The sequence below is a fragment of the Phasianus colchicus genome, chromosome 2 (assembly GCF_987193195.1).
Source record: "Phasianus colchicus chromosome 2, bPhaCol1.hap1.1, whole genome shotgun sequence".
Classification (NCBI taxonomy): Eukaryota; Metazoa; Chordata; class Aves; order Galliformes; family Phasianidae; genus Phasianus; species Phasianus colchicus.
The window spans coordinates 88,559,698-88,631,786 of NC_143437.1; the positions used below are offsets into that span (position 1 = coordinate 88,559,698).

General features: G+C 37.2%; 1 long non-coding RNA gene across 2 annotated transcripts; it reads left to right on the top strand.

Annotated features, from left to right (window-relative positions):
- Nucleotides 1-9,149: 9,149 nt before the first annotated feature.
- LOC149919175 (uncharacterized) lies at nucleotides 9,150-36,892 on the top strand. 2 transcript variants are annotated; one of them, XR_016464488.1, is made up of 5 exons: nucleotides 9,150-9,420; nucleotides 18,726-18,820; nucleotides 24,625-24,720; nucleotides 27,700-27,853; nucleotides 36,751-36,892. It is a non-coding gene; the product is annotated as an uncharacterized LOC149919175 (long non-coding RNA). The 2 variants fall into 2 exon arrangements; XR_016464487.1 differs by lacking the exon at nucleotides 36,751-36,892 and having other exon boundaries at nucleotides 27,700-27,915.
- Nucleotides 36,893-72,089: the final 35,197 nt, after the last annotated feature.

The following is a 72,089-nucleotide window of genomic DNA, read 5'->3' on the forward strand; positions in this document are numbered from 1 at the left end:
CTATGTGACAGTTCTCAGGACTATTGAAACAATGGTGAATCTTCTCAGTTGCTATTTCACCTCACTGTATGTATTCTCAATCGTGTATGTTTGCATTATAGAGACTCTTCAATGTTTAGCTGTTCCTGAAGTAACTGATTACCCTTTGCATTTTATCCATGTAGGTTATTTCACAGATTCAACTACTTTGCCAACATTTGACCATTCACCCTACTATTGTATCATCAGACTCAACATTCTCTAAGTCCTGAGTTTTCACTGCAGTTCAATATCTTTACTGTAGAAGTATCTACCTGATTTTATTTTCTTGCAATTTTGCATGTTAAGAGAAGCTCTTCAGTGAACAAACAGTTCTGAACCTTCAGATCATTACTCTCCCTACAGAACCCCTTTACCCCTCATTCCAGATTCATATGTATGTTAATAAACTTTAACAAAGGATCTGGGTCTAGTTGCTGTACCTTCGCTCATGCTCATAAGGTCATTCTAGGTTCTTTTTGTATTGATACTGATCTGTGTGGTATCTTCCTAAACTTAGGGGATCTGTTATATCTTTATTGAGTTCTGTTATTTGAAATTAGCTTATTGCTAGTATTAACAAATATCGTCATTAAATAGTGCAAAATATGCTGTAAAAAATAGCCTAGCAAATGCACACACAGTTTCCTCATGTCAAAATTGGCTACCTATAGTAGTCAGATATTTCTAAAAATAGAACAATTAATCATGGGCTTTTGGAGTATTACAGAGATCATATTATCATAGACTTACAGAATAATTTGTGTTGGAAGGAACTGTGGAGATCATCTAGTGCAACCAAAAATTAAAGCAGGGCCAACTGGACAAAGATGCTCTGGCCTTTGTTCAGCCATGGTTCAAATATCTCCATGGATCGGGATGTCACAACCTCTTTGGTCTGCCTATTGCAGCACCCACCACTTGTACTAGGGTTGCTCCAAAAGCAATAACTCCTATTTTATTGTGTTGGCCCATTACATCAGAGGCAGATGTTGGTGGCATGTCAACAGATGTCGAGCCCTTCTGTCAATATCCCACTATTTGGAATGTACATTACAGATGACAGCAGAGGGGCAGTCTGACACAGTGATGTCTGACACGGAAGTGTTATGAAGCAAAGGTGTGGGATTGAATTTCTTCATGTGGAAAAAATTACATCCATTAACATCCATTGATACTTGCTGTTCCAACTTGTGTTTGCTGCTTCTTGTCCTACTGTGCACCTCTAGTTAGCATCTGGCTCTATCTTCTCTGTGTCTTTCAATCAGACAGTTGTGGAGAGCAGTGATCCTGAAAATTTCGTGATGTATATTTGCATAGGTCTACTTCATTATGTTTCTACTTATAATTTTCAAGGTGCCCCTCAAAGACTTTGGAGATGCTGACAGCTTGCATTTTTTGGATGTTTGTCTTAAGAAGTATAGTTTTACTGACCTTCATTTGCTGACACTAATGGCTTCAAAGTCATGGGTGAAATCTTAGTGGTGTACAAATTATAAATTTGTTCAGGACTTTCTCACAGATTTGTTAACTTATCAGAGTCTATGCGAACTTATACAACCTTTGATCCATTGACATTGGCAGATACTTTCATTTTTACTTGAATACATCTCTACTGAATTGGTCTGAATGTTCTTTCTTTCTCAAAGGAGTCCCTTCAAAACAGAAGTCAAAGATACTTGTGAGGATGCCTTCCTGTAGTTGGTATCTATCACTGTAGTACTTCAGTTTTTATGTAGGCTTCACTTACTTATTCAATGTTTCTGTTCGCACTGTTATTCCTGTAATCGTTGTTGCACTCTTAGTTTCTTAACAGAAATTGTTTCTGCCAAATTTTCTCTAAATTTTTGTAGTTATATCATTATTTTAGATATAAAAGACATAAATTTTTCTATAATTCACATCACATTTGGGTCATGCTTCAATAATGAGTCTTTCTTGCAACTAATTTGACTTGTGTGCTCAACAGTATTTTTTACTGTGATTTGACCAATCTTATGCTCTGTATTTTTGGGAAAGCAGATAATAGGTTTTAGTCTCAATTCTCTTTGGTGCTATTTGGCAAGCTTGGGTTTACAGAAGAGGTGTACAGAGGATTACTGCTGCCCACCTTCTCAGTAGCATGCAGCAGAAAAGAATCCGCATTGTTGTATTGATTGTTCTGTCTCATGTACTTATCACCAGTAGCCCTGCTGGATCTGCATCTTGTCATTTGCAATGACCTTGAATCATTTCTCTATTTTCCTTCCAGTGCTGCAAAGGACTCCAGTAGCTTTACCAAGTTTAACAGACATGAAGACTTTCTTCCTATGATTGTTTGTTGACTTGCTTTAGAGAATCATAGTAGTATGAAGCTGAAAAAATAAGGGGAAGAAATTTATAGCCCATTTAATTTTGTATTTTACAACTGTGCAGATGGATGCCCTACACATCCTTCCAGTTGACATCACAGAATGGCACAGACTTTTCCTTAATTTTCTTCCTATGAGATACTGTTATTTTGTGCTCTGGATGCTGATTTTTAAATTTGATGTGCATGTTCTTTTGGGGCTGGGAAGAATGTTTTCCATGTTTTATCACATCCGTGTCCTTATTCTGTGTTACAGCCAAAAGGAATGTATCTTTTTCACTAATCTCCTTTTCTTGTTGGTATTTTCAAACCCTTTACATTGTGTATTCTCAACTTTCTCAGTTTCCTACGAGGAACATTTTGCCAAGTGTATTGTCCATCTGTAAAAGATCTTTTATGCCACTGCCTCAAAGTTTGCTGGGGACACAGATGAACAAGTCCAAGCAAGTCCTGGCCAAGGGTTGAGAAATCCTTTGTCTGAGGGACAAAAATGGACAAAGCCAGGGGCAATGTGAGAAAGATAAGCCACAGATTAATGGCCAGAAAGCAGTCTTTTGTGTGGGCTTATCTCAAGGAAGATGGCCATCTCAGGAGGTGCTGCACATGACTCTTACCCAAGCACCCAGAATGCCACATTGGCAGAAGAAGAAGGATAAAAAGGGGACCTACAACCATGAGGTTAGGTTTTCTGGCAACAGATTCCTCATGAAGAAGAAGGGGCTTTTTTGGACATGAGAAGCCTCATGTCCTGCCCTTCTTTCTCCTGGACCTACTCTGTCGCTGTACCTTCTTGTTGCCTAAGGCCGGTCATGCTGCTGCTGCTCTCGCCTGAAAGGTTTCTGACAATAGATTCCTCACAATGTGATGCCTGTGTACTGACAGACTCTCCTGGGCCTGCTACCTGAGTCATGCTGCTTTCTCCCAGACTTACCCTGCGGATTCTTCCTGCTACTTGCTTGCTGTCGAGGCACTTTTGCCTCGGACCTTCGGGATGGTGCGCAACGGGACCACTGCTGGATCCTGGTGGTGACTATCCCTGCTTCATGCAATTCTTGCTTATTCCTTATCTTTTCTATCGCCCTTCCCCATCACCCTAATTCATAACAGTCGCCGTCCTTCCCTTCCCTATCTCTCTGATTATCTCTCTGATATAGTGTTATTATAATAAACTGGTCAGACCAACATTTGAACCGTTCCTTCTTAATCTCACACCGGGTATACATATATCAAAGAACCTCCTCTCCCTTCTATAAATTAGAGCAAGACACCATCTGAGGAGTCAAACAACCACTGCACTGCACATATGAGGTAAAGGGATAGCTTGGGCAAATCTTTTAAGAAGTCCCTCAAGAAGAAGATGAGAAATAATTGATGTTAGAAATAAGGAATGTATTGCAAATGTTGGAAACCATTAAAGGGTGACTTTGTGGGGAAATCAAGGCAAAATGTCTAGAAGTATCAGGTAACCTTGCCCCTTTCCTGAGTAATAATATTTCCTTGGGAAGAGAAATTTCAGGTCAACTTGCAAGTGACTGAAATGGAAATTGCTGCTGACTTTGCTAAGCAGGTAGTTGACATAGTTATTGTGTGAAAAGACAGATGGAAAGTCACTTGGAAGTTGCTATGGAAATCATGGAAAAGGAATTCTTCTTGGAGGGGAGGGTAGGTGAGGGAGACAATTCTTGGGAAGACAGTTTTGTGGCTTATTGAATCAAGGAATGATTGGTATCAAGTGCTGCATTTTTTTTGCATCAGGAAGGGAGGCTCTGAAGTCTTGGTCTAAGGAGACGGAATGTGTCAAACTGAAGAGGAAGAGGGATAGTCTTCAATGACAAGTGGATGGAAATGGTTTCATGATGATTTTCTGCCCTTTTCTCTTATTTGCTGGGAAGGTGGAGCATCTGACTGAAATCAATGGTAGAACGAAGAATAACAGCCTGATTTAATTTTCTCAGTACGTTTTACTTATGGGTTTTCAAATGTTTCTGAAAATGAAATTTAATCTCTTTTCACCTCATTCTCACAGGAAATACAAGTAACATATTATGAAGAAAGTAAGTAATCCGATAATTCAGGCTGATAGTCAAATGACAGTGCAGAAAAAGGAGAAAATAAATAAACCTGGAGTGATCATCATACTTTTTTTGACACAAGCTGTCAGATCAGAGTAAAAAACATTCCACAGTGCCTAGGATGGATTTAAATTTAAGCTGAGCTACAAAGCAAGTTAGAAGTTCACTTCCCCCTAGAATCTGCAAATGACTTTCAGGCACCAGGATTTCCCATCTGGGTTTTAATGCTTGTTTTGCCGTAGTCCTGTTTAAATATTTTTTCCCTTTTTTTTCTTCTTTTTTTTCTTTTTATATAGCTTTGAACAAACCATTTCACCAATATGGGAAAATATCTGTGAAATCAGAGTAATAATACTTATTTATAGTATTATGGTGATGTTCAATTAATGAATATTTGTGAATCACATCAGTATACTCAACCTCTGTGGCTTGATTTCTAGATGAATTGCAGCTGCTAATTGCAATAAATATGACAATTTATGCCATAAAATTTCAGTCACTTCATTGATTTTTAGAACTCATATAACAAAATGCAAAACAGTCCCATTATTTATAAAATGTTTTTGCTACAAATAACAAATGCTTAAGCTTATATCAGCTCTTGTATTCAGTTCTAAGCAGAACTTACTCTCACTGTTAAAAATGTGTGCATAATTTCTAATTTGAATTGTCTGGCTTCTGCTTCCAGCCAATTGGTTCCTGTTATGCATTCCTCTGATAGATTACAGTCACCTTTAGTATTCAGAACTTTTTACTCATGAAAGCACGTCAACACCTTCACCTACTCACTCTCAGACCTCTTTTCTGATAAGATAAGCAAATCAAGCACACTAACAGGCATTCTTTCCAGCCCTTTGGTGGTATTTGTATATCTCTGGCACACAATACTCTTTAAAAATGTTTCTTTTAAAAATGCAGGCATGGAGATGGACTGAGTAGTGGAAGAAAGTGATGTGGAAAGTCTGCAGTGGAGAAAGGTTCCTCTGGGGAGCAATTTCAGACTGCCTACATCTAGGATTCTGTTTTGTCTTATCTATTTGATAATTATCCCCAGTTCACTATTAGGAAGCTTAGAGAAGCAGGTCAGGTCTCCCCTGAACTGAAGGCAGTCTTTGTGATTACTTCCCTTTACTCCCCCACTGCTTGCCTTGCTTTACATCTATTTACCACCACATCTCCCTGGGTACTTAGCTCAGCCTCCAAAGCTCTTCACAAACAAGAAGCTTAAGATACAGTCTCATGCTTTAGAGATACTAGATTATGCTGCTAATTCATAGCTGTTTACTTGGAGGTGAAGAGGAAAAGAAGAGAAGGCTTTTATCCTATCTTTAGAGGTTAAGGATTTGCAGTAGTTCTTTTCTTACTGAATTCACAGAATTCTTTCATTGATTCGGGGGGGGGGGGGGGGGGGGGGCGGGAAGAGGAGAGGAGTTGTAGAAAAAATACTGAAAAGAAAGAAATTAATTAATCTGACATTTCTGAGTGAGTGATGACACATAACAAGGATAGGCCTAAGCCTGCAGTGATTACTTGGATGAACATTCCCATTGGGCAAATGCTGCCTTCACTTACATTAAGGCAGTTCTTTGATTTAAGTGGAATTCTGGTGATATATATGAGATGTGTGAGATTTGGTCCATTGATTTTTAGTGAGGGTAACAACTACCTGAACAGATTTTAAATTAAGTTTTGAAGCTGCACATTTTTATTAAGCTGGTAAGACCCTTTAATAAACCCTGCCAAGCTGTCTGCTGAGTTGAAGAGAAAGGAGATTTCTGAACACAAAGATGTGCAAGTTATACAACATGTTCCTAAACATACCTTTTCAAGTTTCTGACTGTTGAGTAAATTATTTTTGCCCTTTATACAGACCTAAAATTCTTGGGATAACGGCTAACCATATCTAGGACAATGGCTAAATATAACTAGCTATAGACTGTATCCTGTTCTTTTGTTTTATACATAATAAAAAGGTCAGAATGAGTAAGAATAATTGCTTGCTAAATGCTAGATTAATCCCGTCATTAATTTTCCCACACCAAAGAAACAGTGGTATAAATGATTCTTATATATTTTCGTGATTGATTGTTGAAAATTGTTCTAAACCGTCTGTGAAGTGTATGAATTAAATCCAGTGTGAAGACTGGAACCAAAACCCACTGAGAGAGGAGCCTCTCAAAGTCAACCAGTAGGGAATAATGCATAAAGACATGTATTTATGTTGTATTATTTTTTAAATATGATGTATTTTATCTTCAGTGATAGGCCAATTACTTCCTACCATGTGGGAACTACATCCACACAGGCTGTGCACAGCAGATACATTCTTGAATGAATGGACCAGGGTTCAGCCGTCCTTTAAAATACTGCTGGCGCTGGCACCTGTGAAAGCATTCAATCTGGGCTTTGTTCTTGACTCCCAGAGCTGCTTAAATATTTTATGTTGGCAAATAATTTACTACAAAGTGTAAAAGGAATAGAAACATACTCCCTAAGCACCCAAACACCTCTTCTCCCAACCACAAATGAGATTTGGGTCCTACAGTATTTAGCTGCATTGACTTCACTACATTTACACCAATGAATGCATCTTTCCTGTAGCACAGTACATTGACACAGTTATTAAAATCATTTGTAAAATGAAGGTGTAAGGGGAAATCATAGCTCACCCACAAGGTGCAGAAACCGGATAGGGGTTATGTTGTTGGTTTGCTAAATGTTGTATGACACCTTATAATTAATGGAGCAGATTTTAGTGGCTTTTTACTTTTTTAAGACATGATTTAGGAAGTAGTGTTAACAAGCATTCAGGTTTGGGCTATGGGAGTACAGTTTGCAGATGACAGGTGCTGGCATGGCACATGATTGGACCATTCCGATGACCAACAGATAAAGCTGGGCACGGGCAATTACACCTTCCACATGCTGAAAATAAACTGGCGTGTAATTACAGATCTGGTGCACCAGACAACAAATGTTCTTCTTGTGCTGAATGATGAATGTAAGATCTATATTCATCCAGAAACTTGTGTTTATTTTTGTAACGTTTACATATGTTCTCAGCTTTGAAGTCTCTGTTTTGTCCCAAGAGAGGTCTAATAGTATAACTTGCTGGAGCGCAATGAGTTTGTTTTTCGTCTTGCACTCCAAGTTTTTCCTGTATGTAGTTGAAAATCACCAGAAGGACAAAGCAATTTGCTAAAATCAATAGGATTAGAGAAAAAAATTGATGTCCTGAAAAGATGACAGTTCAGAGGAAGGCCAAACAGGATTAAAATGCCTAATGAGCCACTGAAATGCAGTGCCCTGGGTCTGCCATGCCATGGGAACTAACAGGAACCTTGCCACTAGCCTGGCTCCCCAAAACTACACCACTTCATTTCAGCAGCTGTATCAGGATCATGTATCTGTATCACACTCGCTGCCATTTCAGGAAGCTATTCATGCTGAGAGAGACAACCACAGAAGTGTCAGACCTGCACCTGATTTCCCTGTGCTGTTAACATTTAGCTCTGTTGCTGAGCATACAGCACCGCAGTAAACTCCTCTCTGAATGAAGGATTCTGTCTTTTAACAGTTCAATTCTGTTAGGAGTCGCATGTTTAAAGTTTGGACTTTACATTGACTATTTACAATCTTGACAATTTACAATCCTATAAGTGGGCTTTATGCTTTCAGAATTAACTGTTCAGCTGTGGTGGGAGTCTCATGTTAAGTGTATTACATCTGCTATTTTCATTTTCTCTCTGCTGACCCAGATCTGCCATGGAGTAGGGAATTAGGAAATCAGCCAGTCAAGGGCGGCTTGGTTCTGACCTAACCCCTGGGAATCAACCAGGTGGAGCCTGTGATGGATGTATCCCTGCCCTTTTGCACCAGCTTAGCTCATTTTGCTGTGCTGAATTCATGACAGAACAAGAAAGATGACGTGAAACCGTAGCAAGGTCGATACGCCTTCTGCTGCAACTTCTGTTGAGATGCTGCATGAAGAGGCTGAGCCTCCTGGACAGCACGGCTCCTGGGCACCCATTCTCTCTGCACCTTCACATCTGGTGTCTTTCAGTGTGGAAAGGACTGGGCACTGCATCACTACTTGGTGAGCTCCAGAGAGACGAAAGGCTGGGGGGAACCCTTTGGCATGTCTCACACTTCTGTGTGGCAGCTGATGGGGCTGTAGCTTGGGAAATGTGCCAGTGCTCTCTTCTTCAATTATTAAGATTAAGCAGAGGCACAGAGATGGTTTGCTTGGACCGTGGTGCTCTGGATACAATTTTCTGTATTCCATTCCACTTCTCAGATTATAAACTCTTACAGCACAGATGATTTCTGTGTAGAAGTATCAAAAAAGAGACTCAGCTTTGATCACTCCTGCAAAATTTAATATTAAATAAAAATGCCACTGTAGAGTCTTTTTTTTTTTTTTTTAACTGCAAAACAGTCTCTGCTTATCTACACATACCTACTGCCAACAGTACCAGTAGTACTTATGGGTTTATCTTACCTGAGAGCTGCTCATCAGTGAAGGACAGCCAGGAGCTGGGTGTCAGTGAGGTGTGGGACAGCGACCCCCACTGCACGGTGTTGCATGGCACCATTCTGCAGTGGCTGAGTAAGGAAAGGTGAGGGCTGTTGAGGCACTGCCTGATGGTTCACAGATGGGTCTCTTGTGATGCAACAGGTCTGAGGTCACACTGGGGCACATAGGGTTTGGCTCAGGCATACCTGTAATGTAGCTCAGGGTAGGACTGAAGGCAACCACTGTAGCTTAAATACATGAGAAAAGCAGGTGTAGAAGGCCCTGATGTGGCTCTGTTCAGCTATGCCACACATCATTTGTTCCAGTAACCTGAACAAGGCTTATGCAGCTGCCCCATATCAGAGATAGGCTTAAGAAGTGTCAGCCAAAATCTTGGGTAGGGAGCAGACATGGCAGAGCCTGGGGGTGTGCACAGAGCGCAGACATAACCATACTGCAGGATGGTAAGGTCACATTTTCTGTAGGATCTGCTGAGTGGGAAACACACAGCCTTCTTCAAGAGGATCAGTACATACCCGGGGTTCAGTGTCAATCAGGATTTCAGCAATTGTATGCCACTACTTTGTTATTAAGTGTTTTCAGGATAAAGTAGAGATGGTAACAAGATTATCATCCTTATTTTAAAAATGATTTTAAAATCTACACAATCTCTAACTCAAAAATAGATAGTCTGCATGAAAATAATGCTTTGCAGAAAGACACAGTATATTTCTATCTCCCTCTGGGGAGGTTTCTGAGCATTATTATCATATTGTGATTCTATGCTACAATTAATCACTCCTTTTAGTGATGCTGCAATAAGCTTACAGGTTTAGATTTTCATCTTGTGTAAATCAATATGGGTTTATTGACTTCAGTGGAACTCTGCCAGGTGAATATCTGGCCCCAGACATCAAACTGAGCTTGTACAGAGATGTTTAATAAAGCAAGAGATCTGTGTTTTCACAGTAGATAAATGACTTTACAGGTGATGCTGAAGTCTCTAGTGGCACCTCTCTTCCAAGAAGTTTTATTTTAATCACTCTCATAAACTCTCTTAGTGCAACAACAATGCTAAGTGCCTGACACAAAGCAAAGGAAATCTGCTTTCCAGATAACTACTAGAATGAAATTTCATTCTTTAGTCGTTGTTTTAATTTACTCATTCCCCTAGGATTTTTATTTTGTTATTTCCTTCCTTTTACTAGCACTAGGGCTAGTGCTCAAAACCAGTTTGTTAGTCCTTATCCAGATAGGCTTCTAGGTGCTTACAGTCAATAAGGTCAATAATATAAAGTGTTGATTATTTATTTTTATCTAGAACTGTGTTATAAAACAGGCATTTTAAGCACAACCATTCAGTTTGTCATGTCAGTTTGTCATGTCAGTAATCCTACTCCATGTTCATCAAGTAAGAACAGATGCAGTCCTACATTAAATATGAAGGAGCTGAGGAAGTATTCAAATACAAAGTTGTTTAAACAGTGATTTTTGGATAATGCAGCACACTAGTGCTTATGGGACTGTGTGTGAGGAAATCTCATTTAAGCCACTTGTGATGGTAATAAAATCACAAATTTAGCAGCACAAAGATAGCATTACTCAAATGCCTATGCATCTGAATAAAAATGCCTTCTCATCTCTTTGAAATATCAAATATGTTTAGCTCTCAGAAGAGTCAATAGCAACTGCACATGCTCAACAGTTCTGAAAATCAGATAAGCATCTGTTTATTTGCCCAGATATGTATACCCATGCCAAATCTGAGTCACTAAAATTTGACAAATTTGATCTCTGTCTTCAGTCAAAACTGCTTCTTGCTTGCACATTTCTGTATAAGTCTGTGATCAAACAGCTCTGATTCCTTTTCGCTTTGTTTCATTTAACATTTATACTAACTCCTTTCCATTTGATTGTCCATATCAATTCTAATTATATTAATTTTAGCTGAGTTGGTAAATAATAAAGTGGAGGCAACTTTATTGACTTTCTAAGGATTTTTGTCTTAAGTTATGTGTAGTCTGAAGACAACTGTGGTGGTAAGCACCATAGACAGCATTAATGTATCTCAGAGCAGTTCCATTACTTGATATAATACCCTTAATGTGAGTACTAGTCTCTTGAGAAACTCCAGAATGTTGAGGTCCATGCAGAAACAAGAAGATCTGACTTTGATGCTTCAAGAAGGAATCTGATTGGCAATACCAGAATTAGTTACATTTTTTTTTAGATAAGAAAAAATTCTAGTTAAATGTTTGACAATATATTCTTCCTTGTTTTTATCAACTGTAAACACTTTGTAGGATTTGGCTTGATTCAGAAAGCAAAGGTCTGTCGAGGGTTCACATGATTGCTAGGTTTTGAACACATTGCCATCCTCTCCCTCATCCTGATCTGTTCCTTAGCCTCAAGGTCTCCATCTGGGTGGACTAGCATTAGCAGTCAGAGACTGGTGGACGATCTCGTTATAACTGAACACATTATACTCAACTGAAGATAGAAATATCCTGGCTGGTTACCAGCAAAGTTAGCAAAATGCTAGAATAGACTCCCTACAGATGCTAGCGTTTCTTTTTCACTGGAAGTTTTAAAAAGAACTTGTGTAAGTATAGCAGACCCTTATGTAAGAAAGACAAATGATTAGGATGAAAACTGTGTGTTTTCTGACTTTAACCTTGCTCCTGTGTAAGCTATACTGACAAACAGTGCTGTGATTTTTGTGTCTGCACATATCATCTGCAGCTATTGAACGGGACAGATGGCTCCGAGCTTCTCCTGAACACAGGCTGACCATGACAGCAACAGGCCTTTTAGCTCATTAACTCAACAGCAGTAAAACTTTTCTGAGAGAGATAGCTGACAACTTCTCTTCTCTGTGGTGTCATTACCTACCCACCTATTGTTGATAACTGAAGCACTAGCAATTAATGTCACCAGGAATTAAGCTGTATGCATCCTGACCCTCAAAGAATCAATGATTTTCAAATACTTGCCATGGGGGCAAAGAGGTAGTGTGTATGGCTTTAGATTGCTGTAAGTTAGGAGCACTGATAGTTTATCACAATCTTGGGATATGTTGTTTCATTCACTTCATAAACTGTGCTGGTGAAATGGTAATATGAATTGGTTTCTGTTGATGTATCTCTTATAATTCTGGATGTAGTACCTACATTCCTATAAACGTACTCATCAAAATCTGATTGAGTTTGTCTTGGATGCCCTCTGATTAGAAGATCATTACTGCCTTCTTGCTTTTCTTATTTGCTATCACTGATCTTCAGAACAAGAAATCCTCTCCTCTCACTTAGTAAACGGCTTGAAAATGTAGGGTCATTTCTCAGTGACTTATTTAAATGATGTAACACTTGTGCATTCCCTAAAGAGGATAGCAGCATCACACCTTTCTGAATGACTCCATAACATTCTTTAGCAAGTTCAAACCTATTGCAAATCCTGAATTTACCACTTCAATCCAAAAAAACCTATTATGTTCCATATAATAATTCCAGAAATTTACAAGAATGCATTTTCAGTCTATTCTTTGTAATATTGTATATTCACAATATATCTAGCAATTAAGCCCAACTGCTGTGTCTTCTGTATTATTATGTAATGACAAATTCCCAACCTTATATGATACAATTGGCTTTATAGTTGCCTGCTGTTAAACATTTGGCATGCTAGACTATGCTTGAGAATGATTTAGGAGTTTGCCTGGGCCATACAGACACATCTTATATTGTGCCACTTTGTTTCAGTCCGAGTGAGCAGGCTATGTCCGAAAGTAACATAACCACAGTCTCCCAGTGAATATTTTGGAGGTAAACTGAGTTGACTGCAGCTGTGTTCATGACAGAAGAGCTCTCTGTTCCATCTCTTCCTGCTTTATAATATCACCATCCAGTGTCTTTCATTTTCATAGAATGATTTGGGTTGGAAGGGACCTTAAAGATCATTTAGCTCCACACCATCACTTCCAGAATTCTGCTTCTGGACTGTTCTCAGCTCCTGTGAGCAGTAGAAACATGTATCTCCAGGCTGTATCATCTTTCTTAAACTTGTTAACTGATGCCACTTGCTGGGGCTTCACCCTTAAATTCCTTACCAATCCAGCATTGCACTGACTCAGCTGTTGACATGAAGGTTGCAGGAGTTAGGTGGGTAAAAAAAGCAGAGAGTTTCTGAAATTGTGATGAAACTATTGAAGAGTAGCACAGAAACAGCTCCCTACCTGTGGTTGGTACTCCTAGGTCCACATTCACTTTTGCTTTTCCATGGCCAAAATAAGACTTTCTTAATGTAACTCTTACTTTAAGCTTGCTTCTGTCATCACCCTTCTCTTTTGGATGATGCCACAGTAGGTTGTCAGTGTGACACAGCTCCTGGAAAGTGAACAAGGTGCCATGTTTCAGCAGCAATACTGAGACCAGTTTCCTTTCTTAGGTACATGCACCTGTAAATGTATAAGGGCTGCTCTGAAAGCAGTGCCTCCTGTTTTACTATGTTGGCCCATGACATTAAAGGAGGAAGATGGTGGTATGTTAATAAAGGCTGAACCTTCCCACCAATATTCCATTACATTTTGTTGCTGTGCAACAGATGGTAGCAGAGGGGCAGTCTGATAAAATGGCGTCTAACATGGAAGTGCATGTGAAGAAAAGGTGTGAAAAAAATGGCACTCATTGACATGCACTGTTGCTTGCTGAATGTTGATGGAGATCAGCATTCAGGATGTGAGTGCAGTGAGACAGTAGATGATGTGTTTCAGCAGTGGTGACAGCAACAGTGGTTAACCTCCACAGGTGCAGATTTTTATGAATGCAGCATGCAGGCTTTTGTTCATTGCTAGCTAAAATGCACAGCTAATGGCAGTGACTATATTGAAACACAGTGTTTTGTAGCTGAGAATTTGCTCTATCAAATAGTGTTCTTATGCTCTTTGTATCTGTTGTACTTTCCCTGGAAATAAACAGGAGGCATTACATTCAAAGATCTATGTACATATTCCAAGGAGCTTTTTGATGGATATGTCAGAAGTTCCGAACTAGCCTGTAAATATAGCTTAATAGCTATAGGCAGAGTACCACTGGGGTCAGTACTGCATCCAGTCATTAATGAGCTAGACAGTGTGTTAGAGTGCATCCTTGGGAAATTCACAGGCACAAAACTGGGTGGAGCGGTTGATTCACCAGAGGGCTGTGCTGTCATCCAGAAGGACTTGCATAGGCTGGAAAAAATGGGCTGTCAAGAACCTCATGTATTTCAACAAGAAGTGCAAAGTACTGCACCTTGGGAGGAATAACCCCAGGCACCAGGACATGCTTAGGGGCCACACTGCTGGAAAGCAGTTCTGAAAGAAAGGACCTCAGCGTCGTAGGAGAGATCAAGCTGAACAGAATCAGCAACGTGATGTTGCCACTAGGAAGGCTAATAGTATTCTTGAGTGCATTTGACAAGGTATTGCCAAAGCAGGTGAAGAGGTGATCCTTCCCTTCTATTCAGTCTTGGTGAGGCATCACTTAGAGTGCTGTGTCAGGTTCTGGATCCCTCAGTACAAGGTAAACATGAAAAATTGGGAAGGGGTCAAAGTAGTGTCACTAAGATGATTTAGGGACTGGAGCATCACTCTTATGAGGAAAGGCTGCCAGAGCTTGGACAGCCTGGAGAAGGCTCGAAGGACCTCAGCAATAAAGAGTAGATACAATGAAGATAGAGAGATCTTATTTTCAGTAATATTCTAGACAAGAGGCAATGGGCACAAGCTGAAACACTTCTGTGCTGTGTGGATGATGGAGCACTGGAACAGATTGCCCAGAGGTTGTGGAATCACCTCCTTGGACATCTTTAAAACCCACCTATGTGTGGTCCTGGGTAACCTGGACCAGAGTGTCTCTGCTCAAGCAGGACCAGGGCCAGAAGGACACAGAAGTGCCTGCCAACTTCAAGTAGTCTGGGATTCTTTCATTCTGTGTAGAAGGCTACTAAAGGTACTACATGAAATATTCTGAAGCTGTAGCACCTTTATGGGTGCTAGTGCTTGCTCTAATCTATTATATTACTTTATCTCTCATTTCTAAATGTTACCTAGCACAAGAAGAAACTTCCATGTTTTCCCAGTGAGAGATTCCATGTGGGAATTCAAGATTTTTCCCCTACATTGTGATACAGACTTGGCTCATTTGTTGCACTTCAGTTTAATTAGATGAAAGTTTGGTCTGCTCTGTAGGTTGACAGCATGCTACAGTTTCATGAAGTCAGAATGGCACAAAGTGACTCAGATCCCTTTTTAGTTATAGCTAAAAGAATCCAGACTGCTGTAGTCTCCAACTCTCTCTTTTATCACATATATTGAAAATCCAGAAGGCAGCTTTTATTTCTCCTTCAGAACCCAAAACAACTCTGGAACGATCCCTGGACTTTCAAATGTGTGGTTTTTTTTCATACATTGTTATGGACTGGTTGTTTTTAAAGCTAGAATAACCACTAGAGAGTGAAAACTACAGGTTATGGTCATTTAACAATTGATTCAGCTGAAAGCTCTCACCATTTGACTGAATATGTCTCCCTTTTTTTAGTAACAGAATAGTTCTCTGCAGTGGAGAGAGAATGCTCACTAACTTCAGAAAATATTAATAGTGGTATACTGCACTAAATATCTGAGTGAAGCCTACATGCACTGGGAGTGGGATCTGTTTTGTTATTTGACATGAGTCAAACAGATACAGTGATTTGTGTTAACCTCAAATAAATTATTTAGAAATGTGAAACAATGTTATTATTTATCAGCCTTGCTATTACTTTTTAAAGGAAAGCTTTTGTTGTTAGTAATTTTAACAGTCTTTGTGGAGGCTGTGGATTGAACTACTGGCTGTTGCTTTCAACTGAAATACATAATTATGCTCCTCTTATGTAATTAGGTTACAAACTTGGTTACAAACTTAGTAAAACCAAGTCCAAGTGAAAATGTGCTTGTTCAGGAAAACTGTATATTGCCAAAACAGAGCCCTCTGTTTTCATTTAAAATTTCTCTTGTTGGGCAAAAATAAACTGTGTCTTTAGAAGCTATAATTAGCATGGAAAATCTTCTCTATTAGCTTTAAACTAGAGACCAGATTGATGGTAAACCTAATGGGATAGTTGTGAACAGTTATATCCATAGGAGCTTATTGATGTGAGTGTATGATTACAAATCAAACCACCAGAACTTACAAGTTTCTTCATCCAATTGTGCTCCTTGCTTTGCTACGTAGATCAACAGAAAAAAAGGTACCTTACGCTTCTTGAATTTCTGATATTCAGAACATATTTTTAGTGAAGACAGCTTACTTTGTGCAGTGATAATCTGCTGAGGTGTCATCTTTCACATTATTAGTGAACCAGCATTAGATTCACTGGTCTCACAAAGAATATAAAATTTTTGAGGCAGCTAAAAGCTTCAAATCTTGCTCTATTCCTGGCTTCAATGACTTGCTGGCTGCCCTTTGCAAATTTTGTATTGATATAAATTGCCTCTTCCCTGTCAGCTATTTATGAGATCACCTTATCAGAGACTGACTCCAGCAAACTGGATAGCAGTGAATTTAAGAGAACAAAGATCTCATTACAAACTCTCCCTCTACTTTCCCTCTGCTAGGAATAATTTTCAGTCATAAATAAGGAACTTAAACATTTTATGTGGAGCTAAGTAGCTGGGTCTACTTATCTGCTGATAGTGGCTTTACTTTCATACAGTAAGATATACAAGAATTTATGAACTGTACGTAGCTCAGCCAGCTGAATTCAAAGACCAAGGGATTGCAGAAAAATTTGAAGTCTCTGTTGGTGATGTGTTTCCCCTTTATACATATTCCTTTGGAGAGGAACAGATGACAGCCTGGTAACTATAGCTAAGATGCTAGAAGAACAGGTTGGTAACTACTGTAAGAGTACTGTAAGAGTCAAGTCAAACCATCCTTAAAAGAAGTTCTCAGGGACTCAAAACTTTACTGAGATGGCTGCAACATTGGTTATGTTTTAAAGGTAGAGGTAAATGGATGACAATCTGCAGATACCTGCAAAATTGAGTAGATCACTAACTCCCATAGAGTATGAGCGCATATCCTGTGGTATATTAGAAGCTTTCTGTGGTGCAATAGCTCTAGCTGAGTCTTTGTAAGTTGGTTTAACAAGAACTAGCAACTAGAAGATACATCAAAGAAAAGATATCTGAAAGTTCTGCCCAGTGGGACTTCGTATCTCTTTTCCGTAGAACATGGCATTCTTCTAAGCAGAAGAGTTGAACTCTCTGAGATGTAACAACAAGACTAAACCATGGGTGTGAGTGAAGAAGCACTGATAGAAGGGCTGTAGATCCACTGTAGAGCTATGCCAAATGAGATAGATAGGAACGTATATACCTCTATAGAGAAATATGAATAATACAAGCTAAATACATATTTTGTAATTTTCAAGAAAAGCAAGCAAACAAACAGTAGGAAATCTCTCAGATGGAAAAGCAATTAAAAATATGTTACTTTTTAATTTTATTCAGTTTTTGAAAAAAACTGGAATCTCTTAGGTAAAGGCTACCTAGTGTTCATATCAACCAGCCCATCAAAACTGAGCAGATTTTATAGTTCAGCTGACTCCATTCTTCTTCTGAGTAAAGATGAAGTCTTTGAAGACTGAGAAAACATATTCAGCAGGAAAAATACTTTGATACTGTAGCTATGTCTACTTCAAAATGACAGGTTTTGTTGGGATGAAATTATTTAGGACAGTACCCTAAATAGTAGACGAGGTTTTTCATTCTCCTGAAATATAATTGGAAGGAAAATTATGTTTCAGAAATGCATTAAAAAAAAAACACCAAAAAAACAAAACACCTGTTACTCTTTGTGAATAGGGCTGGAAAATACACAGTTATAACAAAACAAGTAGCATTTCTGGGCTCACAGGGGGACAAATGAAAAAGCAGAAAATTTGTGACAATAAGCAGCATTACCATGAGTTTTTCTGATGCTGTAAATGTAATATGTAATTTCAAAATACTACGCAATTTTTCACGTACTAGAAGAATGAAAATACAAATACAGTCTTAAACTGAATGTCTTCATTGGCTTCCCACCTTTCTCAAATTTCCTTCTGGAAGAATGACACATCTTGATAAAATGCTGTCATACATCCACATGTTTAATGGCAAAAAATGTTAGGAATTACTTCTTTGCCTATTGGTTGTACTCATTTACATCAATACAAAATCCAAATCAACATAAGGTGATTCAAAATTCTGGTGAAATAAGATGGTGGAAGGCCCATGTGGTATGTAAATGAACTCAGAGTTACAGACACACAAATAGCTGTGGATCTCCTGGGAGATCTGGTGCCTGTTGCCTCTGAGCACTAATTTGAGTTATTCTCTGGCACTACTTGTTCTACTGGAATGACAGTTGATCCCATTAAATACCCCAAAGCTGAAAGGCTTCTCAAATCATTTACAGCCATGAAAACTTCCACTTCTTCTGAGTTCTGTGTTCCGGGCTAAAATCAATACTAGATCTTCTGCTAAAACCTCATCTTAATCATTTGAACAACTAAATTCTGAAGTTCCTGTGCTAGTAATTTCTTAGTGTCTACAGAACTTCCCAGGATGCTACTCTTTTTAAGATCTTGAAGATTCTTCTTTCTGTGGTACTAGGTTTATATTTCCTGGTGGGTTATTGATTATTTTTTCCTTGTTGTGCAAGAATTAGAACAAGAGAGTCCTAACGCTACTTTTTCAAAACTCAAGGTAAAGAGAAGTTGTTCAATGCATTGAAGAAAGTCTTTTCCGAAGGCAGAACCAGTGATAAGAACTTAAATGAAAAGATTTCCATTATTTTGCAAGTAAGTGGATATTAAGCATGATTAGATGCTAGCAAAGGCTTCCTCTTGTAATCCAAGATGGCTATACAATTATTGACTTCTAACTAGTAATTTAGCTAAATATAGTTCAAAAACATGTGACTGCCCTGCCACCTGGTATGAACTGAGCTTTGATTACTTTATCAAAATGTTACCAATATGATGTTTTCTCAACTCCATATTCTGAGACAAAATAACGTGGGAATTTTGAACTTAAAAATATGTAAATCCTAAAGATTTTGTCCTTAAGAGCAGCATATCTTATATGATTATTTGTATATGAATCACTCTCTTTTGGTACATTTTTGAGTCAGGCACCATTTTCAGATAATTTAACCTAAATCAAAAACTCCAAATGTATAAATTTCTTAAGCATACAATGAGCTGGGAGCAGCCAGTAGTTACAAAAACTTGCGCACAGAACAATTGAGTGAAGATTTATATAACCTCACAGTAAAGCTTGTAAATTTAGAAAGCAACAAATGGCCTTTGAACATTGCTAAGACCAAAAAATAATTAACAAAGGAATTTCCTCATAAACTGTGATATACCCTAGTTTGCAGCTCTCAGCCATTTTCTTTTTTAATGTTAGCAGTTTGAGTGTATCTACTTTGTCTTCTATGTATGTCAGAATAAAATCAATAAGACTCACAAATAGCAATTAAAATGCAATAACAATCCCACTCAAGCTTTTTAAGCAATACCAACAACTAAGATGATCATTATCACCTCTATTAACTTTTCCTCATAGTAGGGTAGCTCTGCTTATTTACACCACAAATATTTCAGTGACTAACATAAGCCTCCCTCTTTGCCATATCAGTAACCATGGGGCTCTTTCCTGGTCCGAAGTGATTTGGTTATTCAGCTCAGTGAAGAAGTTTTAAGGTAGTACATTTTGCTTTGCTCATAGGATGAGTGAGGAATAAATTCCCAGTCAGGCATGAGGTTCCAGAGGCAAACTTTGCCACTGTGGCTTAGGACATGAGTAAGGTGACTCTTACATTGGAGTCCAGATATAAATATGTGCCCGTTCTAGAATTATTATGCTGTGATAAGCATCCCACCAGTGATATGCAAACTCCTCCAAAGAGGCATTAATCCTGTTTAAGCAGCCAAATGTCTCCTTCTGTGCGTGTACCCAACTAAGTACGCTGCCAGGAGTTTTTGCTGCTGATACTGTCATTAATGCTCTTACCTAAGCAAACTGCATTTAGAAAGTACTATGTAGGATGTTCTTCTCTGTACTAATTATAGTTTTATCAGCATCACACTGAAATCCAGTGTTTCAGAAAGATTATTTTAAAAAAATGACTTCTGACCCCACACAAATTGTAATGTGAGCTTACAGCTTCTAGAAGGGAAGAATCAAGTAGTTGCAGTGGAATAAATGAGATCAAATACACCAAATATGAAACTACTGATGAAAAAAAAGAAGGATTCATATTCTATAATTGAAATTATTTGTAAATATCTAGCTGAATTTTCACGTAATGCCATTTTCTGGACTTTCTAGCCCTAAAGCAAACAAATGAAATCTTATTCAGCAAATGAAACACAGAAGTCTTGCTATGACATCCAGTAAGGTTAAAGAACTCTTTGGTTGATAATACAGTACCCTATGATAGTTAAAGGCAGGATGTGAATTAATAGTTTGTTGTGAATAATATATTTGTCAAAACTGGATTTACCTTGTTCACAAATCGTTGGACTATGATTTTTATGCTTTATTACTCAGACTATTGGAAAGAAGTCTTATACTAAAAATTTGGAATGAAGAATTTTGGGGTATCTAGGAATGTACCATTCAGTTGGCATAGATATTTGAAATTCTGTTTCATTGGTGTTTGAATAGCCAAAAAATTTATGAAATCCTTTCTGTTCCTTAAGTCAAAATTCTGAAAGACTTTTAAAAAACAGATTTTTTTTAATTTTTTTTTTTCCATTTATCCAGCATATGAGAAAATAGCAAGTTAGAAAAATATTTTAGGAAGAGGGAATTACAGCTTAAAAGAATATAACAGCATTTAAAATTTATTGTATTCTTTCCATTTTGCTTTTCATTTTTAATTGCTTCCTGACTAAGGAAACAAAAAGGTTATAAGTCAGATTTATTAGCTATCCTGAGTACTTTACATTCAATTTTCTCTTGACCCAAGGAAGTTAAGCAATTAAACATTTTTGCACATATATGGCTTCAGCCTTTTCAGTTTAAGTGTCTCAGCTGCAAGGCTTGGCTCAGAGTTGATTTTTTGGAGTCATGTTAAATGTTTAGATTATCTTATAACCTTCTATTTCAGCAGCCCCAAAACTTGGTGATAATGGAGGGAGTAGGCAGCACAGGGATTTCTGTGTAGGACAATATTAGTTTTCTGAAAAACACTTGGAAAACTAGTACCTGTCGTCTTACTCGGTGGTCTCTCTTGGTAATACTGTATTTCTGTTGCTTATTATGGAAAATCACATTTTTTTGAAGAAACACGTGCATCAAGTTTAATGGTCTTTGGTTTGCATCATGATGTACGTTTTCCACATATTTTATCCTAAATGAAAGACATAGTTTTGTATAACATGGTCTATCAGACCACAGCTATCTCTGATGTTAAATACAAGCACTGTAAAGGACTTGATCTGTCATTGAGGCAAATACAATTTATTAGTAGGAGTTTTATATTGATGTCTGGTAGGCTTATATGAACAGCTCATCTATTATGTCAGTGGCTGGATTTAATGATCACTAAAATACCTTCAAGGTCTACGATTTTTCCTGTCTGATCATGTCTCATACTTCATTTCTTCTAAGTGGTCATTTGAAGGTTTGCTTGTGAGTTGTCTTATTCTCCAGTTTTCTCCCTTTGTTGTGATTAAGTTAATGTGGAGAAAGCACTATTTACTGCTTTAAATGGTTAGAAACCACCACAGAAATGCTTGGTATTAGGTGCAACACTGCTTTTTTTTTCCCCCCAATGCTAAGCACAATGCTCAGTAAAATAAGCCTGAATGCTTGTTACACTGTGGCTAAAATTATTCTCCTGCATATCAGAGAGTAACACCTTCTGAGAAACGATTCCTAAAGTAACACATTCTGAAATATGCAAGACCAGCCTTATTATATTATATTATAAGGGCCATGTGGAAATAATTGAATAAGCAAGAAATCTAGGCTTAAGATTTGTTAATAACTTATAGGATGTCCCACTTTCTGAGCAGTTCTACTCTAATGCTCTAGAAAGAAAGAAATCCAGGAAGCCAGAAATACACAGGGATATAGATGAGCTTGTAATAATGGTGGACATGTGTGACAGGCAGAGCCCATGATTTGACGACTATCATGTCCAGTTTCAATTTTAAAATTTTAAAATAAAATGAGATATTCACTGCCATTTATGGTGTATTTTAATATTCCTATTCTATTTTTAGTGTGGGTTTCCCATTCCTAATATTTGTGTCTGCCATTTCTATTCCACGTTTAGTTGGCAGATGACCAGATCTGAAAGTACTTGAGCCCCTAGTGTGCAACTTTGATGGAATTTATGGATGTGAGTTCAAAAGTGATACTCAAATACCCTTCATCTACCCAGATAAGTGCCTGTTCATATATGAGCCAAGTCTAATTTTATCAGTTACTCCAGAGCTTTGAGTTCTGCAGTACCAGAGCCACCTTGGCTCAACAATATTTTGCCATGTATTTAACTTTTAGGTTTGTTCAGGATTCACAATAGTAAGAATTTCAGTGCCCAAACCCCCCAGGTATTACTCTGTTAAGAATGCTGAGGAAAAGCCTTACAAACACTCACCATATTGAGTTCAGCACAAAAACACATAAAGTGTGCCTAGGGAAGAAATATTAAAGTGCTGTTATTGGTGCGACTCCTGCTGATATGGATATTGAGAAAGGAAACTATCATTATCTGAACTGCGATGGGAACATTATTGAAGTTCTGTTCAAAAGAGTGCCTTAGAATATATCCAAAATGTCTACAAAAATAGTTTCATAAATTATTCTCCAATGAAGAACAGGAAATATTTCCCTCTTCAGAAGGTATACATGAAAATCAGTCCTGCAAATGAAAAGTAGAACGTCACTTTTCTCTTCATGCTAGCCATTCAGGATTATACCTGATGTTTTGATTCATATTTTAGTGATCTGAATGTGAGTTATGTCCCTCTGCCTCATACTGTAGAGTCATAAATGCTAGAGTAAGTGATGTCCAGTGCTTTTCTTGTCCATTAACCTGTCCCTCTTTCCTGAAATGGAATGCTAAAGAAAGGTTTGTCTAATCTATTCTTAAATATCTTGATGATGGAGATTCCACAGCCTCCTTGTTCAGTACGTCCAAAATCCTACAGCAAGTACCCAAGAGCACTGAAATTCTATGTTTGTTATTGTGCTGAGAATAAACTCAAATTTCAGCTTTCAAGCTGACTCCAGCGGATCCTCACCAGAATGTAGATGTGCAGATGAAGGAAGGGCAAGAACTTGATCGGGGCTTTATGGAAAGTGAGTTTTGAATTGCATCACTAGCAATAGCCTTTTAAACTCCAAGAGATTTTCCTGATATCAGTGTGGTTATCTGTGAAACATGACATTATCCAATGTGAAAAAGGGGATCAGCATCTGAGACTTTACTAAAAATGTTAGGGCAAGAAAACTTTTGGACTTATGTTTAGATATGACTTAGAATATCTAATTTTGTGTGACATCGCTACCTACCAGTGAAGTACTGGCCAAAATAATAAAAATATTTTTAAACGTTATGGTAATTATGCTATGATACAGACACAAGGGGCTAATTTCCCATAGTACCAGAAATGTAGTACCTCTACAACAAAATGAACTTATATTCTGTTTTGACATCTCTTGTAGAAGTGGATGAAAAATTTTAATTCAGTTTTTGATGTAGTTTCATAGTCAGTCTCTTGCTTTGCATAATCAGGGTGACAGTTGAACTTCATTTTAGCAGCAAAACCACGTTATAGAACACTTTGTAAAATTGCATAGTGGGCCTGGATCTTGGTCAACATCAACAAAGGAATAACAAACTAATAAAATTCCAGGGAGCTGCAGGTGTATTTTTAATGGAAACAAACAAACAAACAAACAAACAAACAAAAAAAAACAACAAAACAAAACATACCTGTTCTGCAGTTCTGTTCAGAAATTGATAGCAAAGAGAGGATTTTTCTAAAAGATTCTCAAACATTTTTGTTTGATACTGGTAAGAAGAGACACAGGAAAACAAGTTTCCGATGTGGTCCCTCAGTACAAAACTCACCACATCGTGCACTATGTCATAGGAAGCACTGGCATCTTTTTGAGACACGACTCATTGGAGCACATCTTTTTGTACAGCCCAGTACCATGTAAACTAAGCAACCACGTTGAAAATAATTCTCTCACCCAAACAGAAGTCAGACTGGAAATCACAGCCTTTTCTATGCTGTAGGGATTTCCCGCACTAATGCTTTTCTCATCCACATTGCTCACTCACCTGATCAGCAGAGATTTATCTGCATGGATTTCTTGTTTCATTGTTGCTAGCCTGAATAGGACAAAGAAAGGAAAAAAAACAGCATTCCTCACTGAAGTTCTTTAAAAAATATCAGTGCATACCATGCTATTAATGAGGGTTTGTATTGAAGTGATTTCTCTTTCTGACAGTTGATCAAATGCTCATCTAACAAAAATCACTGCCTCTCATATCTGCTCCTTTGATATAATGCTCTTGGAAAGTGATTTTACTTGAGATGCATTCATATTTTTGGCTTTGTTTTTTCTTGATAAGTAGACAAAAGGCACTTGTTGAAAACGAAATAGAGAGATGAATGCAATCCAGACAAGATAATTAAAATGATCACTGCAAACAGAGGGAATGTCCAAGGTAAGATCTTACTTCCTGAGAAAACTCGAATGCACAAGAGAGGAGACCAGTGTTGTTTTAACACAAGTTGCTTGTCTTCCTACTTCTTTAACAACTTGATACACTGCACAGTATCATTTCTTAGATATAAACATGGACAGGAAGATACTGATGAGAGAATGCAAGCCTACTAAACACATTTCTTATCATTAACAACAACTCTGCCATTTATTTCTTAGATCAGACTGTGTAATTTTTCTAAGAAACTCCTATCTGATCACTGCTGAGGGAGAATAACTCATTATTATGCTCATGTTATATACTGAAGCATTCCTAGTGATCGGAAAGTCCACTCTGCCTCTCATTTCAGTGACTGTAAGCAATGAACAAAAATACCGAAATCTGAAATTTAAAAGGTATAAAGCTTTTCTGATAAGAGAATAGGAATTTGTCTTCAAGAAGTAACAGAGTACCAATTGCAGTGAGAATCAACTTTCTTTGGATTAGATCATTTCCACATAAAAGCTTGAGACACTGATCAGATTCAAAAGTGCAAACTGAAAGTGAGTATGAAGAAATATATTAGTTTCACATTTGTAAATCAGACTGAAAAGGAAGATGTTCTGTATAAGAAATAACAAAGGAATAACGAAATTTATAAAAGAATCCTTACCAATGACCTTGTTATTTGCAATTTCTACATAAATACGTATATATACAAATGTCACAATTTGATCTTTTTTTCCTCTAAAATCTTTCTCTGAAATCTCCCATTCTCAAACAGGCCTCCTCCAAATAAACCAACAGAGTTAATATAATTTAAAGTTAAATAGTAAACTTTGAAAATATAAGCATACTTAGTTTGATGACCCTGTTTATTTAGAAATTCCACAATCAGAAAGAATTGCATCCTTCACAAGAAAAGAGGACAAAAAGGGTGTGATTGGGCTGCAGTCATATAGAAAAACATATATATGTCTCCTGTTCTTACATCAGCTTTGGTGCTTAATAGATCTGTTCCTTCTGTATTAACCAGAGGCAATCATACAACCTCTCCCTCCAAGAATATTCTTCTGGATTTTTCCCTTTCACTTATCATATTCTTATTCCATGCTTGTTTCCATGTGATTTCTTTCATCTTGAATGTGAGTGGCCAGAAACTTAGATAATCTTGCAAATATGATTTTTCTTGTACTCAGTATATGAATATCCAATGCATCCTACAGCTACATTTTCCTTTTAACATTCCTGTCATGCTGGTAACTCATAATCAACCTGACTTAATAGTATGTTCAGGTCTTTTTTACTCTTCAGTTATTTCCAGTGGATGAATGCACAATTTAGAAGATGAATTAGTGTTAGTGTTATCTGACATATCATTATTTAACCTTGACATTGTTACCTTCTCACTGTTGGCTGCTTTAGCAAAAAATCCTAACAAATGTAACTGTTATAAAACTCTAAACTTCCTGATGTAATATCTCTATTATACCTTGTGAGTTTTCAAGCAGTCAGTCTTCAGATATGTATTTATATAACATTAGTAAATAATTTACAAAATGTAATCTCCTCTGAAGTTTGCTGAATATAACAGACATGCAGAAAGCTACGGTTCAGAGTAGATCCAAATGGCATCAAAACAATATCATTCAGAATACTTTTTCATGTTACAATTAATACAGTGCCTCTGATTTTATTTTCGTTATACAGTCAGCAGAAGACTTTATTGTCATTTTTGGTGAGCAGAGAAATGTAATGAAAAACTACTTCATTGAGAGGACTTCTTACTCAGCTGTACTTACACGGAGAATAGTCATCTCAAAATAATTCACGAGCTTGTTTTTCAAGTCTGCAAAGTTCAATTGCTTTTATTTTCATGGTATTCACATCTTCATTTTTTATAGAAGTCCACAATAAGATGGAGAGGTTATGTCACTTGTTTTGTTCTTTCGGTCCTCTCAGAGGCTCAATTTCCCCAAATGTAGATAACTTGTCATTTCAGAAAGTTTGAGTCTCATCTTTTCAGAGACAAATTGAGCATATTTAACTTATCAAAGCTATCACCCACGTTTGTCTGAATACACAGATATTGAATACACAGACTATAGTCCCTGCACTGTGCTGTCTTCCAGAAATAAAAAAAGATATAATTTCTGAATTTTGGTATTCAGCTCAAAACATTTCTGTGTTACAAACATCCTGCCTCAGTAAGGAGGAGCAGTGCTTGTGCTCAGAGCAATTTCACACAGTCTTGTGCCTTTGGCTTGATAAATTCATCTGTTTTAACCTATTAAGGATGATAACTTGCATTTAAAACAGAGGATTATTTTCATACATAGAATCATAGAATCATTAAGGTAGAAAAAGACCACTAAGATTATCTAGCCCAACAGTCAACCTATATCTCCTCCGTGCCCACTCACCATGTTCCACAGTGCAACATCTACACTTTTCTTGAACACCTCCAGGGACTGTGAAACATCTCTTATGGATAGGATAGAGTTCATTTCATAGGAGTGTTGGAAGCTCCCACTGCAAGGCCATTCTTTTTGCTCAACACAGCTCCACCATCACCAAAACTTTTGAGTAATTATTCTCATGAGCAAGTTTTTTTCTTTAAATAATTCTCAAGGAAGTTAAAAAAATATTACTTGTCATTTGCTATTTGTTATTTTCTGCTTATCACTTAGACATTCGTATTTATTAGTATTTGCAGGGATGGGTTAGTGCAACACAAAAATCTAGAAAAACCACTAGCTTTTAAATAAATAAAACACACACAGTTGCTTCTGCCTTTCCAGCAACACTGGAACCAAGGTTTTGACTTCTAAAATATTTTTATATTGGTTTCTAAAACAATTTCAGCTGGAAGATATAATATGTTTGAAGATGCTCTGTCATAATTTCTGAGTGTTTTGGTCTGGCTATTAGAAGGTTGTGAGTTTTCGCACTGAAGCACAAAGCTGGAAGGTTTTCTGATTAGCTTTCTTTATTTTCCAGCCTCAAGAGGGCTCCCAGCTCCCTTCCAATGTCCTTGGATGAGACAGAGACAGCAACCTGGCAGAGAGAGAGAATGATCACAGCTGTATGGCTGCTCAAGAAGCATTGCTTTCCAATGTGAAAGGTCTAGTACTGAAATGCTAAACTCTTCTCTGTGAGTATGACATTGTGGAAATTCACACAGAAGAAAATGCTGATACTTAGTGCTGTTTTACTACCCAGAAAGAGATTTGAGAAATTTCTTAAAGTGTTTGTTTTATTCTTGTGCAATACATCACTCAAGTGGTATATTGAAAATGCTACTCTAATAACTGAGTCATTTAAAACATGGACATGATTATTGACACACATATTTCTTTAGTAAATCAGCAGATTCTTTTATTTTTCAGAGGCACAAAAAGAGTGGTTCAAGATAAGTCAGAGCATGGGAGACAATAAAGATGTAGTTACCATTACCTCTGAAAATGCTGAGCTGAAAAACTGCTCTGAACCAGGACAGAAAATGTTCCTGGTACACAGGAGATCAAAAGAACTCTCCTGCAGGTCTAAAAATGAACAGTTGCTCCATGGAGAGTAATTATCTTGGAGCAACCAGCTGAGACACAGGACCTTGTGGGACCAGAATAAGTTACAACTAGCTTCATTACCATCAGGAGATCAAAAGATTTTAAGATAGATGAGTATGCCAGCTGCTGTTTTAGGAAACGCTGTCTCTTGTCACAATAGGCTAATACTTTCATTTTAAGAAGGCTGTTATGTATCTATACATGATCTGTACATGAACTGTAAGAGGAAGAACTGCGGGTACCCAAACACAACCAGAATTGCTGAGAAAGTGCAGTCATACCCAGTATTGTGACCCAGTTCTTAGTTGAGACAGCAGTAAACTGAAGCAAGTTTGGTCAGGGGCTGGAACAATTGTCCTGTGAGAATCTGGGCTGGTTCAGCCTGGAACCATGCATGTAGTCAAACCACTGGCTTACAGAGAAACTGGGGGATCTCTATACTTTGAGGCATATGGAACACATCTGGAAAAGTCTATAGTAATGGAACGCACTTTGAGGAAGGGGGTTAGACCAGCTGAAGGTCCTTACAACTCACATGACTCACATGACTGTGGGTTATTCTAAAACAGGGTGTCTCATCTGTGAGCCCTGGTTGTCTGTTGGACCCCTACATAGCTGTCCTCTAGCTCCCCCTCCTCAGCAGGACTGATGAGAGCAGTTGGAGAAGTGACCTGACCAAAATGAGAAAACACTAACCTAAAATGACTGTTAAAACACTGACAAGGGAAAAAAATCTGTCACCCTGGGAACTTAGCCTGGCCACTCAGCCAGTGAACCAGAGGCATCCTTGAGGGGTGCAGCTAGTGTAATTGTAGTGCAGCTGCGCATGAGAGAACCAGAAACATTCTAAAGTCACCATCTGTAAGGGCAAGGTGAGAAACTGAGGAATTATTTGTCATCTGAGAAGGTCAAAAATACTCTGAGAAAGTGGGAATTATTGGCTGCCAATAGTGGTAGCAGAAAGAATAGAAAATGGCCTGGGGAATTATTTTTATGTTGGGGAAAGTAAGAAACTGTCATCCATTGATTGTCTTTGGAGAAAAACAGAAATTAAAAACATCTGTTGGGAATTTGAAATGGTGTCGTCCTGCATCCTGTTATGTTTCTATGATATAAAGTTGCCCTGTTTTCTTACCCACATGGAACTTCTCTTCCTGATAAACTCTGCACATACCCATTTCTCTCTAGTTTTTTAAACAGGTTAAGTCATTGCTGGAATGCTGAGTTGACTCTTTACTCTGGACTGAGTTCAGGACTGACTTTTAAACTCTACAACACTCCAAATCTTGTAACATGGATCAACTTTGAAATGAAAATCTGTCTGTTATTTTGTTGGTCCCTCCTCTAGGCCCATGTCAGTATCTTCAGAGGTCATTTTTTTTAATTTCACTTTTTGCATATTGGTTTGTCCACCACTTATGGGACTGTTTTGATGTACTTAGCAGTGGTTAATTTATGAGATACATAAGTACACAGATTTGTTATAAGCAAAGTCTTGATAAGTATAACATATTATATTTGTCATAGTATTGGTAAGTTTGGAATTCATAGTGTCTCTTTGGGTTATAACAATGTAATGGGGACAAAATAAGAAGGAAAAGGTTGTGGATTGAAATTGGTTTAGAGCAGACAAAACACTGGTGTGTTACCAACATCATTTTAGTCACAAATGCAAAGCACAGCACCATAACTTCATCGCAGCCAGAGACGGTAAATTGTGGATTGTAATTTTGCATGGTAAGGGGTAGTTGCTGAAATGCAACATCCACAGGGACACGATCAAAAGATGCATCTTACCCTGACCTTTGACAATAGTGTTATTCAGATAGTTCTACTTATTTACCTTTCAGTACAACTGATCTGCCAGTAATGCAGCGGTAAGCTGACCTTAGAATTGACATACATAACAGTACTAATACTGTGCTTCTTGTGTGCTAAGCAACAACTAAAATTAAATGAAAAGAGCCTGGGTATGATAAGGATAAATTACCTGGGAAAAGAAACCTTAGAATTAAACTGATTTTCTCCACATCTTAGTATTGATTGGACTGCTGGAAGTGTTGGAAAGGTTAAAATTGCAGGACAGCAAATCCAATTAGTGAAATATGATACTTCTTTAAGCAAGCAAACATGATTTGGCAGCTAACAGATTCCACTGGGCTTTATTTTCCTGCTTCCCGGCCTCTTTCCCAGCTTTAATGCCTAATCCTAAAATGTGCAGCTGAGTGCATTTTGTGATAATTCAGAAGACCTGCCTACCTGCAACTTTTGAATTCTTTATAAAATGATGTGTGTTGTTTATCAAACTCAGTTTTCTCGGCTTTAAGGTACACTTCCCTAAACCCTCTCTGTTGTTCTGCATCCCTGGCAGTTTAGTATTCACAGAGGTGTGCCTATGCAGCTGGTAGCAGAGGACTTGTTCAAATGGAAAAAAAATAATAGTAAAAAAATAATTAAAAAACCGACCTGGCACTTGATCAAGAAAACAGGTTTAAATTGTTTATCTGGCAAGCAGATCACAAAATATGTGCCTCTGATAATATGCAAGACCTCTACAAGATGTCTACACAGAAAATAGCTGAATAGTAATTAAAAAAAAAAAAAGGTATATTTTTCAGGGGCATTTTTACTAGCTTGCCTTAGGAGAGTTGAGACAATATCTGAGGAAGAGGGAACCATACCTTCCTGAACAGAGTTAGATTCTTAATGAATGGAAGATGAGGGATGCTATCTTTAAGGAATCGGTTGTTTTGATCAGTTTGTTTGCTAAACACCATTACTAGGACAAGAACAATAACAGACATTATGAGGTAGAGAACTGAATTATCTACATTAAAGGTAGCTGAGCTCAGCTATGGTTCGTATTCTACAGTCTAGGTGGAAGACAATTTCTAGGTTTCACTCTTCAGATGAGTAAAATCTAGCTGAAGTTTATTCAGGACTTATTTATACTAATTTGTTCCCTTGATGGTGTTATTTTTTAGCTTAAACTAGCTCTTCACTCTCTCTGACATTTATCACCCTGATGGTTTTATAAAGTGCAGTTTTTTCTTCCCTTAAGCTCTCAATTCAGACCATTTCTAATAGTACTTCTTTGCTATCATACCAGTTTGAATTCATTTCTCTTTAAGTGGATGAATGAAATTCAGTACAGTTTATATGAGGGCTCAGTAATTCCTTGAACAATGGTAATGATTGCAAGATCAAAGCATACTAATACTTAGAGACATTTCAAGGTGCTTAATTTTAGGGTTAAGTAGAAAAATTACTATCTAATCATGGTAGGATAATTTCTTGGACAGTGAAATGCCTTGGATGAAATTCTACACGAAATTAAAAAAAAAAAAAAAGAAGCCATTTTGACTCCAGCACTTTCTATATCAAAATATTTCAGTTGATGGTATTGACACCATCTTCAAAACCAATGTTCAGAGTTTCTGCTGGAGCACTGTTTTGATTAAGGAAGAGGAAATTGAGAATTGGTAGATGAACATTTTTTATTGTGTCAGAAGATGTTTCTGTATGAAAGAATGTTTTGTCATATGTAATGTGAACTAAAGAGAATCCCCACAGAACATTGGTGTCAGTCCAAAAGCTTAAGTAATAAGTAAATGCAACACATCAAATCATTCTCTCCAGAAAAATCTAGTTATGGATCTTAAAGATTTGGCAATTTATTCCAGGATTCTTTTCAGAATCACACAGAATCACACAGAAACACACCATAAGATAAAAGAAACTAGTACTTCTCTGCTCCTATTTTGGAGTTTTATGGAAAGCAACTGAAAAAAAAGAGAAGTTGCATAATCTTAAAAAATATTAGGCTGCAGATAATTTAATATGTTGGAATTAAAGCCTGGGAACATGCAAAAAATGCAAAATAAAATGAACAAAAAAAATTTACCATGCCAAGAAAATAGCAGTATCTCTGCTAAAAAAAATCTCTGAGAAATTCTCCAAAAGCAGAAACCAATGATGCATTCATTGTTTTCCATATGAAGTAGTTGCAATTACCTGTATCTACGTGCAAATAATAAAAAGACAATGGTGTTAAAATGAGATAGTCACAAAAATACTAAAAGAAGCTCAAATAAGAAATTATTACAATTATTAAAAAGTTGTTGCCATCTCATTTACTATACTGTTGCACAGTTTATGGGCCCAGAAGGTGATTTCAGTATTTCAGTTCTGGTCAGGAACTATGTTATTAGGAGCAGCTGTTTGTCTACATATATTCTGTCTAGTCAAATATGATCAACATGTGTGAAATTTTGTTTACTTTTAACTTGACTTTTCCTCTAGTATTCCTTTTGGTATTGATGGAAACTTGGGTCAAAGCTCTAAAAGTAGAATAAGCCTAATTGCATGCAATTCTCATAATTTCTTATGCCTATTCTTGCACCACTACAAAATGCCATTATCTCAAATATCTTCCAGCAATTTTCCCTGTGCTCTTTCAGCGTTACTAATTCATGATTTTCGGTATGGCTTGTTACAGTAATATTGACAAGTGGCATATAACCACTCAATCAAGCATATCAAGTCCTTTAATTTGGTCTAATTCAGGCATCAATGAAAGGTGTGAAGCATTTACATTTGCTCTACTGAAACTAATGCCCATCACAAAGTAAATTGATTTTCACTTTTAATACAAATAAAAATTTGATCACAGGAAAAAGTGTTCTCAAGCTTGCTAAACTGATAATGAATGAACAAGTAAAGCGATTGTTGAAAATCTAGGTCTCATATTTGTTTTCTCTAGTGTATAACTTCTTGCCTTTCAAAGTAATTTGCTAGAAGATGGAATACTTTGGTCACTTTTTGCATGTCTACTTTGTTTAATTTACCAGAAGTACTTTTTTTTTCTATGTTATTTCACATGGGCAAAGTAAAGTAGTTCTTTTTTTTTTTTTTTTTTTTTTTTTTTTTTTTTTTTTGGTGGCTTTTGTTTTGGCAAATAGTCAAATAAAATAAAAAATAAACTAAGTGGAAATAATATGGGGAAGAGAGAATCTTACTCTACCAAACTCTGTCCAAAACATCCAATTTCCATTTCCTCACTGATACATAGGTGGGTTGCACAGAAATGCAGAATGCATAAGACAAATATGACAGCATGATGATTATGTCTATCTCTATAATTCTATAATTGCTTTCTTTGAGGAAGCTGTGTTTCTCTAAATAATTCTGATTGCTTTTTCTTGACTCCATACTGTAAGTGAAATAAGTTCAATGTTAATTATACAGGAGAAAGAAAATTGTATAGTCTTGCTTTTTGTTAATGTTTTTCTTATCTGAAATTCTAGAAGTAATACAAATAGAGAAAAGTTTATCAGTTAATCCTAAATATCTACTTTTAACATCATCAAATTCATCTTTTGGACATATCCTCTATGACTTGATGTATGCGTGAATATCTGCATTTCTTCTAACAAGCTAAAGTGTAAGCTGCTAATGCTATATAACAAATAATTGCAACAAAGAATGTTCAGTGTGTCCCTCCCCAGAGTACTGCCCACTTCCGTAGAAACAAAATTATTAAGCTAATTTTATTTAATTAAAGTTTCTCTTTCTATGATTTTCTCAGAAAATCTCTACAAACAAATCAAAATCTTGGCCTTCATGGTTATTGACCATACTGTGCTATCCATTTGTAAGTGCAACTTCCTATTGATTTCTAGAAAAGTCATCTTATGAACAGTGTGTGTTGCTTAACAAGAGGTAGGATCCGTAACAGATTCATCAGTCACTGAAAGTATCCGTCTTACTCTATGTGTCATGTATAAGATATCAAAATCTAGTAGAGCTGCATCAAGATAAAGTTTCTGTGAATTACATCTGATCCTCGTACCTGTAAAAATTGGATTTCAACTGTTCAACTCCTTGACATCTGCAAATCTAGCTGATTTCAGATGACAATGTTTCCAACCAATTAATAGAAGGCACATGATTAAACTGCATTTGAATGTGGACCTAGTTCACAGATTGATTAAATTACATCTTCAGCTCAGCTAGTTTTTTCTCTGTGAGTAGGCTTTTCAGTTTTGGTCTTTCACAAGATGACTTTATCTTTGACTAAATCACACCAAAGGAAAGTCAGGAAAACAAAAAGAATAAAAAAAACATTGCAGTTTTGTTGTTTGTTTTTGTAACTGAGTAGTAGATAGCAATATTATAATTACTGGAATGTTGGAAGAGGAAAAATGAAAATGCTGGACATAAGTCTCTTGAAGTTTGACAGACAGGATGATCATATTTTACAAGGAAGGATTCTTTTGGGACTTTAAATACAAATATCAGTCTACATAAGCTGAAAAACAAATCCAGTAATAAAAAGAACACAGTTAGTGGTGCTTGGGAATTCTGGAGTGAATGCTGTTCAAAACATTCCTACAACATATACTGGAGAGTGATGTGGAAGGAAAGAAATACAAAATGCCTATGGTGTAATCTCTTGGGCAAAGGGCTGGCAAGAAACTTCATATATTTTAGGCAAAACATAGACTCCTGAAAGCAAAATCCTCTCATCAGTCCAGAAATGGTAGTGTAAATTTACCACATCTACAGCAGTAATGGCTAGAGTAACGTTATTCACAGAACGTGAAGCATTTCTATCAATGAGAAATACTTGCCAGCAACAATGAACATTTCCTTGCTTCACTGCTTTTTAATTAACATGCCTTGAGCCATTTCCCTAGTTCTCATTCTATTCTCTGATACTTTTTGCACCACTCTCTATGCTTAAAATAAACATACAAACAAATAAGCAAAAGACTAATAATTTTGCCCCACTTCTGTTTAAAGCTATTTTGGTGACATCTTTCAGAGCTTTAGGTCTCCAAAATCAGTCTCATCTAGAATGGTCACTCTGAGGTTGCAAGTATACCAAATAAAGTAGATCGAAATGTGCTTCCAATTTTTGTACTGATTAGTCACTATATGATAGTGGAGATAGATAATTTAAATACTGGTTTAAATACTGGTGATGTAATAGGGAAGAGACAATCTACTATGAACAGATGCCAATATTTAATCCTGAAAAGGCAATAAGCTTTCCCATGCCATCTGCTGACATAGTATTTGTTTGCATTCCGTGATAGAGATCACCACTGAAGGAGGCACTGATGACATGAAGGATAGATGGGGCTGAGAATTCTGAAGTAGTTTACAAACTCTTTCATGGAGGTTTGGTGACTGAAGTAATATCAAGATGAAGTAGTGGATGTGCATGCTTACTGTCTCAGTACTTTGGGTTCCCTGGGCCTGTGACTAACGTGACGTGGGCTATAGTGCCAAAACTTTGACTAATGTACATGAATTTCTTCCTAAGATAAGTCCCTTGGGAGATGGACAAAGAGGAAGTTAGTGCTTCTTTTGAACTGGTTCATGAAGCCAGAGAAGGACTAGAGTTGTTTTTTGGTCCGTCAATTTAGATGAGCCTGGTCTACATGCCAGGTGTTACAAAAGAGGGTGAAGGAGATACTGAGTAGTTGGCTAACAATGGAAAGATGATGCATTCCTACAACTGAAAGATCATCCCAATGACAGGTGCTAAAGACCTTTGCATTTCTAACCAAATTCAACTGTCTTATTTTTGGACTTAAAGTAGAATATCATAGAATCATTAAGGTTGGAAAAACCAGTAAGATCATCTCGTCCCATCATCAAATGAGAGCCTAGCAGAGGATGGTTTTAATCCATCTGGGTTATGAACCTAACATGCTTCCACACTGTTACAAGATACGATCTTTAGCTGCATGGCAAATCTCCTTTTTATTTGAATAGATAGATTGAAAAGCACTGAAGGCACACTTAATGTGAGAAATCTGTGGCGTTTGGCATGATCAGCACAGGATAGGTGGCATGGGATAAGATGAGAACCATAGTTCCAAGTAATGATGATTGCTCAGTCACACCCACTGCAATTGACCTTTCAGAACATCAACTAATTTGGGACCAAAAAGCAATATGTTTCCTTTAAAATTCTCTATACTTAATTATTATTATTACTCCAGATCGAACATTTCTCTCCCTCTGCAGCTGGAATTTTAATTGGCTGTTCTGTCCCTATAATAGCTGCTAAGAAGCTTTGCTCTTCCCCTAACTGCTCCCTTACTTAATCATAGAACCAAATGCAGTTACATTTTTATTATCCATGAATAATTTTTTTTTTTAATCTCATTTCATTCAGCTTCTTAAGAAATCGATGGAGCCTTAATGTGTCTTAAAAGTATTGCTGGCTTTCTCAGATTAACAAGCATTGACATATTAACATGCTGAAGATTTGTTTGTAGATGACATCTAAATACTGTGAAGACATTCATATCAGTATTAATTCCTTGGCATGCTGCAATTTGTACAAAAAGAAAAAAAAAAATGTTGCCCTGTATGTGCATGTTGTGATAGTGCAAGGAAAGTTGAACCTAAAATATGAGGAAGGTGACCTATTGATCTTTCACCATTAAAAACTGTAAATGTCTTTCAGAAAAACCACCAGCACATTTCCTCTTGGATGCAACATCATCCCCCTTGCTCAGAACCAAGTGGATTCTCCTCTTGGAAAGCCAGCAACATGCCCTTTCTAGGCATCTTTTGCTCAGATTCAAATTCTGGGACCTGCGCCAGGGATTCATGGTGCCATTTGGAGGCTGGCCAGCACACGCATTGTGCTGCACATTTCCTTATCTGAAGAGGCAGCTAGCAAATGTTGTTCTAAGAAGAACTCCCCTTTTTCCTCTGTTCATTTGATTTTTTAAGTTGCAGTGTTCCTGGGCCTCTACAACTGATTGGAATGTTTGAAAAAAGACTACAAAGAATCCAGTGAGCAATCTGTGTCCTAAATATTGACTTTGGCTGCTAATAGGAGTATTTAGATACAGGAGTAAGTGCTCTTATTGGCTGCCAAAGGATGGGATTAGTACATTTACTAGTAAGATAGGGATGACAATCTGCTTCACAGAGAAAATACGTCTGGACTGCTCTTAGGTTTGTTGGCCCTCTAGGAAAGAAAATAATCAAGGTCAATAAATGAAAAGGATCATTACTATAAATATTTGGTTGTTGTTTACAATGCTCCTTATTTGTGCAAACAATGAGACCCTGCCTGTATTCTATGATCCCTGGTTGGAAGTAGCAGATAAATATAGTGGTATTTTAGTAATGGTACAGCTTTATGGCTCTACCAGTGGCATTGAGGATAAACTGTTGAAATGAAAACACAATTTTAATAAATGATTTAAAAAAAACCTGTTGCATTCTCTCTTTATTTTCTCTGTCCTTCTACATTTTGATTTTGATAATTTTCTCTTCCATCGTTAATTATATGCAGCCTCTCCTGGTTTTGGAGAAGATTAAAGCTCCGTGGCTCAAATGTGACAGGTGATTTTGAATGAAAGGTAACAAATCAACAACAGTCTTCAGAAACTAGTAAATATTTTCACTTGAAATAAAAGTCTTTTGGCCATCCAATATTTGAACATTTAAATCTGAAGATTTTTAAAATTTCTAGTCATTTTTGAGAAAATCATATCTGTTTTCTGACTCCACTGTTTCCTTTTTATTTGCCTATTACACTCATCCAATTTCCTCTCCTACTTTCTGTCATACAAGATTTCTCCCTACTTTTTTATTTTTATTGCATTGTATTTAGTTACATAGGAAATAAGAAAACTTACAGTACTGCATATTCTGCACTGTTTGTGAGATAAAGCATAGAGTAATAGTGGTAGATATGCAGAGCAAACAAGCAAATGCCCATGAACTTGAAAATAATCCTTCTGCAGACTTCTCAGGTCAACTGTTTGTTTGGGCTGAAGGGCTCTCTGTTGCCTTTAGAGGGCGCAGCTATAATCCCAGTAGTCAAACAAGGGGATCAGATCTTGTTTTCTGCGCAGCAAAGCTATCCAAAGAAAATGGATCTTTACTCCTTCCTTCTCAGGCTGTCTCATGTCAATTCTCAGAAGCATATCTACAAGTGAAAACAAGATATCAGGACAAAATGAAGTAAGCACTGATACAGATCAAGTATACTGACAATCAAACTTGAATGTCAGAATGGTGTACTTTGTTTCCTTCCAGATGCCTAAGCACCTGTGCCTATGAGAGATGCAGGTACCTTTGCAAATCTTGGCCTGCATCATTGGAGCAAAAATAAGTGAGACATTCTTGGATACATGTATAAGACTCTTCTGAAAACTAAGTTATACAAAATAAGCTGGGAATCATGGGAGTAACTACAGGATTAGCCTGCAACAAACAGCAAAAGTATGCTTGAAAGACAGGCTAAGAAACTACTAATGCTAATGGTATGTTAATCATCTCCATACTAAATGGGACATCAATATTGTGTTTTGATATATCTAACTATGTGTTTACTGGAAAGAAAAGCAGATCAGAGCAAAAAATACTTTACTTGACAAAGTCTTTACTTTTCTAAAATTGCTAGGTCACTGAGTACACAGGAAGGATTATCTGTCTGGATAGTGAGGAATCAACTGCACAGTTCTGTGAAAACAGAAATTTGTTGGGAATTAATTAGGTAAACGGAAGTTAAAATCTTATTATACAAGAACGGATAAAATCCTTATTTGAATGCAAACATGTTTTTCCTGTGCAAGTAATGCATAAGGATATGATTTTGTTTCCCCTGAATATATCAATGACAGATTACTTTCTAGAAATGTCATGCATAAAGAATAAAAGAACTTAAAGGTGTGAAAGAGAAACCAGGCAGTATATGAACACCTCCAGTGAACAGATTCTGACTAAAACCAAAATTTCATACTTTAAAACTTTAGGAGCTATACCAGTTGTACTTACATTCTATACAAGGGACGAAGGTGGAGTGCAGGGAGGGGGGGAAGAAGGGGCAGTTGAGAAAGATGTTTGGATGGTTATCATGCCATCTAACAACACTGGGTAGGGATCTCTTCCAGACTGCTTTGCAGTGAGATGTAACCTCTGTGTCCTAAAGGTGACATCTACTCCATGTCTATAGAAATCAGAAGGAATTCTACCTAAGGAGATATTTTATGCATCTTAAGTGGAGAAAATAGTAAAATCCTGTAAAGTGTTGATTAGACCTCAGTTTTGAGGAGGTTACACAGAGGATGAGGAAAAGTCCTGTCTGTTCCTGGCCTTTAAGAAGGAGAGTGCACCAAGTTTGCTAGCAGAAGACCTGATTTAATTGGGGGATACAGTAAAATGTGTTTTTCTTTTTCTTTCTTTAAATATTTGAAGTTTCCAATAAGGTTTTCAAAAACAGTAACATGACAACATACAGGAAACAAATGAAAAGCTGTAATTTTCCTGGTGATGCACAGAATAAATTACAGTCAGAAAGCAGGTTTTTAAAGGAAACACCTTCTCAAACTTCGGTGCAGCCAAAGCATCTGGGAGGCTTAAGAACTAAAGCTTCAATTTAAACCTCAAACTCATATGTGTGTAAGTTTAAGTATGAATTTAACCAGTTATTCAAGCTATATATACACTAATACTGCATCTTCAGGCATAGCATAGAAAAATGAAAAGACTTTTCTCTGGGTACTAAAGCTGGGCTCAGAGGGATAATGTGATTCACCACAGCTCCAAATACATGTTGCAGACCTCTCTCACCCCCTACCTCCATCTACGCCATGGAATTTGTCATAATGAAAATCAATTTCAGTGAGGAACACTACAGTTGTTTCATGCATGTCTAGGGCTCAGTTCAGTGAAAATCTCTGCTTAGGGATAAAGCAACATTCTCAAAGGGAAGGAAATGTTAGTATGAAGTTTAAATGATGACAAAATATCATATCCTCTACTATATTTGTGTGAGTACCCAATAACACCATAACAACTGTAGCAGCAGTTAAACTTGTCCATGCTTACCGCATTGGGTTACATTTTGGTTTCACATTGGATAAAAAAGAGCACTGATAATTGCATTAAATACAACTTGAAAAGAATGTTATTGAATATATTACCTCTCACATTTTCCAGAGCACGTGAAGCAAGTGAAGCTCCTTGGATTTCTCTGTATCATGAGTGTTTTCTATAAATTGTAGAGTCCTCCAAGCCAGGACTTAGGACACAAAGTAGAACTATGCTGATAACATGCAGTTGGCAAATAAAAAATGTAATGCTAATGAAATTTAAAATTTGTCAATCTGATTATTTTTCTGAACACATGGGAGATCGTGGCATAAAATGCAGATCTTATTTACCAGCAGGTCCTATTCCACCAGATAAGTTTTATTACAGATCTTCTTCAATAAAAATAGTAAATAATAAATAAACTATCCAGTGATGCTGAAAGTTTGTTTTCAAATTAAAGGGTGAAATACATCTCTTGCACCGTTTTCTTCAGAGTAGAATAACAGAAAGCCTCATTTTTGCTCTGTCAGCAATATTTTTTTTATATTTTGGCATAGATCTAATGCATAGATATAACACACTTCTTTCTTTTACAAAATGACATGAAAGTAATGGTTACAAAATAGAAAAAATTACTACTGAAATGTTGACATTTCAAAGCTCTTTGTTTCAAAGGATTTGAAATTAACATTGTTTACTGTCATTTTTTTCTGGAATTTTCTTGAAAAATGATAAAAATAGTTCAAAGTCTGCAATTGTGTTCTATTCCAGATCTAGCTTTTGATAAGTATAAAACTACATTAATATATATATTTTAGAATTTTAAAATGAAATTTAGAAAAGAATAAGCAATAGCACAATTTTTAGTGAGATTTTTCAATACTTCATGGATAGCTTTAAGGTGAAATTTTATTCAAGTTCTATGTAGCTTACAAAAGAAATTTACAATGGCATGGTTAACCAAAAGCACATTTTTTTTAAGAAGTACAAACAGACTCACATATCTCTGCAGAGACAAAACAACAACAACAACAACAACAACAAACAACTTCCTTTTTTCCTCCCAGGATATAGGAATTGAAAGTGCAAGGGAAAGTCCCAGTAAGAGAGGACCACTGCAAGCACACTGGATGCATTGAGTATGGTCTTTTCCCACTGTGAGTGACACTGCTTCTTGCTTGTAGGATCTTACAGAAGATCCTAATAGAAACATACAAACATCCAGTGATTTACCTCATTCTGATTTACTGCATATTCAAAATCCCTCAGATCTGTTCTAGGGACGACTTTGAAGAGTATGCTTCTGCTAGGTAACAATTGGCATTGAAAAGCATTCCCAATATTCTTTGCAATTTCTTTGGAGAGCAGAGGGGCAAAGCAAATCCTGAGACTTTATGATTTATTTTTCCCTCCTACAAGCAAGAGAGTCTCCAAAGTGCAGGTATTCCTTTGAAGTTGCTGTTCTTTTGCTTTCCACTTTTTGAGGGAAGAGGTGAATAACCTTTCCCACTGAAAATTTAGGCAGCTTTAGCTTCACTAGTGTTCGTAACAGCAGCAGATGGGTAGTACAACTGCCCATTTACTTTCTGCTGGAAGTATTTGTCCATGTATGTGAATAGGCATTCCAGAAAGAAGATAAACACTTTTTGGTGTTTTCTGATGCAGAGAGAAGCTCTATTAGGCAACCCACTTGGACTCTCAGGTCGTTTCAACGCATCCAGAAAAAAAGTCAAATGCAAATAATGACAGTCATTGATGCCTGACATGGAGTCTGCATGTATATTAATGAGATAAATAGCTGTTCTCTGCAGCTGGCACCAAATACTATTTTTAATTTCCAAAATAGAGTCAATACCACACTTGCTTTTTGGAAATTGTCTCTTTTTTCTTTTAACTACATGAAAGTTCTCAGATGTTGTTTGGGAGAATGCTGATCATCTTGGAGCATGCTAAGATCTATGTGGAGAACGTGGCATAAGTATATATGCTCTAGAGAGGCTGAATATGTTCCATGGCATTGTTTGTCTTACCAGGAGTGATTGAGAGTCTTATCTGAAATGAGGAAATTGATTTTAGCATAGGTTAAAAGTTTTGATAATGGAACTAGCCCTTATTCAGAGTGGGTGGTCTACAAGCTAATCACTTGTAGAGGTGAAAACCTGTGAAAGCTATGATTTCTGAAACTGACTTCAGAGTTAATAAGAAGGAAGTGCCTATTCATATAAAAAAAACTCAATTACACTTTTATTTTTTTCACAGAAATCAAAGAACTTTTTTTAGACACTTGAAGATTTTTCTATTCTGCAAGCAAACTGTAAAAATTGACTAAAAAAAGAAACAGAAAATTTTGCCTACCACTTCTGTGAAATGTGACATCTTGCCCTTCAGTATGTGAAACTTGTGAATTCTTTAGGTTGTACACTGTTTCTCCATTAATTCACTCAAGCACTTTCTTCTGTTGTGGTTGATATAAGCTCCAACAGTCTGTAAAACAAATAGATGAAGGTCAGATGCTAAAACATTTATCATAATTAAAATCTCCACACTCTTGGTCTTTTCTTTTTGAAATGTAACCTGTGTTCCTAGATTATTTGTTGTTTCTGTTGTTGTTGCTTTCTCTTTCATTATCTGCTAGCTGAAGTCATTATCTGTAATTTAAGAGCAATTAATTTTTATTAAAACATAATTACGGAAATCATTTTCTTCCTTCTAATGCAATCTTTGTTAAACTAAACTCAATAAAGAAATCCATACTAAGTAAACAAACTAATGAAGAATAATATTTGTTTTACCAAAAAAGATAGCATCCAAAGTCATGAACACTGGTACTTGCTGCCACTACAAGGTTGGATACCTGCACCCCTGCTGATAAAGAGAATAATCTCTCTCTCTATTTGCTTTCTTTCTTAAAAAAATAATAAAATCCCTTCTTTGATCTTTGAATTCCTCCCTGCTGAGCTGAGATCGATCTTCGAGAAGCACGATTTTTAACTCTTTGCAATCTTGAATCTGTGTATGTTCTGAGAAAGGGACCAGACAGGCTGCTTATAGAATTTGAACAGATATCTCTAGGCAGATTTAGCAGGGAGATTGTGTTTTCAGAATCAAATTAACACTAAAACAAAATCTGAGCTTCACCCCACCTTCTTTTGCATTTCTTCCATTGTTATACCAGTTACTGTGCACAGAACAGTAACATACTACTATAAAAATGGTCACTGAATCCAGTTCCTGCTATTGTAGTTGACCAAATCATAGAAAATCCTTCACAGATTTAATAACCTCTCTTCTGAAACCACTTACAATGTCCTCAAGAGTCGCATTAGAATTGAATTCTTCTGATAGTCTAAATTTCCTTTGAATTTCTGGCCTGCACTTAATCAGGGCCAGTTGCTTTTGTGCCAACTGGAGTCTAGCTTAGGTAGATCCTCCTGCATTGTTTTCCTTTTCTGAGCCTTCATCTTCAGCTAAAAATTCAAATCCTTCTTATCACAGTTAAACTATGTCATGACAGACAAACTCAGTGTTGTTACTTTGAGAAGGATACTGGACTAGGAAACCTCCAGATGTTCATCTCCAAGACACATTTCTGTGATATCTGCATAGGAAAAGAGACAGAATTTGTATCAATTTTGGGAACACATTAATTTATTTCTTACCTGCTAAATCTAAATGAAAGGCTGCATCTACACCGGGAAAAAAATATTTTACTTTTAGATATCACATATGAACTGTATAAATCCTTTACTTGAACTCTTGCTAGTTACTATGTGGTACAGAAGCTGTCAGTTGTACTACATTAAATAAAGTTACTCCTTTGAGCATCTATGACAACAAAAATATTGGCTTGATTTTAAATGTGCCATGCAAAATATTCCAAACCTATAATTCTTGGCCAAAAATAAGAGAAAATATAGTAGGTAGGTGTTTTATTTTAAGAATTTAGAATTCTTCAGCAATTTCGGGTTTAAGACCAACACCATCTCTTATTGTAAAGATAATTTCCTTGGAAAAATTTTAAAACTATGCAAACACTCATGCCTGTATAAAGACTGAAGGAAAGCATGACACAGCTGAGCTAAGTGGTCCAGATGAAATTTAAAGGTTAGTAGATTCCTGCACTTACAAATACAACTTGTAGCACATACCTGCCAGAAAAACTTGCCTTATAAAATCTGGATGAAAAATGAAAAAGTCTTGCCAAAGTAGGTTCATTTAAACAACAAGGACTCTCTGTATCACTCAGAAAATTTTAGTTGCTACATGTTTGTTTCTGAAAATTGAAATAGAAAAGAAAAATATATAATTCCTCAGAACTTTCCATTTCCATTTCAGGATTTTTTTTTGAGACATTTCTAAAGATTATAAATATTTTATTAGCAAATGTTAAACTCATGATTAAAGGTTTTTTGTTTGATTGTTTTTGTGAGTCTAAAGGGTAATTTAAGAAGCAATTTGAAATTTTACTGGGAAAAGGTATGTAACTGATTTTAGGTATCAATATTAAGTAGCATGCTACAGGACAGGAAGATTTGGATGGTGGAGTTATTTTCATTTTCCTCAATAAAATACAGCTTTTTCAATACTGTAGACAGAATTTCAACTGCTGACTCCTACCAAGACCACTGAGCAAGAGTTGTGGCTTCATTCACATATTATTTTGAAACTATAGGGATATGATGAAAAGTTGTCATTAATTCTGTAGACCTACTACAGTGTAAAGTTTCCCTTGAGCTTTTCACCCACTAGTCCTACTCATTTCTATTTTTCCTGCAGTTGTCATTCACATTATTGTCTTTAATTTCCCTCTTTTTTTCTTTTTTTATGAGTAGCTTTTTGTATAGCTAACAGTAGTCTGAGTAAAGTGACAAAGCAACAGCAATTACTGAAACATCAAAGCATATTCCATGCTTCTCCAATGTAAATTCAGCAAAATCTTTGTCATAATGCAATCCTCCTCTTTTATATATAGGTTCCTTTGAATCCTTTGTTATCATTTAACATGCCTGCAGAATTCCTTCTTATCCAAGTAACTGTTTTCATCCAGACATAATTTGCTTTCCATCTTGCACATGCTTTCAGTAGAATACTATAGCTGAATTTTACTCTTCTGACAACATGCTTAAATTCTGTGGGATCACTATTATGAACTGTTTAGATCTCTGTGTTTTTGTTGATATTGTTGCTTAGGATGTTTGTGGAATGAATGTAAGTCTTGTATAAGATTAAGAAGATTGTACTTAGTGCTACGAGGGAAAACCATAAGATTTGAAAGGAAATAAAAACAATACCTTAGCAGTATTATTGGAACAATAATAAACCTTGACCTTGGAAAGCTCACATGGTTGAAGTTAAATATACACTTAGCTTTTTGCAAATCCAGGCCTGAAATGACATAATTGACCTGAAAGAGAATAAGAAAACCAGTACTATAAGAACACTACATGTATATCACATTATGTTGGTATATCAAATAGTAAGCAAATAGTTATGAATATTATTCATAATAATACTTCATGTATCTGAAATTAAATATCAAATTTTCCTAAAACTTACGTATCAATCTGTGTATAAAGACATACTTACATACTTGTATATTAAAAAGCTGTGTTTGCCTAGACAAATGCATTCATCACTCCTCATGCTTTTGTCAAGTGGATAGCTAGTTTGGAGAATTGAAAGCTCCCACTCATTTCTATCAATTAAGCAAATGATAAATGTTAAGTTTTGTTTTTCTGGCCTTGCTGAGAATGTATTGTATCTCCCAGAAGATGCTGTTTAACTTACCTTTGGAAAGCACAGTGAAAGGATTTTCAAGCATCTCCCAGGACTGTCAGTGTTGTTGCAATAATAAATGAAATAAACAACATCACTATTGTTTGCAAAGGAAACAGAGATCCAGCAGAATGCAGGTTTAAACAGGCTCTTGCTATCAAATGCAAATCAACCTTGACTATGGTAATCTTTTTTAAATAGTAAACAGCGGGAGGCAGAAAGACTCATGTGGAGCCCTCTAAAAGGAAGATTTCTGGGTGATTTTATCTATTGCTTTGTATGTCTAATAACTTCAGAAATGGTGTGAAGCCACATTGTAATTTCAGTTTGGTGTGTGTAGCTTCCTTGTGTCAGTAGGAGGTACCCAATCTAGGGACACAACATGTCTCTGTGGAGTAAACCCCAGTGGTCCTGCAGATAGCTGGAATGCTGCCATTAACCTCCAGGGAAATAAGGCACTCACACAAAAACAACAACAGAACTTCCCAAACTGCTTTATATGCATTTTACAAATTCTATATTTCTTCAGGTCACGGATAATAAGTTTTGAAAGATAAAATTGTCAACATAAACTCCTCTGGAGATTTTGTTATTTTTGTTTGTGTTAAATCACCACTAATTTCTAATTTACTAAGCATTTTAAAAAAGAACATGTTATGCTTTAATCCTGCAACATCTGGGGCATGGACATACCTTCTCCACAGATTCCTCCAGAGGCAGCTGTTCTGTCCCAGCAGGGTGTCTGCAATTGGCAGGTTGATCTGCACTTCAGGGAAGACTGGTGACAGAAAAAGGTGGGTGGTGAGCTTAGTTCAACTGTAAAATAGAGCAAAAGAATTCTAAAATCCATTTAATTCAGTGAATAGCTGTAGATAGCATAGATCAGATACATATGCTAATGTAATATCTCTGATTTCATTATAGGTTCTTTGGATCTACACAAATGCTAGTCACAAGCAACCATCTTCTTCCAGGAGGTGCTCTGATGGTACTAATGTAACATCATGTCCTGACTGCAGGTCAGTGCAATTTATCACTAGATTGTATGTGATGCGAAAAGTCCTATGCAAAGTTAATGTGCTTGTAAGAAATGGCTTAACAAAAGTGTTAACAGCAACTGAAAACTTATTAGTAGATTCAATATCATTGCCTTTTCTAAACAGTAAAAGCATTTTAATCCTTATTCATAAATGAAGAATTAAGAGATAGAAAAAGCAAATGTTTTGAGCATAGACAGGCAGTAATCTTCAGCAGAAGACTGGAACCCCAATTTTCCAAGGCTTAGTCCTGTGCCAGTGACCTTTACTTGCAAGTGTAGCAGTTGTTCCTAGAATGAAACAAATCTCATGGACTTAACTTTTTGTGAGAAAGCACTACTGTCCTATCAAATGTGTGGTATAACTTTGTTGTTGAACATCCACAGTCTTTTCTTGGATGGACCACACACTAGATAAGGAATTGGCTGGTTGGTTGCATTCATAGAGCTGTGGTCAATGGCTCATTGTCCAAGTGGAGACTGGTGATGAGTGGCATTCTTCACGGATAGGTGCTGGGATTGGTCCTATTCAATATCTTTGGAAGCAACATGGATAGTGGGATCGACTGAACCCTCAGCAAGTTTGTAGATGACACCAAGCTGAGTGATGCAGTCGACACACTAGAGGGAAGGGATGCTGTCCAGAGGGACCTGGGTAGGCTTGAGAAGTGTGCCCATGCCAACCTCATGAAGTTCAAGGCCAAATGAAAGGTCCTGCACCTCAGTTGGGGCACTCAACAGATACAGGTTGAGTGGAGAATGGCTTGAGAGCAGCTTGAGAAGAAGGATTTGGGGGGTGTCGGTTGATGAAAGATTCAATGTAAACCAGGAGTGTGTGCTTGCAGCTGAGAAGGCCTGGTTTGCATCAAGAGAAGTGTGACCAGCAGGTCAAGGTGATGAGACGCTGGAACAGGTTGCCCAGAGAGGTTGTGGGTACTCTGACCCTGGATGTGTTCATGGCCAGGATGGATTGGTTTTGAGCAACCCTGTCAAGAGAGAGGTGCCCCTGCCTATAGCAGGGGGTTTGGAACTAGATGACCTTAAAGGTCCCTTCCAGCCCAAACCATTCTATGATTCTGTGACTCTCTGTGCACAGGCTTAAATTTGACTTCGCTGCAGCTCTTTTTCTCTCTGTTCTCTAGTCATATATGGAGACTCTTGGCTTATTTTCCATCTTGCCTAGTCTTTGCTTGAAATCCACCCTTTTTTTCATTATTAATTTTACTTTCCATCATCCTGTCTGTTACTGTAGGTGAAATGGATGAATACATAAAATAAAAGCTCCATAGCATTCAATTTGGAACCAATAACATATCGGTGACATTAGAGTGATTACAGACAAAATGAAGATGCCTGTCCTTAGCTGTAATTCATTATTCTCCCAGGCATTTAGTGCAAGATATTAAATGTGATCATTTCAATAAATCAACCTGTTTCCCTTTTGTGTATTGTAAATCATTCCCAGAATAAGAAAAAAGGACTAATGTCAGTCACTAATCAACTATCTGTTCATTGATGTGAATTAGTATAATAAATCTGAAAATGACCAGTGACTAAGTTTGAGATGAAAGTCAATAACATTTCAAAGTGTGAAACAAGCAGCAAAAAACAGTACATAAGTGTATTTAACAATATAAACATGTGTTCTAGCATTTTTGTCTATTACACATCATGTGTTTTATCACATTGTAAGTTAATCCCTGTAGATAGCTGAACACCACAGAGGTATTCACTCACTTATTTTCTCACCCTCTCACTTCCAGTTGAGGAATAGAAAAGGAAGAGCAAAAGCAAGAGAAATTTGTGAAACAAGAAAGAAATGTTTGGACAAAGAGAGAAAGAAAACAAACAAGGAATGCAAAATCAATTGCTCACCACCTCGCAATGCCCAGCCTGTTCCTAAGCAAATGAAGGCTAACCCCTAAACCACCCACCTCTTCTCTTCCTGTGGCATGACGTTGTTATGGCCCGGAATATCTCTGATTATTTTGAGTCATTTGCTTGGTTGTGTCCTCTCCCAGCCTCCTGTGCACTCTCAAATCTATTCAATGGGAGGGGTAGAAAAAGTGTCACGGTGCAAATACTGTTTGTCCAGTAAAAACATTAATGTGTTATCAGCATTGTTTTATTCCATAGCACCATATGAGCTAATACGAAGAAAATTAATTCCATTCCAGACAGACCTACCACATTATTCTGATGATAAATCAGATCTTTCCCCTTTAACAGAGGTATACTAACACATATACCGAAGTATCTCACCTTACTGATAAACTTGCTTCGGACCTGGCTTCACTTCTCTAATAAGAAAGAAGAGATAATAGGGTTCACTGAAGACTTCTGACTCCATCCAGGTCTATATTCTAGTACTCTCCAAAAATGGATGGGCACATGCTGAAAATTTTTATTTTCTCATCTGAGTACTAGGAAGAAGCGGAGCTTCTTGGATTTTTGGAGCAGTCAAGATGAAGATGGTTAGATCGCCTTTTTGCTTCTAGGCAAAAAAGTCTCCTGTGGGCATATTAATCATATTTGCAAATGAAGGGTAAATAAGGACCAGAACCCTTAGCAAATAATTAAGATTCCTGCACAGAAATATGTATGCATTAAAAAAGACTCCCAAAGTCGAACTTTCAAAGTGTACAAATTCTAATACTTGTATTTACAGCCATATTATTACATTATATATTACACATACTCAAAGTATATTCAAATTTAGTATATGTATTAGCTGGGAGGGTTACAAGATATCATGGAACTCAGACCTCCATATGAAGGTCTATATATATTCCATCTGTGAAGGCAGAATCAAACCCTCAGGTGCTGAAAACCACAGGAATTGGGAAAATTTAACTTTTTGTTCTCATGGATTGTATCTGAGTAGTTGAAGATCACTGCTGAGAATGCTAAGTCTGCCTAGAGACGTTTCATGCTCATAGGTTATGTTTTATAGTCCCAAAGTTATGCTGCTTCATCTGTGATTGGTAGAGGTCTGTCAGCATATCTATGACAAATGGGGATTCTAGTATTAGGTTTAAGCAGCTTTTGGCTTTTAAATACTTGCTGGCTGAGAAAAGAAAAAAAGATGGAATGAAAAGAAGTGCAACTCTTATATACATATATTAGCTCACATTGTACCACCATTGTTTCCTCCTCAATAAGTATTGAACAGGTCAGAATGCATCTGTCTTTTCTGAGCTTTGTCTCCCATTTGTAAATGACATGATCTGTCTTTATTATTACTGCTATTATTTCTAACATACTGGTGCAAGCAGTTCTAGGTGTTCTGATGTCCTCTTCACATCGATCTTCTCTAGTGATACAAGCGGGCCTAGATGGCATGGGCACATAAACATCAGCAACTGCATAAGGACAAACTAAATGAGTGCTTCCATATTGCTTGTACAAGCACAAGTACTGCCAGGATAGGCAGGCAGGCTCTTAATAAATGTGAACATGAAGAATGGTAGTAATGATGTGGAAGTAGTATCACAGGACTCCTCAATGTTTCGTTAAATGTATATAATGCATAAAAATGCAGTTTTGACAACTCACCTTAGAAACGTCTGCCTGTATTGCATTTGTGTAACATGTGGATGCTGCCTGAGACTTGTAGCAAAGTAATCATTGTAAACCTTCAAAGTAACTTCTAGGATGAATGCATCTCTTGCTATTTGCATAGTTTTATCACTGAGCTCTCAGAATGTGGTAGGCAGCCTAAAGTCTGAAATCAGGAATTGATAATTTGGGTACAGTATTACAACATTACACTGATAGCCTTACAGAAGAGAAAAACAGGCCATACTATAGTCTCCTACAGTGCTACATAATATGACAGGAACTACAGATAATTAAACTGGGGAAAAAAACTAAAAGAATGAGTTCTTTCCTCTTGCCATTAAAAGGAAAGATATTTTCTAGGACAGCTGTTCTGGTTAACTGGAACTCACAAAGTAGCTCAGACATCTGAACAGCTAAAAACAATATATATATATTTATTCCTGTACATACATAATTACATTTATTAACTTTATCTTGGCATTTCTAGATATATATTTCAGTTAATCACATTCTTTAATCCTTTCTGCTGTCAGTTATAAAGATAACTGAGTGATCTCATACTTGACCTTCCTTTGAGCAGGAGACAAGTTTAAATGTCCTCCTGACATCCTTTTCAGCCTGAATTATTTTATGATTCTCTGATCTGAGACACAAAAGTACTCAATTCCTCTGTGTGTCAATCCCAATTCTGGAGAATTATGCACTTTCCAGCAAGCAAGACCTAATTCTTCTTCTCCGAAGATGCCTTTCTTTACTTAGCAACATAGACAGGATTGAGAATTGCTATTTAAAACGCTGAGAAAAAGAAATGTCTACAAATTTCTTGTGCTAAACTGTAAAGTTCTGACATCTCCAAGAAAGCTGTTAACAAGCATTTTATAACTAAAAAAATGAAGCCTTTTGGTATTTACAAAGTTCCCTGTAATTCTGACAGCAGCTTTCAGCTGTCTTTCTGTTTAACCGTATTGCCCAAAGAATACGTTTTCTCATGGCCGCATCAGAAGAATCAAAAGCCAGGATCCTGGTTTCAAAACATATTTTTCAGTATTGCTGCAGTTTAGCTATGAGATTGCAGGTTCAAGGTTGTGTGAAGGCTCAGGTACACGCCATGCACAGGCTGAAACTGCTGCATGGCATGGCACTGTTGACAATGCAGGGGTTGCCCTGCAACAGAGTTTTTGCATTGCTGATTTAGTCCTAAGAGATTATCTGAAGTCCTTTTGTTGGCTGTGTAAAGCCAGTCTGTAGCAGCTTACCAAAACTCACAGCACTGTTCATTTCCGAAGGTTCAGAAGGAAGCTGAGAGTTTTGCTATTTCTGGGAAATGAAACCTGAATATTTTCAGTGTTTATTGTTATTTCACCTGTGTTCTGGAGTTTACGGTATGCTTTGTTTCCCTATTTAAAATCCTGTGGCAGAAGTGTCATGCTTTTTTCCCACGATATTCTGGATATTTGATATTTCTGTAAATTAGCTTTTCTAATGGTACATAAACATGCAATGCATACACACGGAAAGAATAAAGCGCTCAGACATTGCACATGATCTAACATGTAAATTTGCAAAAGTTATTGGCCTAAGACAATTCTATTATGTCCAAATTTTATTCTTTTATCATGTTGTTCTGAACTTTTATATCTTTTATCGTTAACTTCCTTGCATAATTGCTATTTATTATTTAAACCTATATTAAATGATCTATCAACTTTTTTTTAAAAAAAACTAAGCAGCTATTTTCATTCAAGTAAATTACTGTTCTCCTAATACTTGCTTTTATCAGCATGTTATAGATTTTTTATTAAGGACAAGTTATTAACGCTTGAAAACTATCTGATTTATGTGCCCAGTAACTTCTTTTTTATATCACTTATAATTGTGTGTGCATACCCACATTAACATCTAGTGTATAAAAAACTGATAAATGTGGTGCTGTTATGAGATACCACATAAAAATGTATTTAATGACCTTTTCATCCTAAGGATAGATTCTTTAGCTCATTGCATTTTAGAAGGAACTGGGTATATTCACACTGTCTATTATGGTTTTTAATTTCTTACTTTGCAAGTTTTAAAATCTATCACAAATCCCTGTACACAATAGAGCTCCTACTGTATGTCAGGTAAATAAAATATGTTTTGAAAACTCCCTAAACACCTACTTTTCAACAGTGGTTATTAAGATTATTTATAGATATGTCTATTCTCAGCATGTGGAATTCATAGCCACAGGAAGTCATAGAATAAAATATCAGAGCTGGATTTGAAAAGTAGCTGGCTCATTTTATGACTAGAGTAATGTTTGTGGGTGGTACATCCTTTTACATGGCAAGTCTGTGCGGGTACAAGTACCACAGCAGATTCATTGCCCTGAAGGAGAGAGGGACTTAAAATCAATCTTGTTGCTCTTTGCTGAATGTCATCCCATTTTTCAACATTCTTTTTGAAATGCGATTTCCAGAGCTGGACAGAGAAATCCACGTACTCATTAGTGCTCTTCTCTAGGTGTATTCCAGATCCATGCTCCTATTCAGATTTCTCAAATTTAGTTATGCCTTGTCTGCATTATACTTTTGTCATCATGTCATGCTGACAGTGTATGTCCCACGTATTCTGTTACCTTAAATCATTTTTTTCAGAAAAAATAGCCACTCATTACGTATTTGCCATTATGACTTTACTTCCAAAAACACACACACACATTTATTTTCTTATATCCATTCATGATTATATATCATTCATATGTGTCATCATCAGATTTTGCTGGCAGGCATGTTATTAGAGATCGCAGCTAAAGATACCAAATACCATTCAACAAAAATTGGAAACTACAAGAAATACAACTTCCCACTTCCAGTGCCTTCAGAAAGTCTGATAGTCGCTCAGATTCTCCACCATTAGCACAGGTTTTATTTAGTATGCAATCTTATATAGAGTTATATATAGTGGAAAACCTCACAGAAAATAAACAGTTCTGATCTTTCTATGCTAGTTTCCTTTTCCAAGAAAATTTGCTATCCCATTAAACTGATGACCAAACTTAGTGTAGAGAATTAAACACAGTTGGTCAGTTATAACATGTTTGTAAAATGACTTTTCACTTTCACACACTCCTGCATCCTTCCCACTGTAAACAGAAACATATGGTTTTGGGTGTTGGTTTTTGTTGCGTGTTTTGGTTTTGTTTTTTGTTTTTTGTTTTAAACTTTAAATCTTGGCTGAAATTTGAAAAATCTTGATAGGCTATTTATAGAATCACAGAATGATGGTGCTGGAAGAGACCTCTGGGTCCATCTAGCCCAACACATGCACAGCAGGGTGCCCAGGACCACATGCAGGTGGGTTTTGGAGGAGACTCCACGGTCTGGGCAGCCTGCATTGGTGCTCGGTCACCCACACAGTAACAAAGTACTTCCTGAAGTTCAGACAGCACCTCTTGTATTCCAGTTTGTGCCCATTGTCCCTTGTCCTGACATTGGGCACCGTTGAAAAAAGCCTGTCTCTGTCTTCTTTGTACCCTCCCTTCAAGTATTTATGGATGTTGATGATATACCCCTAAGCCTTCTAAGCATCATACTGGCTGCCCTCCACTGGGCTTTTTCCAGTGTGTATTCATCTGATCTACTACAGAGATGCAGTATTATATAAAAAGAATTGTTTATTCTACTTGTTCATTAGGTTCACAGTGAAATAAAAAGTCTAACATATGGACTGTAACTGTCCTGGCAGTTATTTAAAATTGCAAAGTCCAGATACAGTGAGATAAGCTTGTTGTTCCTCTGAGCTGCAGCACGTACTGGAAAGCTAACACCTCAAGCACCAGCCTGTACCTCAAACCACCAACCTCCCCTCAAAGGTTAGCCAAAACAGATGGACCTTCCTACGTATAACCAGACATATGTATTTTTAATGATGTCTCTCCAAGGCTCACAGTATGAAACTGAGTCTTGATATTTAAAAAATAATTATTACTAGCTGTAAATTTGTTTAATAAAATCCCAACAGCAACAAAAGACAAAAATATGTGAACGTGAGAGCAAAGAATCCACAAAATAATTTGTTAATATAGGCCTGTTTTCCTTGCAGATAAAACACCTATATGAGAAAGTAAAGAAATTTAGAGATGGCAAATCTCTCTGTGAACTTCCTGTTGGGCAGCTGGCTGCAGCAGAATGGCACATGCTCCATGCCATAGCAGCTCCGTCTTACAGACAGCTCTGGGCAAATGACAAACTGGAAAATCTTCACCTCAGGAAACACAAAGTTACATAAAGAAAGGTATTGCTGACCACCAAGTCTCAGCTTACATCTGGCCTGTTCATTGGAGTGGCAACTCCATTTTCTGCTGCTATCTGAACAGATCTGTGTCTGCTCTGGATACATGTGATCTTCTGAGGGGCCATGTGTGCTAGGCAAAGCTTTTTCTTAAAAAAAATATCTGTGGCTAGACATTTAGCTAGAAAATTGCACAGTGGGCCTACCAAACATCTATTTTCCTGTTCCCAGAAGAGCTACCTAATTAGCTGTCTGTAGATTACTTAGGGGAAGTCCCCACATTGATTCTCCTGGGCTGTGTCAAATGGGGAACCTCATCACACCAGTGTGGAGTCAATGAAATGATCCCTAGAGTTTTGTTCTAGCACCATGGTGTTTGTTTTAGATACCAAGATTCATGTAATGTGAAACAAGTAAAATAGAGATCTTCCAGTTCCTAGCAAATGGTTGCCAAGCATACATCAATTAAGGGTCCTTTTTGTCATTTTTTTCCAGGTTCCATGACCCTTATCGTGACCTGAATCCAGTAAGAAAGGTAGAAGAGGCTCTAATTAGATTTTCTTGTTAACAGTAATTGGAATAAAAATGTGTCTGAAGTTAACCTAAACTGAAAATGTGGGACTTGAGTGTTATTTTCTACCTTTGAAGTAACTATGAGGCAATACATTCTGCTGGGCTTTATTGCTTTTGAAATATTTAAGAAAGCCTGAAAATGTTCAGCAAGTAGGATTATTTAGGGAAGCGGACAGAACTTAGTTATCACAATATAACACAGCATATCTATACTGCTACAGTCCTTGTAACAGTACAAGTACAAGGTGTGTGGGGAATGTCTGCAATTCAAAACATTGGCAATGAATAATAGAGATGCCTCCAGGACTGGAAAAATACATCTGGAGTTTGCTGACTATGAAAACAAGCTTCCTGAAAATACATTGTTTTCTTTTGGGTGCCTAAGTGGGCTCTGTGGATCTCATTCATAGGCGTAATTTCTAAATCTGAATGACTAAATTAAAAATAATATCAATAACATTATTTAAATTAGTATTTAGACTAGTTCCATTCACTGTCTCTGTAGAGTTTCTTCAGAATGGAACTGCATTTTTGCCTCCTCAAAAAGCCAGAAACTAATTGTAGGAGTTATACAATGGTGCTCTAGCATGGCATCCACTCTGACTAGGAGTCCAGATGTTAAGGTTTTATTTTATGCCATAAGACAGTTTTGAAATACTCCAAGCTGTGCACACTCTGATAAGTAATGTTCCCAATGGCACTTAGGTCCCTTTTGTCAATCTTACGTGTTTGCAGCACTGACCTTAATTTCTGATTTGTGAGGGGCAATAATTTTGTAACAAGATTCCTTACTGGGTATATTAATTACCAGCGACTAACATTTATTATTTATCTGCATCTGTATTTATCCACTGATCTGCCTAGAAAGAAGCAAAGCAAAGCATGAGCCCCTTCTCCATTGCAGAACGTGGGAAGAGATTTTGCTGTTCAAATTTATGTAGCTGAAGGGATTGGACATAATTTATTTGATTAACACATATAAAATTGCTAGCATTAGAAAAAAGCTGTTTTTTTTTGTTTTTTTTTTTTTTTTTAAATGAAGTGTTCAATTCATAGGTACCGTTAAATATGAATAAGTCAAGCATTTTCCATATAGAATATTAACTTTTTTTTTTAAACATCATACTTTTTACTTGCAGTGAAAAGAGAAAAAATGGAAATAAAACATGAAATCAATTTGTCTTATTGCTATAAAAATATAGCTGAGAAGGAAGATGTTTGCAATACTAATGTAGAAATGGTATTACCTTGTGTATAAATTTAAAAGAAAATGCCAGTTTATTTTTCATATATTTCTCATTATTGTAAACACTACTTGATGAGCAGGCATGCTGAGTATAACACTAACAGGAAGCATTCACTCTCCCTATAGCTTGGGAAGAAATATTTACACTACCAGCTGATTCACTCAAATGACAGTCATTTATTTAAAACTGAGGTTGCCCTCTGGTCCCCTTTGTGTTGAAACAGTTAGCTCCCTTTACAGCAGCTGTGGTCAGGCACATGGTGCATTGTTCCCTGGTTTTCATGAGCACATTGCCTTTGTCTGTGCCCACTGAACCTTCTTCCAGTGTTAGGGTTTATTGTCCAGCCACAGAAGGATTCAAGCAAAATCAAAACTGTTTCTGATGCCTGAAAGGAGCTCTCTATCAAGAAGTCATTACAAGCTATTGAGCTGCCATGGAATAATTTTTCCCAGTGGCTGTTTTCATAGTGGTGAAAGAACATGATGACTTCAGTAGAAACAAGAAAATGACAGTAAATATATTAGTAATATGTCCCTCATTCTTTTGTTTTCGCCTTGTAACAGTTCTCAGGAATAAAAGTTTCAGTGACCATAGACGTGAATCTTTTCTTTAAAGAGTTTAATCTGAGGTCAGTGGCTAGTAATGTTAGTGCTATTTATCATATTGGAAAGGATGGGACCCATGCCTTGTATGCATAATGAAAATCCTGCAGGATTTAGGCTGTATTAAGTAAAATAACCTGGAACTATACAGGGAGACTGTATCCATCATCACCACAAAGGTAGATTACTTTTGTGAACTTCTACTCAAGATTTTCACAGGAGTGTCTAAATTTCTCTACTGAAAACTAAGTGGTATTGGTGACTTGTATTGGTTAATGTAAAGTGACAGCAGACTGCTTTGCTTAATGCAAAGAGTGTGTGTTGACTATTACAACAAGGAGCTGAAGCTTCTTCCTCTTAGTGGGGCACATACTGCATTTGATATACAGATAGTGAGTGACAGCCTGAGATTCTGATGTCTCTTTCACATAATAATTCTAGCTTTCTTTGATTTTAAGGTTCTTCATGGACAAGGTATACATAGATAGACAGACAGACAGACTGGTAAATACATAGATGAGACTGCATGTAGTATTTGTAAATATGTATGCAGAAAACTTTTCATCGAAACTATTCAGACTTTAACCAGTTTCCATAGCTGGAGGTTTGTATTTACATGCTGAAGGTCATCTGTGAATGAGAAGACCCACAAAAACAAATTAACAAAAACCCAACAAATGACAACCACAACAACAGCAACAACTCTTTTTTCTCCTTCTTGATTAAACACCCAGTGTACTTTAGGCATTATGCAAGAGTGCAGCAACTAAATGCTTTTTAGTTTTCTCTGTATCTTGGGATAGGTCATGAAAACAAGTCCATCACCTACACAGTGTGAAAAAGCTATATGGAATATTTAGTCACTGTGAATTACACAATTCTTGCAATCAGTATTTGCTTGGATGTATAGTTTTATATGGTGCATCCAGATAGGATGTTGGCCAGTCAGGCCGACATTCCTAGGCTATTGAAACAGACATTTTTCAAAGTAAGTGTCTTCTTGCCTTCTCTATCTGATACAACACGAAACTGGTAATTGAGCTAGCTCTAAGTGAACTTTTTAATCTACACAGCAGAGTAGCAAAGAGCAGAGATACCTTCTTTTGGCTTATAGAAACAATAATCTTGCACCAGCATTGTGCTGACTGCTCAATGGATATGGTTATGAGTAGCCCCTGGAGGATTATTACTCCAAGCTACACCACTTCTGAACCTCTTTCATTCACTTCTAGCCGGGGATCTCCATGCAGACAAATCCACATTTTACCTCTAGGACTAGGGCTGAAAAACAGCTAGCAAGAGCTATGACCACCAGAGAGCATAACCTTTTTACTTCGAGGTAGACTTTCCCCATGATCTACATGTCTGTGAGTTCAAGACAAAATTGCTGTGATATACTCTGTATGGGTCTACACTGAAAAGAAAAGGGGAATGATGGCAAAATGCAGTTGCCCCATGTAGGTAGTATTTTGTGTTTGTGCAGCATTGATCTCCGATTACTGCTGATTTGTTTCTAGATGGAGGTGACCTGTAAAGCTCAAGCTGTGTGAGATCCAAGTGCTCCTCTCTGTCATCATGATATGCTGAACAGTTATGGCCAGCTAATGCTCTCTCACTACTGTGAGGACAGAGCTGCCAGAAACTCCTGTCCTTGTGTCCTTCACAATGGATTCTGTGATTTAATATTGTTATTTTCTGCCAGAAATCTGCTCTATTGGCTTTTCAGATTGCAAAGCTAATTATTTCACCACTGCATTTAGGTCACAGAAGCACTGAAGTTTGTAGTGATCAGGTTATTTAACGTGTGAAATATTTTTTTTCTTTTAAATTTGTATCCAAATACAATATAGTATTTGAAATGAGTGATGACAGCAATTATTTCCAGGTGGCTCAAGCTTGTCATGGATACTTATTTACATTTCAGACTGAAAAAGCTAAAAAATAACTGAATACAAATTGCTTAGGAGGCAAACTGACTAATTAAGGACATCCTCTTTTTTTAGGTTAAATGGATCCACTGATCAAACTCTTTTTATGTTCTGTGGTCACCACTGGTACATAAAATGATGCCTATAGCAAGCTTATGCTGGTGTTCTATGACTTGGATGGTGATTATCTACATGCTCACAGGAACACATTTGCTCAGTTTTGCAGATTTCTACCTCAAAGTGTGCTTTTTATGTTGCATTTCTCAAGGTTCTTCCAATCAGTGATTCTAGTTCCTTTGTCAGGATTTTCTTTAGCTTTGCCAAATTCTGAGGTCATGGTGATTTTCACATTACAAAGCTATCACTGGATGTGTGGAACACTTTGTTATTTGACAATAATCTACTTTTTAAATTATAATGCATAAACCAGAATTCCATATCTGATCTCATCTGAACATCCATGAATGCTTCTGATCTTTTCTGAACTCATCTCAATATTCCTGCATATCTGGTGCTTTTCCAAATTGCAAAAGGCATCACAGGCATAGTAAGGCTAATGCTAATTGTAAATCCAACAAGAGCATCTACTACAGTTTTTAACATCTCTCCTGGATGAGTCTGATCTAAACTATGAATTTCCAAGTAACAGAGCAACTAACTCACAGTACCTTATGGATAAATTAAATTGAAGAAGTCTTTCAGCACTTGAGGATCCCTACATAGTCAGATCTTTGCTGACAGATGACAGTTCTGTCTCTTTACAGATAACAGAGCAGGGCCCCGTATTTCTTGATGTTAAATGGCTTTGTTGTAGCAAGCTCCAAGTAAGAAGTTACTTTTATTCGTATCAGCAGTTATATAATCGGTTTATAATTCAGTTGCTTTTCAGTGTGTAATTTGATATGTTAGGATCTTTGAATATTACCAGATTTCAATAAATGGTCAGTTCCTTTGTTAACAGAAAAAGCAAATAAGCATTTCAGTTGACTTAGACATTGTCACTGCATGAGTGCTGGGTAACCTGTTAATGGAGTTACCTAATTACACATGACAAGTATGCAAAACTAACTTGAGTGATAACGAACATTCCTGGACAACTTCAAATGCTTAAGCCAAATATGTGAAGTATTAACGTTTGCTAATGAGAAACTCTATTTACTTAATTAAAATACAGTGCCTGTGTGCTAATACAAATGAGAACAGTCAATATGTAGCTAGCAGGCATAAACAAAAGGGGATTACCTATCTGAAAAACACATTTACCTTAATTACAGCCCTCAAATTTTGTAAGTCTGTTCCTAATGAAAATGAGAGGGCATTATAGAAAGAATTGAGGTTAGCATATTATTCATGCAATTCATTAAAAAAAAAAGGTTCTAATACAGTGACTGTATATTTTCTTTGCCATATTCTCAACCTAAGAAACATTGTTCAAGTAATGTTATTAGTATTTTATTGTATTTAAGCTTTAACTTTGATCCAATTTGCTAATATAATTCCATTAGTGATTCTCAAGGGACAGCAAAGATTGTCCTGTAATTTATACTAATGATGCTGATAACAGAATGATCAGTGTTCTAAAATAGACACACTAATCCAAATATAGCTATCTGCTGTTGGCAGTTGGCAGGAAACACCACAGCATGCTCACCAAAAGAAAGTGATACCAAGTTCTGTTAAGTTGCTGTCTCTTTAGGGAGCATCACCTTAGGAAGTAAGTGTCTTTGCAGAAGCGCATAGGTGATTTTGACAATGAAAAGTTATTTCCAGAGTTGCATCTCCTGAAAATGACTTGGTCACAGACACGGTGCTTCAGCTATTATGAACAAATTGTGGAGCTAGAAACAAGCTGCCCCACATTCTTTGTCATTCTGCCTGTTTTCTCATCTTCTTGAAAGAGTGTTTCAAACCTTAGGACCACATCTGTTGTTCTCTACTCCTTCAAACTGAAAGCACTTAATAGTGGTCTTGGTACCAATGAATTACCATGATATGAACTAAGTGATACACGTGCTGCTTGAATTATGAATGTGAATGCAAATTCCAACAACAAGCTAAGCAAAGTTGTGTAGCCAAGAGCTGCAAAGTGAACCAGGAGACTGGAGGGGGCTGAAGAAATGCTGCATGAAGCCCATGAATGCTACAAACAAATAGCAGCTGCTTTATCTTACCTGTGGCCACTCAGTTATTGTGGTTCCATGGTAGGAATGTAAGACTTGTCAAAGAACATTTTAGATTGGTTTAATTTCTAAACTAAGTACTGCTCAATCTTTTAAGTGCTATCTCTACTGGTTTCTCTCTGCCACTTTTCTGAAACTGTGTAAGGTTATCTCGGAAACATGATCTTTACAAATCCAGGCTCAGACAATGACTTTCAACGCCACACTGTCAGTACAAAGTAATAACGATTTCCTTATGGCTGAATAGCAGTAAATACCTTTTCACTCATCACTGATGCTAGGCAAGGGTGCTGGCAGCAGAGTTCTTTCATTCCCTTTCTACTTTGAGATACTTGTTTACCCTCAGCTGGCAACTTTTAGCCTCTAATCTTTGTGCTGACACTGTGGCTTTCTGGTGGCCTTTGAAAATCTGCACACCGGAATTTGTCAGTTAAAAAAATATGCAACTGAAGGAAAGCAGTATGTGTGTCACCACACTATTTTAATCCCAGACAATTTCAGCTGTTTATAACCATGACCTCATTAAAAGTTTTGGCAGGTTTTAGAGTATGGCAGTGGAGAAAGAAGGAAGATGCAACTCCATAAATCAGTATTACAGCGTAATGTTATAGATAAAAGATAGAGTTGTGAGTGAATCTTCGCTGACACTGTATCAAGGACAAGTGTGATTTTATTTTATTTTATTTTATTTTATTTGACTTTATCCAGATGCAACACAGAGGGTGAAGTATAACCTTTTCCCTCATACTTTGTAAAACATGTAACTTTCTTATTTGAGACTATCAACCTCTTCCGCTGTGTCAGTGCACCTGGGGTGTCCATTGTAGGTCATCGCCAGCTGAGCATCTCTGAGATTAATATGTAATAAATCCATGATTCTGTCAGAGAGACTAGGAGGAGAAGGGCTTAATGCTACCAGCTGCTGTCAGACACTGTGTGCAAATATACTTGAAACATCTTTCCAGAGGCAAGGACTTCTTTCCTGAAAGAGAAGCCCTTATTCAAATGGCAGCTTACAGGATGGCAAAACTGGTTTATTGCAAAGCTTCTAGCTGCATGGGGCTCAGAAGGTTTGCAATAGCATCAGCCTCTGTTTAAAACAAAGCACTGATGGCTCTATGTCACAAGATCTTTAAATGCACATTAGTCTGTAATTGGTCCACCCATCAGTGTGAACTTTTCACTCACTTGATAAGATAATTACCTCTGGCTTATATTAGTTTATAGCTGCTTTCTCAGAAAACAGCCAGCTTATTGCATGTAGGCATTCATTAAGCAAGCAGCTGCACACAAGGTTTAATTGATTTGTATTTAGGTGCCTGATCCCCAAAACCCAGCTCTCAAGACCACATGAGGCCTTTATTATCCATCATATGACCTCTTTAACAGTGGCCTATTGCTGGTTTCTGGCTGATGTCTCTGTCCACCCAGGCCCTGCCAGCAGGAGAAATCCCATGGTTTCTCCTTAACCTGCTTTTGGCAAAGTTAGTCAGTTTAGCTTAAACCACTTTCATTGACAGATTAAGTTAACATGACTGACTTTGCCTCAAGGAGATGAGGGAGAGTTTGCATGATCCTTCCCCACAGAATGAGCTATGGAAACACCTCTGGCAGAGCAACTCAGAGCTGCAACATCCTCAATGAGTATAGCAGATTGCAAAATGGATAATTTCATGACATAACTATAGGTACCATTGGCCTAAGTGCCGTTACATACAAAAATAATGATTATGCCTGAAGCACAATACGAACAACTGCCACGACTGTCTAACAATAGTACATTAGGCAGGTTGAAGCATGGGTTGTGCACATGCATGTGATCATCCACACTGCTTGTTAACTTGCCCTCTGATAGTTTTGGCCTGTGACAGAGAAGGGGTTAGCTTAATGAGTTTTGTCTTGCCACTTGTTCTCTGGACAGGGCAGGAGGAAAGGGTCTAAGTGTCAGCTACCAAGGTGCACAGCTCCCAGAGTTTGCCCCGGGTGCGGGTGCCCAGGTTTGGGGAGTGAACTGATGGAACCAACAGGGTCCTGGTGCCAGCAGCTGGAGCAGGTGGGTGTCCTTAACCTCAGGCACCAGGAGGAAACAGTGTGTCCCCAAAAAATATCCTGAGAAGGACTGATCTGATACTGGTAGCTGGAGTGGTACAGGGAGTCACAGTCCATGTGCCACTATTGGGAGAACCAAGCTTCCGTATCTTGTGCAGCTTGATGTGTATGTGGTCTGCTAGCAAACTCCAAGATAGACTATCCAATGAGTAGAGGTTATCCTGAGTATGTACAGGGGTATCAGCAGCTGGAGGATCTGAGCTGATATCCAAGGTGGCAGGCAGCTGTGTTCCTGGGGAACAAGTGTGTGGTGCATGTAGCTCCAGCCAGCACTGAGCCAGCCTGGACACCTGGAGGGGCCTCACAGGGCAAAAAAGTGTGTGCCTGCACCAGTGACCTTCTGTCTGAGCCATTCCCAGAAGAGGGGAATTGCCTGTCTGGGCAGAGACCTCAGGTCCCTGAGCTCCATCAGCTGGGCAGGAGCCCAATCCTATTTTTCTGTCCATGCTAAAGAAGGAGCTGGTAAAAATATGGAGGTTTTGTGTATGATTCTAAATGAGAATGATTAGCTACAGATTTTTTCCTGTAGAGTTTTAAAATTGACATTCCCTGTTGTCTTTCAGAGATATATTGAAAATCATTAGAAGTTCTCTGCAAGTGTTCAGGAGTTTTCTCAAGATGCTAAAACATACTTCACCCTTGAGTTTCTTTCTGCCCATTGCCCTCTACTTCCAATGCTATCAAAACCCATACACCTTCTCAAATGCATATGACAGTGCTGTGCCTGGGATTTGTGCATATCATGGTAAATTACAGCCGTATAATCCTCAGCTCTAAGTCTTATATTAAATCAGTTTAGCCAGGCAATTTTACTTTTGCATATTTTGTCCCTTGAAAACTGAGGCTGGGGCTTATCAGATGATCTTGATAATTAGAAACGAAGCCCATAATGGAAGGACCATTACTGTCTCATTTGGATTTGCTATGTCAGATGATGAGTTAAAATTACAGTAAAATGGCTAATTTGCAGTGCATAAATATGATATCCAGAAACTAAATTTGATGCATTTTAAGTTTCTTTTGTTTACAAGAATAAAGCCTCTGCTAGAGGGTTTGAGCTGACTGTTGGCATAAACTCAATTTTCTTGATAGTTGTGAATCCCCTTAATCCCTTGCGTTCTTTGGAAATGATTTTGCATTACACATTCACTTTCTTTCCATTAAATGAGCTGTTTACATGAGCTGTTGATATGGATATACTTTTTAATTTATTTTTAAGTTATTTTTATTTTGATTATTCAGAGCCAGTCCAGAATTTCATAACTTCAATAAACAAAACTGGAATTCATTTAATATAGATTACAGATCTTCCTTGTAAGTTTTTAGCAATACTCAATAATTCTTATTGTTTGGAAACTGCTTTTAACACAGAATTTACTAATTTCACTGATATAGGTGGAAGGGAATATCAATACTTTCAGTACAGAAATCCTATCATCCTGGAAGTCCAAATAAGTTGCAATTCTACAGTAGTGTGAAGATCATGATTGAGTGTATCTGATGAACAAATTATGAAAATAAAGGTGTCTCAATTATCTGAAATAGATTTAAGAGACAGCTTGTACAGAAGTCTGCAAAAGTTTTAATACTATTCCAACACCATTTTGTTTCTGCATTCCAATGTTTAACTGTTGTCCAGTCATATTTTGGATCCATCCAAGTCATGTAAGCCCACTGATAGTAGGCACTGAAGCAGGGCTCAGAAGAATCAGAGCAGAGCTGGTTATCCAGTAACAGAGTTTGGGGAAATATATACAACCTTTTGGTTTGCAGGTATTAGGCAAACTGCTTGCTTTCTCCCATAAATAGGCTGTGGACAGAGGAATTAGTATCAGGGGACAGTGCTGTCTCAGGAATCCGTAGAAATCCAGCTACAGAAATTCCTTCTGTAGAGGAACTAATCCATCTACTGCCTCATGGTTAGCGGAAAATCCCCAAACATAGGTCAGATAGTCAAATTTCATGTAGTTATAGACCAAAAAGAAAGTCCTTAGTAACAAGAGTATGGCCTGTAACTCACAGTACAATTCAGGAACAGAAAAGAAACCTGCTTCTCTATAAGCTTCTGTTTTGACCCTAAAGGCAAACTCATTTTTTTGTGAGACAGCCAAGGTAAAAAAAAGGGACCTTGATTATGGCAAAGAACATTCTGTAGACATAGCAAGAAAGTGCCATTACAAAGAGTTCTTTGCATGTGTAGTGAAGAATTTCTTCTTTGCCTTATATTTGTCTGTATTTCCTGTACAGATTACTAGCTCAAGACTCTGCTGTCAAAGTTCTGAAACATTACATTGTCATACTACAATAAGTGTTGTCCATACTGTCCTGCTAGATCACTGCTTGTTGAAGAATGACTTTAGCCTGTGACATTCCAGATCTTTTATTGGGCTATTGTCACTTCAGGAGATTGCACATGGAGAACACAGAACTCATGCTTAAACAAAGGGAGGAATGAGGGAAGGAAGGAGGGAAAGAAGGAGGGGAGGAAAATTCTGTGAGACTTTAAACAAAAAAGAGAGATTGTTCTAGTAAAAATGCAGTAGCCACCTGAATGTATACTTGGATAGACAGGAAAAGAGTACAGAAATGTGACTGCAACAGCAAACTCTACAAAGTCTACGTGCTTATCTGCTTAGCCAAACAATCAGTTTTACTACATAGATTCTGAAAGACATCCGTAGAATGATCATCTTGATAAACAACCAATGAATTCCAAGGGGAATCTGAAGAACTTAAATTATCTGTAGCTGTAGTGAAATACTATTTTAGACTACATTTCTGATTTAGTGTTGTCTGGAAATTATATGTAGAGGGGAACCTGGAATCTTAAACAGACTGGAAGAAGTAAAGCAAGATTGGTTGGATAGCTGTGCAGAAGCTTTTGTCAGTGCATTGGTTGGTGATTTTTGTATATGCACACAATGAAAACCTATGACTCTTGTCTCTTGGTTATTACCGAACAACAAGTCAGTGGTATCTTCTGAGTGCTATGGATTACTCTTTGGATGATGAAACTCTGGTTGGTTAGTGTGAAGTGGGGTTGCCACACAGAATCGCAGCATGGTAACTTTGAGACATAGGTCTTTCAACAGATATTACAGTTAAGTCAGTATGCTGTCATACATGAGTTCACTATCAAATGTTTTAATGGCTTGGAGGTTGCCTTTAAATGACAGGATGTCAACTTCTTTGGAACAGATATCTTGTGTTTTCTTCTTACATAATTGGTTTTAAAAGATTGTTCCTTTGGAAAATAAAATTGCATGAATATTCCGTGACCCTCCTGGGATACATATGCATATTTGTTTTTCTTTTTAGCCAGGTCACACTGCTGTTGTTTCCACAAAATCATTTTAAATCTTGATTTTTTTAAATGTTATTTTATGTTAATTTTCACATGATTATTTTCTCATGTCCAGTGTAATTTTGTTTGTAAAGTATCATTCAATCTGCCTAATAGGACTAAATATGTGAAGACAACAACTTTATTATCCCCAATAAGCACATTTAGAAATGTTCATTTTGTTTCCTGCTTCTTTGAAGCAAGCCATTTCCTGAGTTGTAACGTTGGCAGAATCCACAGTTTTAGGTATTTATCAGTCACAGCACTCCCTCTTATGCCAATAGGCTGTTTCTTTGATCATTTGCTAGAAGTTTCAAAATATCAGGGAAAATAACAGCCCTGAGGAATTTTGGTTGGATCACAATGCAGGCTTAAATATATCTTAGCTCCTTTCTTGTTGATGGTGCTTTACTTCAAGCAAGAGATTCAAAAAAAAAAAAAAAAAAAAAAAAGCTTATGCTGGCGAAAACAGTGAGCTAACTGCTTCAGTTTTACCAACAGTGGGTGAAGAGCATATTTCTGTCATTTTTCATAAGTTGTTATCAGGCAGACTTGTAGTACACAAGCTGAAGAAATGCAGGGGATCTAAGTTTAAAATAACCAACCAAACAAAAAAACTGGCAGACATTTGTCAATTAGCAACACCAAACTAAATTAACTGTTTTCTGCTAGTAGTACAAATACTGTCTGTTTTTACTGCTACAGTGCTATAAATATAAAACATGCTTTATTACCATCAGAGCTGATGGTAAGGAGTCACTCCTTACTAGATGAGTGGTTGTGCAGACTGTCTCTAGATGAATATATCCAAATGTTGAAAAGACTATTGGAAAGAGAAGAGATTTTCCAATAGAAGTCTGAGCTACTAGAGTTTGATGAGTAATCTGGAAAATAAGTGAAATCTATCTGGACAGAAATTCTTTATCACAAGTAAACCCTCGTTGATAAAATGGAATTTATAACTACTGTTATCACTAATATTAATAATTCCACATGTAGTGATTTTATCTATCTTCAAGTACAATCATATGAATATACAACAATAAGCTCTTGGTGGGAAAAGTCATCCTACAGATGACTAATTTGCTGTTCCTAAAGGTTGATAAGATCCCTGTCTGCAGAAGATAAAGATGCTCCTAGCCATTTTCTAAGGATTGCTTTCCCTTTTATTCCTCCTTTTCCCCAGAGCAACACAGAGAAGTCCTAGTGTTCTTACAGTGGTTAACTATACACTCAGCATGAGAATGACAACAGAAAGTGATTTTATATCTAGAAATATTTTTAGTCTAATGCTGAGAAAGAAAGTCAGGCACATTGCAGCATAAAGCCATATTTTAACAACAAGACAATTTCCAACCAATGACACTTTAGCCAGTTCTAGGAGATTTTCTCAGTGGCCTGGTGTGACTCCATTGTCTGCAGATTTTCCTCAACCCTAGTTTAAAAACTTTTTGATAAGTCATCCTACAGGCTTATATTATTTATATTTTACACTGTGTACTACAGTCAGTTGTGCCAATGAAATAACTCCATAAAATTAACAGTACAGAGACAGACTTACAGGGGGTAGAGGATGGAGTGAGCTTGCAGGGATTATGCTTCAGAAAGTGTGATACCCCCAGCTGCACATGGAAACATACTTACAGCATCCTGTGGCTTACGGTGACTCTTTATACATCTCACCTGTGACACATATTGCAGGTGTGAATAAAATTCAGGTAAGATGAGTGAAAAAGCAGTCTCAAAAGATGAAGACTTTTGTAAACAGGACACATACGACTAGGTAACTGGAATGTTAAGATGTTGCAATAAATGCCAGAAATCTAAAAATAAGGTGGGGATAAAATGGCACAGACATACGGAAAATCAGAAATGCCATAAGAGATATACAGTCAAGACAATACTTTAATATCAGGGCAAAATTGGTTTACAAACAGCAGAGGATGAAAGACAGATGCAAAAGAGAAAGGAAGTTTGAAGCCAAGCAAGGTAAATAAGTTAAGAATATCAGTAAATCCCACATAATTCTTAATTTGCCTTTGATCTTCTATTGCTTGTATTTTGCTATAAAAACATCGATTTTACAAGTGCCACTGTGATGGTGACAATCATGATTTCAAACATAAACTTCTTCTAGGGGCAAAAATCCTCCCCAGACTTCTGCAGGAACTCAAGCTTTACAAAGTTGAATACTAATTATGAGGGAGCTTTCTAAACGGAAATTAAAGGTGCAGCTTGACAGGGACTAGGGAACAGTTACTAGTGAAATGCAATGCTTTACTATGCTGGGATCTGTGCTTCTCACTGTATTCATTTGTCTGGAAGAGAAGATACACAGTGAATTAACAGTTTTCATGATAATATTTTTTTTTGTGTATTAAATTTCAAAGCCAGCTGAAGAGAGTTAGGGGAGAGTCTCATGATACAGTATGACTAGGTGATGAAGTGGTGGATGAAACACAGTGTTGATAAATGCAAAGTAAGACACCTGGAGAAAAACAGTGATAGCTTCTAAATTAGGTATTTCCACTCTGAGGAGAAATCTTTCAGTTATTATGGATAATTCTATGAAAACATCTCACAATATTTTGTACTAGACAAACAAGAAAGCTCAGAATTATTAATAAAGGATATGTTATGTTTAAGTTATTATGTTCCTGTGAACACTTATGGTTCATCCAAACTTTAAATCCTGGGTGAAGATCTTGTTCTCATTTCTATGAAGTGAAACTAAAAAAAGGTTTAGAGAAGGACCAGACATATTGAATGGATTGAATGGACCAAAGCTATTGAATGGATTAAAATTGTTCCTTTTGAGGTGACAAAGCAGCAGAAAGTACGGAAAAAGCCCAAACAACAAAATCCACTAACAAAATAAAAAATGTCATTGAGAATAAGAATTAGGAACAATGAATTGCACTTCCTCAGAACTCAAAAATGGCCTGGAGTAAGTTCTCAAGCAAAGAGGTTGCAAACAAGCTACTGCAAGAACCCTTCATGCTATTGCTAAGGAATGGTCTTGATTTTGTCTTGATATTGAATGTCAGACAGGTGAATGACTTAGGCTAATTCAGAAAGGAATAATTATTGAACATAAAATACAAACACAATTAATTGCTGGCTCAGGACAACCCTAAGTTTTTCTAAAAGACCATCCAGTATCATACTTTCTTTCCTCCTTTCTCCATGTGTGTCCTCAGTGAATAAAATTACAGATTCATTCAGACTGAAGGGACCGTGGGCGATCTCCAGCCCAAGCTCCTGCTCAAAACAGGGTAAGCTGTGGGATCAGGCCAGCTTGCTCAGGGCTTTGAAAAACTTGCAAAGATGTAGCCATGACCTGTCTGGACAACCTGCTTCAGTGCTGGACTGCTCTCTCAGTGGAAAAGCCTTTCCTCATATTCGGTTTGAATCTCTTTTGCTTTGATTTATGACCTTTACCTCCTCCTCCCACCATTCTCTTCCTCACTGCTGAGAAGAGCCTGGCTCCATCTACTTGGTACCCTCCCTGCAGGCTCTGTGGCTGCTTTTACATCCCTTTGAAGACACCAGCTTAGATCCCTCTACTCAAAGGCCAAGTGCTCCAGCACCAACAATCTTGTTGCACCATGGCTGAACTCACTCCAGTGCAGCAATGTTTTTCCTTGAACTCCTTGAACACTTTTGCTGCATACATCAGAGATGCTGATGGAGGCTGAGGCAAAGATGCCATTCATTACCTTTGTCAAAGTACAACTTTTTCTGACAAGGTTCTTTTAGATATTCCACATAAGGAGGATTTAATGTTTAATATTGAATGTACTAATCTTCAAATGTTACATGGGATTTTGATTTAGCAGAGTGATATAGCCATGCACTGAAGTTCCAATATATATTTTACAGAAGGTAACAATTGCAATAGGTAATTGAATCACAGTTCAAATGTGAATCCCATTAGCACACTGTCATGATGCTGAGTGTCCCCCATTCCTAGGAAGCAATAAATGTTTTGAATCTAGCAGTGTTTTGTTGATCTCGTCTATGTTCATGTGGTGATTGCTTGGTTTTCATACTCTGCCTTGGACTGGTCCACACCTACACTTCCCTGGTGTTGATCTGGCTAACTCAGGAAGACATTCACACTCTTTTAATTAACTCTGGGAAAAAATTAATGTTGCAAAAGTCATTTACATTTGATCCACTTAACTGATGAGGCACTTTATGTAAAAAAAAAAAAAGGCCAGCCTTTGTTCTCTGATAAGTTAGACTATCTTTGTAGCAGCTGTGGACACTCCCTACATTCTTCCTTGAGCTTCCTGACCATATAGCCTGTAACAATTTCCTCAGATTTTTTCTGTTGTAGGGATTCATTGATTAAAACTTTTATCTGCGTTGGCCGTCAATATACCACCTGTCCTCTTCAGCAATGGCCCCAGAGTTTCTTTCTTCCAAAGTTTTTATTTCCAGAGTTTCAATAGAATTTTGTTTCCTTTGATGTCTCTCGAGCCCACCAAATCTAGGTGAGCTTTGCCTCTCCAAACATCTCTCAAGATTACTTATAAATTCCTCTTTTGTAGTCTGTCTGTGCTTCCACGTCCTGTGCTGTCAGTTTGCAACAGAACTCAGCTACAAACTCCGTGTTTAGCCAACCTAGTCCCTGATAGGCCTCCTGAATATCAGCACAGACATTCTTGCATCTGGAAGTTGTTCTCCCAGATATGGCAGCTTTCCTGAGCTCTTTTGTGCTTTCAAGCTGTCCCCCATGAGATCCCGCTTGCTGGTCCCTGGATAAGACAAAATCAGCTTTCCTGAAGCTCAGGGTCTGTGCTCTGTACTTGCCTTCCTTCACTGAATCTTTAACTTCAATATTTTCAGTATACTTCCTTGGGTTATTTAATAATTATTTATTTCTTTATGAGAAGTTTTATCCACTTTTTCACCTGCATTGTGTAGTCTGTAGCACAGTCCTTCCATAGTGCTGCCTTCACTGACCTCTCCTCTCATCCTGACCCATGAGCTATTGACCAGAACTGTTTCCCAGCACACTCAAGAGTTCCAAACATCTCAGTTGCTCATTCACACCTTTCTTCTTTCCCTGCCTATCTTTCTGAAGAGCCTCTATTCATCCACTGAAGCACTGTAGTCGGGAGAGCTATTCCATGCACATTCCTACACTGTCGTAGTTCTGTGACTGTATGTGGTGCTTTAGTTCCTCCTTTCCATTTCTCAGGCTGTATGCATTTCTGTACATACTCCTGAGAGTGTCTTTTTACTCTGTTTTATCATTCTCTTGACACTATCACTCTGTACATTTTGTTTTTCAAGCAAATACCAATACCACTGATTTATCCACTAATGCAGAA